At 40.3% G+C, this 55,414-nt stretch overlaps 2 protein-coding genes across 3 annotated transcripts; both read left to right on the top strand.

Annotated features, from left to right (window-relative positions):
• Positions 1-1,386: 1,386 nt before the first annotated feature.
• LOC147888225 (uncharacterized) lies at positions 1,387-2,698 on the top strand. Its single transcript, XM_087393833.1, has 3 exons — positions 1,387-1,804; positions 2,009-2,053; positions 2,263-2,698. Exons 1-3 carry the CDS (start codon positions 1,463-1,465, stop codon positions 2,362-2,364), a joined length of 489 nt encoding a protein of 162 aa, XP_087249959.1. The 5' UTR covers positions 1,387-1,462; the 3' UTR covers positions 2,365-2,698.
• A 23,059-nt stretch (positions 2,699-25,757) lies between these two features.
• On the top strand, positions 25,758-27,791 carry LOC147888224 (F-box/kelch-repeat protein At1g30090-like). 2 transcript variants are annotated; one of them, XM_087393545.1, is made up of 3 exons: positions 25,764-25,923; positions 25,957-26,369; positions 26,733-27,791. In XM_087393545.1, the coding sequence occupies exons 2-3, from the start codon at positions 26,187-26,189 to the stop codon at positions 27,603-27,605; spliced, it is 1,056 nt and encodes a 351-aa protein (XP_087249671.1). In that variant the 5' UTR covers positions 25,764-25,923; positions 25,957-26,186; the 3' UTR covers positions 27,606-27,791. The 2 variants fall into 2 exon arrangements, with proteins under 2 accessions (XP_087249670.1, XP_087249671.1); XM_087393544.1 differs by lacking the exon at positions 25,957-26,369 and having other exon boundaries at positions 25,758-25,883.
• The last annotated feature ends 27,623 nt before the right edge of the window (positions 27,792-55,414 follow it).

Raw genomic sequence — 55,414 nt, 5'->3', positions numbered from 1 at the left:
AAGATGTAACCCCATTACTCCTACATCTCTTGCAGTAATCCTCATAGCATGATAGATCCTACACATCCATCCTTGAATGTGAAATTATGTACCTTGCCTACTGAGCCTCTTTAAAATTCACATCAAGTGTAGCCTCATCATCAACATAAGATTCTCTTGAGGCATGTATGATCATTGTTGTTGTTGCTTTTCCTCTCCATTCCGAGTCCTAGGGGTGTTGGTTACCTACAGTCATGACATTGCTTGTTGTAGTATAGGTGTTCACAAATGTAGCATAGGTCCTCGGGTCGTATTCTGGTGAGAGGTGTAGGCTAAAGCATAGAAAGCAGTTCCAGTGTGCTTTTAGGTAAGAAAGAAACAATGATCACGTGGATTGGAGGTTCTCACCTCCATCGAAGTTCAAGGTTTGGAAAAGGGTTGCAAGTTTTAGAAGGAGGATAGGGTTAAGAAAGCTAAGGGTTCCATGGTTAAGAAAGAAATTAGGGTTGAAAAGAGTCGCAGGGTTGAGGAGTGGAGAGTTAGTCTCCTTCACGGAACAAGGGTGAGGAGAAGGAGGAGGAGGAGGAGGGGAGGAGGAGGAGGAGAAAAGGGGAGCAGGGAGGAGGGAGGAGAAGGAGGAGGAGGAAGGAGAAGAAGGAGAAGGGAGGAGGAGAAGGAGAAGGGAGGAGGATAGAAGGTTGCAAGGTTAGAGCATGCTATCACATGTTGTTGATAGTGTTAAGGACGCATGGACCCAAGGAGATGAACCAAAGTGAAATGAACACTAAAACCCAAAGAGTGGGAACTTCCTGCCATTGAGAGATATTTATACATGTTGGTCTCTACATAATTTCTAGGGGACCTCTTGGGGTCTCTACACAATTTGTAGGGGACTTCTTGGTGGGATCTCTTTTGTAGGAGACCTCAAGGGTAGGAGTCTCTACACTTTTGTAGGATACCTCAAGGGTGGGACCTTTTTTATTGGAGACTTCATCTACACTTTTTGTAGGAGACCTCAAGGGTGGGACCTCTTTTGTAGGAGACCTCTTAGGAGTCTCTATAGTTTTTGTATGAGACTTCATGGATCCCTACCCCTTTTGGAGGGGATCTCTTGGGGTCTCTATACTTTTTGTAGGGGAACTCAAAAAGTGTAGACTTTTTCGTCTTTCCCTCTCTGCTTTAGTATTTATCTCTCTAGATGATTATCTTGCAAGTATGATCCAATCTTTTCTAGAAAGTATTTTGGCTATCCCTATAGTATTAGATTGCTAGAGAGATTCATGGCCAAAGCCATGTGAGAGAACCCCAAGAAAAACTCCACCCAATCACACGAGAGAAAATGCCCCAAACCAATTAAAAAAAAAAGAAAATCCCGAAATCTTGAATGTGACAATGCAAGTTTAGAAACCTTGAAACTTTTCACCTTTGAAGTCTGGAGTTGCTAAAGGCGGTCCATCACCCTCACCATCATCACGACGTAGGGATGGCAGCGCATCTTCGTCACCTGGCTTCAGCTCTGATGCCGCCCTGGCTCCGTGGCAACGTCAATGTGCCTATCAAGTTTGTTCTGAGAACCAATGTGCTTCGTGGGAGGCGCGAGATCGTTGAGATGACCCAGAAGTTCAGCAGCCAAGAACAGTTCCAGCACCTCTTAACCAGAAGCAGCAGCTGTGGTGTTGTGGCCAAGGACAACCCTCTTGAGCCTCTCAAGTCCAACTTACGTCTCCTTGATCCCAAGAAGACTTACCTTGTTGTCGTTGAGAACGATGACATCCAGGATGAGCTCAGGGAACTAGGTGCCGACAGGCATGTCCAGTCTCACCAGGTCCGTCTCCTTCGGCCTTTTTATCTGTAATTTTCTTTGGAGTAGGAACAAACACAGGCTCAAGGAGCCTGCTCGGATCGTATTTCTTTGCTTTGGAGGGCCCTCTGTAAATTATGCTTCACCTTCTTTCCGAAGAGGTGACACCCGCTGTTCGGAGGGATAGGAGAAAATTTCTAAGAGGCTTATACTCTCTCCATGTAGCAGGAATCAGGAGACGCGGTCGCAGCAACAGAATTCTCAAGGCCAAACGTGGGTCGGACCGCCTAGTGGAAAAATCAAATCTGCAAAAGTCAATATTGACGTTTCGATTTTTGCTTACATGTCAAAAATTAGTGAAGCATTAGTCTTTAGTGCAATGTGTACGGGCAAGCTTTTCCCAAACTCATAGTGATAGGATAGTCTTAATGCAGCGGAAGTGAATAGGAATGATAAGCCATTTCTTGTTCCTCTCCTCGCAGGCCCTTCCTCCTTGCGCTTCCTATGAGAGAGTATTTTGGAACGTGATGAAAAATCATGTGTGCAAAAAGCTAACTTGGACTTTTGAAGCACTTAAAATGTAGTCCAACTTGAATCGGATTGGAAGTCAACTCCATGGGGTTGCTACGCAGCATACAGGCTGCATTTTTTATTCTTGATAAGCTTCCAACAGTAGTAACTGTGGTGCAAGCATCATCAAGGGTATTTTGTTTGAGCAAACTAAGTGGCAGATAGATACTGAGTCATCGCTAAACAATGCAGGAATCACCATAGCGTATATAGTGCATTGCTTCAAACCGGAGAATTTTTTTCCTATAAAGACTATAAGAGAAGGTTCAAATCCTTGAATTTTGGGTAAAATTTCTATTAAGTTTTTTGAAAGATGTAATATTAAGGTTCTTTTCAAACTTTCATATACTTAGAAAACTTCTCTTGTCAAGATCTTCATTTAAGAATCAGCTTTGCTTTCACGATGCATGGAAAGCTAGCCATTCTTAGTAGCCCTTGTTGCTGAAGATGTCCTTTGTTGGTTAAACTTTCTTCTAGATAATTTGTTCATAACGTCAGGAGGTTCTTTATTCCAAAAAAGCATTGGTATCACTAATTGTGCTGTTTTTCTCAGCAAACTTCTACCTTTTTATTTATGAATTTGAGTTTATGCAACTATTGATCTCTTGTAAAAGCTTGTCCAATCGTATTTCATAAGTTACTTAGGTTAGGAGATCCATAGATGACTTATTTGCCCCATATATTTCAAACTTTAAAGATTTTATGTACAAAGATCGAAATTCTTTTGGTTGACCTTGAGATTTTTGTGAACGTAATTGTAATGCTTGTGGAAGCTATTGTAGTTCCTTGTATCTTAGCATTACTCAATCATCTTTAGGTTTAGAAGTGATATCTATGATAAATGGCAACAACCTCAGTATGCTGTGTTGAATATCATACGAATGGCTCACATTGACTCAAACATCTTTGATATGGCTATATGGAGTGATTACTTCTCAATTCTATAGGTTCTCTCGTCTTTGTGACTTGAGAATGCTTAATTTCTATGGTTTTTTCCATATTTAGCCATTTCTTGTTCCTCTCCTTGCAGTGTGTTCCTCGTGCTTCCCATGAGATAGCATTTGGAACGTGATGAAAAATTATGTGTGCAAAAAGCTAACATGCACTTTTTTGACCACTTACAATTTGTAGGAGAAGACGTGAGTCCAACTTGAATCGTATTGGAAGTCAACTCCATGGGGTTGCTACAGCATACAGGCTGCATTTTTTATTTTTGATAAGCTTCCAACAGCGGTGGTGCAAGCCATCATCAAGAGTATTTTGTTTGAGCAAACGAAGAGGTAGATGCATATTGAGGCTTCGCTAAACAATGGAGGAATCACCACAGTGTATATACTGAATTGCTTCAAACTGGAGAACTTTTGCCTATGGAGACTATAAGAGAATGTCACAAGCACCCCTACACTTGGGTGCAGTGTGACATGCTGGCTACTTCAACAAGTGCTTAATAGATCCCTAATAGGTGATTTTGTGATATGCCGTGACCCCTTTGTGAGCCCTAGTCCAGGGACAGTCAAGCATGAGCTACGTAGGTTAGTCTCTCAAGCCCTAGGTCCGTCCTTGTTCACTAAAGGACCAAGTAGGTTAACCGTTAGTGTTCTGATCTTAGGTTAGATGTAGGATAGGTGCTCATAGGTGCAGCCCATGGTAGGAGCCCCCAAGGCAGGACCAAGCAAGTGAAAAGGGGCTGGGGGGTGCCTTCTATAGGCCAGCCTGAACCCCCTACCCAGTCAGCCTGTAGGGCTGCTTTTGCAGGTCCTACCAGCCAGCCAACCAAGCCAACCAGCCAACTGGCTGGTTGGCCAGCCTGGTTGGGAAAAGTCGGCCCATTCAGGGCTTAATATAAGGGGCCCTCGGCCCCCATTGTTGGGCATTCAGTCCCTAGCCTCCAGCAGCAATTCAAGCCCCTCGTGCTCAGCCCACCTCAAAGCGTGCCATAGAGCGATCCAAAAGGGAGATTGTCTGCAGCATTTCAGCCGGAGTTTAGCCAGCACAAGCAGTGAGGTTTCGGGTTCTATTTCAGCACCTTTCCTTTCAGTTTTTACAGCTCTTTCTCACAGTTTCACTCACTCTCATCTTTCAGTTCTCCACTCCATATCTCAGCTTTTTTTGTCCTCAGTCTCACCTCCATCCACCTCTCTTACTCACGCAGTGTTACTGCATGTGTGTGGACAGCACTAGCCTCTTCGATAGGTTTGCACAGTAGTCTACAACGTTAGTGTGGGCAGCATTGAGGCCTTGGTTGTGGCTGGACTGTTTCTCAGGCTTTGTGGGTCAGGTTTCTGTGTTCAAGGTGTCATCCTCAGAGTTGTATTTCGAGGAGTGTCTTTTGTATTTTTAGGTTCTCCAAGTTTAAAGCAAATTCTCCCCTATGTTAGGGGAGGGGGCCCTCAGTGGGTACAGGGACCCAATCAGGTGTCGACTTCATTTCTCTAACCCTTATCTCTCTCTCCCCTCTCTGTCATGCATACACAAAGATGTCTCGCAATAAGTTTAAAGAAGGTCTCTCTGTGATTTACATGATCATTAACTGGTGCATGCTACATTGGTATTAGAGATTGGGTTCGTAATCCAGCCTGACGACTGCGAGTGCATGGTTGTTTTGAGATGTGGAAAGACCACACATCCAAGTGCCATGGAGCAAGAAAGGAGAGGAGTACGAGGAGACGACTTCCAAGAAGACAAAGACAGTCAGAAGAGTATGCTTCTGCTAAGTACAACAAATCTTGAAGAAGCTTATGGAGCAAAATTGATGACTCCTAGCCCAGCTTGAAGAAAACTCATGGTGGCTGGAAGAACAAAGAAGACAGTTGGAGGAGAGAGGAGACCAAGAAGCAACTTGAAGAAAAAGAGGGAGCAAGGCCAGAAGCAGACAATCTCGGATTGCAAAAAATTGCTCTTATTGATGCGCGAAGAGCACAAGCATGAGGAGGCAGTTACCATGCTGCTCCAGCACCAACATATGTTGGCCGCTATGCGGGCTAGCATGAGCATGGTAGTTCCCATAGCCACGCCAGCCTCAACGTCAGCCAAGGTCACTCCCGTCACCCAGTCCACGCTGCATTTCACGAAATATGACGGTAAGTGTGACCACTCAGCTATCTTACAGTTTATGCATCAGTTTGTTGCTCACTTTCCATTAGCACTCATTCTGATGAAAGACAAATTCCACAGCAGCCCTTCATCTCCCCGGCGAGGCGGTTATGTGGTGGCAACATTGGGCTAGTGGCCACATTCATTCTACCATGCATGTCAATGACTTCGTTTGGGATACGTTTGTGTCCGAATCTTAAAGCCCATTTTTTGATATCTCAGTATATGCTTAACTTGGAAGATGAGTTTTCTCGTCTCTCCTAGAACGGCTTGCGTGTGTTGTCCTGCAGCAACAGGGTTATCACGCTGGCACAACAATTGGGTGTGTTCCGAAAACAACAAGCTGAAGCAATTTATCAGAGGATTGGACTCCAACATTAGTTTTTTCTTTCGGAAATTTGATCTGCTCATCTATGAGCGCACACTTTAAGCTTCTCCCTGCTCAGACTTAGGAGATGACGTTGAACGGGGGAAAGCCCAAGTAGGTCCAGCTAGGAGCCAAAGCCCTGCACAGTAACCCAAAACCCACGGGTAAAGGCCCTCAGCAGAAGGACAATCAGTATCGGAAGAAAGACAACCAATAGTTGATGCTCCTACTTGGAAAACATAGTTTTCTTGTATTGAACATATTTATCCTTCTCTATTTCAACTCAAATACGTGAAAGATGGGATGAATTTTTTGTATAGTAGGTCAAATTGAAGTGTGATATCAACAAGTGTTTTTTTGGAAACTCAAGAAAGGTGTGTAGCACTATTTATCTTTGAAATTTGTCTACTGTTGGACTCAATGAGTTTTTTGTTGGTGCTGTTCTGGTTTTAAGATGGATGATGATAGAGCTTGAGCTTCCTGTTATATTTCTTTCACAATTGTTGTGGAGCAAATCCTATCAAAAGTTGGATGTGGATGGAATTAGTGGATTGGATAGACCCACAGATGTTAATTTTGAAATAGCTAGAGAAATATAAGTGAGTTTCAAAACATAGCTTAAAACGATGAAGCAAGGTGGTTCAAAGTTTTTCTTGCAAGCTCAAGCTGCCATCACAACTAGAAGCATTCATGGAACATTACCTAATCATTCGCTAATCAAGGACGTGGCTAAATTGTAAAGATATCTTAAGTAGCTGTTAAGTTGTCCCAAGAGCACAGCGGTTAGAAGTTACTCATGCGTTGAGAAGCTTGTTTGAGATACAATCGTCCGATTATCCATCCTCGTCCACATCCACGTTTCTTTGTTCTTGATAACTTTTCCTTAGGTTTTATTTGTAGGATCTGTTCTTTTCTTATCAAAGAGTAGTAATGTGCTTACAAATTGCAAGGGTTGTCACATGCATCCTAGGCAGAGGCTGGCATACTTCTATTGGTCCCATTCACTTAGTGGAGTCCTTATTACAAGGACTTGGAGGTCACGCCCTCCAGCTGGAGGACACATTTGCATTTAACTAGGAATCTCTAGGGCTAACTTTGGCACCAGGAATGGGCCCAACTACATGACAAGTCAACCACCTGGAAGCGTATTGGAGTAGACTCAGCCGAGTAGACTCAGCCAATGTACTGAGTGATAGTCATGTGGCTGCCACATGAGCTTCCACATGGCAGGCCGATCAGCACCACGAATCGTTGGGAATTCATCCGGACCAGATCAGTCAGCACCTGTACGGATGGTAGGTGCCTCTGTCAGGAGGCTGTACTGGAAGTTGCAGCAGGCCAGATATGCAGGGACAGGTCGAGGAGAAGGTGGATCTGATAGGCGGCTGTTTTGCAGGGCATATGGGCAGTTTAGGCCCTGGCTGGGGCAGTTATGGGCCTGGGCCAGTGGCTGTGTCACGTGGCCAGGCGGGGCCATACAGGTCAGGTTGGTCTGGCCAACCTTGGCTGTTTGGCACAGGCCAGGGTCCGCCCCCCTAGACTGAGGGTTGGCCTGTTCTGGTCGGTTCATATGGAGGGCTTCATGCCCTCTAAAATGGGATCCTTTGAACTCATTATCTCATTCAATTGAGGAGGCACTTCAGGAGCAGATTGCCTTACCAGTGGCTGTCCAGGAAGATTAGCCTGAAGGTGTCTTTGGGGGCATGACAACAAGGCTCACCTAAGCTCAGAGGGAGCACACATGCCAAGTGTTTTGAGAGTTGGTGGAACTTGAAGCGAAGGACCTTGCTGAAGGACGATCTTCGTTCAAAGCTCTAGGGAATCATCTTCTACGTCGGAAGGACAGGTGCCCTTGCGAGGGGGAGGGAGACTCAGTTTCAGATAGGTGTACGACTTTCTACCTATCTTTTTCAGCTCATTGTCACGGCTGCTAGGTAGCCAATCCTAAACTTAGGGGAAATGGGCAAGTTGGACGGGACTAATTACCCCATTTGGTGGTGAGTCGACATGGGAGATTGCGATGGGAGTTGCGTTGAAGCCTCAGGCTACCATGAATCCAGCCACTGCGACAGCGGCAGTCATGATGCGGAGGCCCTGGCCATAATCATTGGCACCATTGCAGATTCGGTGCTACCTCATATCCAGTTGACGGACACTTTGCCGCGTGGATCATGTTGAAGGGGGTGTACGTGGAATAACAGTGCGAGGATTCTCGAGGATTCTTGACTCATGGAGCTCAATGGCACGAGCATGGATGAAGGGGATACTATACAGGACCACATCATGAAGATGAAGGTGGTCAGGGACAAACTCTTAGCAGCTGGTCAAGCGATCGATTCAACACGCATGGCTAGGCTTGTGCTTGGCATGCTTCCCATGAGCTACAAGCCTTTCGTCACGACAATGATAGTAGGGCAGAGGGCAGCACCAGTGGCATTTGAGAAGCTAGTTCCATTTCCTCTGCAGGAGGAAGCTCGGGAACTGAACTACGAAGGATCCAGAGAGGATAAGGCCTTGTATGCCAACGGCAAGGACAAAGGCAACGGTAAGCCAGGCGATGGCAAGCCCAAGAAGAAGGGTGAAAAATCTGAGAATGACGGGGAGCCTTCTGATGATGAAAATAAGAAGAACTGAAAGAAACAGAAGAAATGCTTCTACTGTGTTGTCCAGGACATTTTGCAAGGGACTACAGAAAGAAGGCGGATCAGAAGAAGCAGAAAGGAGGATTCAGAGGAGACAAAAGTTGAGATGTGGTCAGAAGAAGAGTTAGATGCCTTTGTGGGCGAAGGACATCATTGAGTGCTTGGATTTCTGCAGGTGCTTGGCTTGTAGCACTGACATGAGGGAGGATTCCTCAGGAGGACCTTTGGACTTAAGAGTTAGATGGGAGCTGTAAGGTTGAAGGGGTCATTACAGAGTTATACAGTTTGGCAAGGTGTGCGTCAACGAGGTGCATGGTTTGCATTCAAAGCAAACAATCAAGCAGGTGGATAACTTGTATGTAAACTCATTGTATAGTCATTTGAACTTTTGTAACCTGTTGTAAGGCAGATTTTGTGCTTTGCATTTTTCAAGTGTTGAGAGATTGGAGGGTGTATGCCATTCTGGAAGTCAGAGGAGGGACGCTTGGTGCTCCTCCGAGGCTCAAAAGCAGGGTTCCAAAGGTGAAGACGGTGGACTTGTTGAAGCCTTAGTGATGGGGACAAGTAGGACAGAGTGTGCTGAAGCCAGAGAGATGCTTGTATGAGGGCTCATTGGGAGCTCATGGAGGAATAGGAGCCAACAGTTGAGAGACCAAAAGACGACAACTCCTCTGAGGTGTTCCATAGGGCTCCATCATGGGAGCTGACGGACTATCTTCTTTGACAGATTCGGTTCGCCCAAAATGGGTCGGGGCTGTTGGAGTTTAGCTGGTCACCTCCCCATTTGTAAGCCCCCATATGAGGAGGGTGTGGGGGAGGTGCACCATGATAGGATGGGGCTGCCACCTGGGCAGCACATTGGCTGCCATGTGGGCAGCATACAAGCAAAGAAAAGCATGGACATGGGGCTGCCAGCAGCAGCAGTATAGCGCAGTCCTGAGTGGGTTTGTTGGCCTGGAAGAGGTTTACAGGAGGCCGGGAGCAGTCAGCACCTGTACGGATGGTAGGTGCCTCTGTCAGGAGGCTGTTCTGAAGGCTGCAGCAGGCCCGATATGCAGGCACAGGTCCAGAAGAGGTCCAGGAGAAGGCGGATCTGATAGGTGGCTGTTTTTATGGGCAGTTTAGGCCCTGGAATAGACCCCTACTGGGCAGTTATGGGCCTGGGCCAGTGGCTGTGTGCCACGTGGCCAGGCAGGGTCATACAGGCCAGGTTGGGCTGGTCAAAGCCAGCCAACCTTGGCTGTTTGGCACAGACCAGGGTCCACCCCCGTAGACTGAGGGTCGGCCAGTTCTGGTCGGTTCATATGCGGGCTTCATGCCCTCTCTCATCCAATTGAGGAGGCACTTCAGCAGCAAGCCAGCACACTTTGGGCCATCTTCTAGGAGGACCAGGACGTGCAAAGGAAGTGGCTGATGCTGGAGAAAAAGATCTCAGAAGAAGTCTTCATCCTAGGCTGACTTTTTCATCCTAGGCTGACATTCAGGGCAGCAAGGAAGGATCAAAGGGGGAGCTTGGGCCTCACCATGGGCTACTTTCCAGAGCAGCAATCAAGCAACCAAGGTCAAGCACTACCTTACCAGTGGCTGTCCAGGAGGACCAGCCTGAAGGTGTGTTTGTGGGGCACGACAATGAGGCCCACCTAAGATCAGAGGGAGCATGCAGGCCGAGTGTTTCGGACTGACACAGAGGTAGGAGAACAACTGTTTTGGGTTTTGTGCAGGGTGCACATCTAGATAGCACTTTCCTACTAGAGGGTCTCACACTGGGCATCACTTTTGTATTGTGTCGGTTGTGGACGGAAATATAAGTTTTGCTGGTTCTACATCTCTCATGTGCATTGCTCATTTACTTACTGCAGTCATCTACACGAAGTACACATAATTTAAGAAGTTTTGGATTCCACACATTTGACACCACCATGTAAGTTCTTGGGCTCTATTAGTCTTCCATTGTGTGTACCCTCTGGTTTCTAACACTCTCGTTAAGCCACGAGCGCAGGTTTAATTTGGATTGTTGTATCTAATTAAGTCTTAGGTTCCAAATTTGGATTGTTGTATCCTAATTAAGCATTATGTTCCAAATTTGTGTCCTCCCTTAAAAGCGCCCAAAAGTCACACCATTAAAGACACTCGAAAAAATCACACTTTAATAGAACCGAAACGTATGACTGAATTCACTTTTAAGTGAGCAACATTGCAATCTACTTCATTTAGAATCAAGGATTTGTCCCCAAGGAGTGGCTCCGTTGCTCCAAGTCAAAGTGACTTGAGGTAAATGTCATCAGTTTCTTGCTTTGTTTCATTTACTTCAATTGTTGGGACTCGGAATTTTCCTCATTTTTTCACGTTTTCTTCTTAGTACTAGACGCTTCTAATGTACAATAGGAATAGTGGGAGATTTACTTTGAGTTGCTATCCTCTTCTTCATTGTAGAAGATTTGCATAGTTGTTGCTTTAGTAACATTTACTGTTTCAAACTCTCAAAGTACTCCAAAACTACTTTTTACAAATGATTACATAACGTTTGCTTAGGCAAAGCAAAACCAAAGTGAGCTACTAAATTCGTTTTGGTGGTGCTACATACTTGATCAGAGATGCTTCATTGCTAAGTAGTAAACAACGCTTTCTTCCTTAGTTTACTTGGCAAATTATGTACCATGTATGGAAACCATCATAAGATCACAGTTGACATTATTGTTGATGTTCTTCATGTTTGCCAACAATAGTGCTCTACGTAAGGTGCTTCCCCTTTTGTATTTTTCTAGGCTAGTCCTTTTGATATTGCTTTTTCTTATGCGCTTATTCAACCATGTAGTATTTGCGTTGGTGAGCCAGCTACAAAGTATACACATCAATGAATTGGAGTAATGTGTGTGCACTCATTGACACAAAAAATTAAGGTGGTGAAAATCTAGAATGACCTTTGGAGAAGAAAGGTGGTGCTACAATCATGGTAGTATCATCTCAAGATAAGGAAAAGCTAACATCTTCGAGGTGCCATAAATCCGAGGTGCCATAAATCTAAGGGGTTGCATGTGCGAGATTGTTGTTAGAGTCCATGATTGGGCCCTTGTTGACAACTTCATCCCTCTTGTGGATTCCAAAAGGCTTAATGATAATTTGTGTGTTCTTGAATAAACATTTTTTTTGTTGTTGGGAATATGTTGGTAGCCCCCCAAAATAACCAAGTTATAAAATTTGGCCATCCATAATGGGGCACACTACTTGTAGCTTGTGTTGCATCGCAATAACTCATCAATTGAATAGACATGAAACCACGTCATGTAAACATGAGTTGATCAACATCTTTCTTGTTGGTTTGCCAGTGGAGGTCTTGCAAAGCAACTTTCAAGCTAGTCATAATTATAGATTCTCTATGACCTATGCCCACATTCAAAAGAAAAACAGCTTTCAAACCACACTCTGTACCACAACCCATAGGGTCGCTTGTCAAAGCAGGTTCCACTTGGAACTTTGGAGAGAATTGGGCCATTAGACTTGCTTTTTGCATAGCCTTCTTCATCTTACACTAGATACCTTGTGACACTAGACACATCCACATTAGATGATGAACCTCCCTCCCGAATTGTCCTTCCACAAAAGGGGCAAACTAGCCAAACAGCCCCTTGATTTGGCAGCCCATTGAGTGCATGTGGTTACTTGGCTCTCAATTCTTCTTCGTTAGCCTTCATGTGATGCATCTCTCTTGAGTTGGTCAGTTACAGGCAACATATCAACTTGCTCTAGTAATAACAAGTAAGTATCCTTATGTGCAATTCTAATAAGATCTAACGGGGAGTCTACAAAGTGCCTCTCAAAATATCAAAAATAGTTTCAGAAGAAGGATGATTACTCCTAGTTTTAGATGTGTTCACTTGTATATCGTTAAGTATTTCTCTAGCACGGGGTTCATTCTAGAGTTAAAGGCTAATACATGCTTTGTTGATGATGGAAGTTTTGTCAAGTTTATGCCGAATTGTTGTTGCCAATCCCAAAATATAAATGTGTTGTATAACATTGACCTCCTCTTTTGTGTACTTGTTGCTAAGGTTGTGATGTATTTTGAAACCTTTAAACTTAAAAGATATATCCATGACTATTATCATTTGCATCTAGAAAATATCCACGCATAATACATTCCTTCCATATATAGTCTAGATAATATGGGACGAAGTAATAGCTTATGGAAAGGAAAGCCTATACATGCATTACAAGTCATCCATATTCTCTTTCCATGGTTGTTTTCCACATGTAGACTAAGGAATACATTGGATAGGCTCGTATGGTAGGACTATTGATTATTGGTCTTAGCTTGCTGAAAGAACTAGTTTAAATTTTCATCCTACCACAGAGCACACACTATTGCATTTTCATAACATGCTAAGAGCACAGTGTGTGGCATTCTTGTAGAAGAGCTATCTATAAATAGCTTTGAAGAAAAACCCAAATGCAATCATCTCTTCTTTTTTTTAATGCTATTATGAGAAGTGAGTTTTCACATTTCAGAGATTGATCTTTCCATTTTTTTGGATCGAGTCAAATGCCAAAGTAGATATACTTGCTATAGTTATGTCCTCATAAGTCCTAAGGCTTGTCAACTATGCTCCACATATACAATCAACCTACAAGGAAATGTGAAAAGCTATAATGAAGGTTGGAATTACAAGGAAGCAAGGTTCAAATTAAATATTCATACGGAAAGAAAATGTTGTTCTATTTGATAATTGAATATCGCTTTGAATGCAACACATAGCAATTTGTATTCAACACATAGCACTGTGTATACAACACATAGACCAAGGAGCGTGCCCTTCCTTGGGAACATAGCACTTTATACATTGCAATCAACACATAGCACTTTGCATTTGTAGTATATGCATTTTGGGAGCCTACTCAATTATAAGAACAATGAATAGGGGAAGAAGACTTTACCTTTGAGGGATATGAAATGTGGATATCTCAAGATGAGGATCAAACTTTAGTCATCTACATAGCAAAGAATGCTTAGCTAAAACTCTCTCTCTCTCTCTCTCTCTCTCACTCTCTCTCTCTCTCTCTCGTGATACTATAGGAAAAAGTAAGCCAGATGATAGTCTCACAAACAACATTGCGTAGTTAGATGACCGTGTTTCCATATGGAAATACTGAGTGTGAATCTTGCCAGTTCTTTTGCAAAGACCTCTTCTCAAGTTCCTAAGTATGACATTGTTGTAGACATATAAAAAATGCTCTCAACAACATGACAAATAATGGTTCTTTATGCCTACTCGTAGCATGTATTTATGAATGCAAAGCAATAAAATTTTGAACATAGAGACTTGTACAAAAAAAAACAATCTTAGCTGGACCCTAATGATGAACAAAATTTGTGCTTCTGAGATGAAGTCCTAGATTCGTAGAGGTTGTGCCAATCAAGTACTTGCTAGGTAGGGAACCATATAATAAGTGGAGTTGGAAAAGAATGTTTCAAAAGTTCGTTGGAAATCCTCACGGCTTGGAATTATCGATGAATTCTCATCCATTTGTCAAGTCCCTGATGCCAACAATTGTTACATGTGGCCTATAATAATAATGCCATAGATCATTTTTAGCTCGTGCCTCTGTGAAAAACTCAATCACATCCCCTTCCACAATTCAACAAAGATTTTGGTTGTGGTTTCCATAATTGTACTTCTTTTGCTTTCTAAGCATGTCTTCATCAACCTTATTAAAGTATTGTTTGAGGCTTCCTAGAGGTGACAAGGCACGATTAAGTTCATCTTGAGCATAGACTTCAATAGTTTCTTTTCTTATCAATGCCCTAGATATCCCACCCATTCAAAGGGTAAGGGCAAGATATATGACCTCCCTCGACATTGCAGGGGCTGGCTAGAGATTTCCAACCCTCCTACATCTATGTACCCTACATCCTTGCATGACCGTTCGCAATGGGGTTTGGCCAATTGCCCATGGTGGTTGGATTTCTCTGGTGGCAATGTCCTCACATGCAATCTTGACCTTTAAATTAGACATCCTACCACCAAGAAGACTCAGCCCCTGATGGATAAAGACATTACAAGAAGCTTAAGATCAGAGAGAAAGGACAAGAAAGTATATTAAAAGCGAATATGAAGAATTATAGTGTTAGGAAAATTATAATATTATGGCATTAGTATTTATTTTTTTCCCTCTTTAGTGGTGGACATGGAGTCCTCATCACAAGATTTTTTCGCTGCCTCGAATAGCCATGTTAGCTAAAAAAAGGGATGATTTTGGATGTGTGTTAGATAAAATAGAGATGATGTTGGGTAAATCTAGTCTCTTTGAAGGGCTAAAATATGGGCAAAGGGGGCTCCCAAGAAGTTGCGATATCACGGCCTCATTAGAGTCCCCTTTGCCCATTTTTTAGCCCTTTAGAGAGCCCAACATTATCCTTTGTAAGGCCTTGTCACTGTGGGATGCATGCCATAGTTAGCCATGGAAGTTGCATGCTCAAGAAATCCATTCTCTACATTTGCATAGCATGAGGGGCTTCTTTGTAAATAAGAAGGGCATTTCTTTGTTTATATGAAAGACCAAAAAAGGGGCATAAGGGGATCAATAGAGGCTGTGATATCATGGGGTCTCATGAGACCTATCTGCTCTTTTTTTGGTCTTTCACATATTTCAAATTAGTACCACCCACAGAGAGCACCATCAATGCATCAAAAGGCCCAAGAAATGAGCTTCTCTAATCCATCCCAAAAAAATAGCTTCTCACTTCAAAGCATGACGTGCCCATTTGAGATGCAACTCCACATACTAATTAAGACCAAAATAATGGGTAGAGGGGTCTCACAAGAGGCCTTGACATCACACCCTTCTATGAGGCCCCTCTACCCATTTTCTTTGTCCTTTACCTAGACTAAAAATATCTCACTTCTTGCAACTTTAGAGCATAGTTCCGAGACTAGAGAAGGAGCTTTAAACATATCGAGGAAGGACAACAAAATTTGAGCAAAGGGGCCTCTCAAGAGGCTGTGATATCATTGCCTCTTGAGTTTTTTATATTTTTTTACCCTTTAAAGGCCAAAAAACATGACTCAAACAATGCCTAAGATAGTGCCCCTAAAGTTCAAGGGAAATTGTTTTGCTTCCCAATTGGGCTGCATGCATTGTGCCACATTATTTTAAGAATATTCCATTGTCCCTTGGATGCCTCATATGGACTATGCATAGCCCTCATAAGTGCAGTGCAGTAGCCCTTGAAAGAACCAAAAAATTGAAGCACTTTGCTTAAAATTTTGGCACTTTTTGAAGGGCTATAGCATTGCTCTTTAATGCATAAGGTTATATATGAAATGGTTTTTAAAAAAAGGGCAAAGGGGGTCTCTGGGAGGCCATGATATCACGGCCTCGTGGAAGCCTCCTTTGCCCAATTCTTAAAACCTTCCATGTGGTGTGGGTGGCCTCCATGAGAGCACTATTGAATCCCTTCAAAGGGCAAAAAATTTGAGCAAAGGGTGCTTCATGGAGGATGTGATATCTCATCCTTGTTTTGGGGTTCATCTAAAAAACCTAAAAAATATTCTAGATATACATAAAGGATGCTCTCATCTTTCATGATATTGCAAAACTGCATCTAGTCTCTCACTCAAAATAGATGAAACAGATAACCACATTGCAGATATGTTGCAAACTACGTTACATGAACAATATTAACAATGAAATTTCATAAACAGCATAGTCGGTACACATAATGCGGATCTTTAGAATAATAGAACAATGAATGCGGACCTTCAGAACAATAGAACACATAATGCCAATCTTCAAAACAATAGAACAAGGAATGATAGAACAATAACTAGAGCCATGCTTGATTCTGTGGCTTGCTCTAATCCAGATAAAACTTGAAAACAATGAAGGGAGATAATTTAGATATTGCATCCTAACTTATACATTTAGCATGTTGTCAGTTCGATTCCACTATGTCATCATCTAAGTCATCCAGCTTCTTGCACCTTTGAATGTAGGTTGTAATGTGCCACAAACAACACTTTACACTTGCCCATGGTATTAGAAAGGGTGTGGGAGTCCATCTGTGTCTAAATAGCAGAAGTCATGCTTGCTATATCTCCCGTTTCATGATGACCAAAAGCTTTTCTTTTGTGGATGGCATCTCACATAATGAGCATGAGATGGACAAAAATGACAAATCGCACAAGCTTGTTGAGCTCAAAGACAGGAGCGCTCATGAAATGGATCCTCAATTTGGACATATGCAACTCAAAACATCTCATTAAGTCGATGCAAACGTGAATAGTCAGTTGACTGATTACAAGCTATCGCCATCACCACCGTATTATAGTTGGATACGGCCTTGAATAGACCCTATGACTTTGGATCATACAACTAGTTCATTAGTCCCCATAAACCAATAAAAGGCTTCATGTGGAGTCCATTCACTGGTGTTGGGAATACATTTTTGTGCAACTCCGCAATCCAGAATGTTCCCTATTTTGAATCGTCCACAATACAGTATGGCCCTTGATATCTTAGCTAAATTTTTCCTAGAAACCTTCCTAACTTGGAGTTGTACACCAGTACCGGTCCTTAAAAATCTTGAATTTGATATTATCGTTCACCCATTACCATCTCCGTTATTGGATTACTTGCACTATATATTGGCTTTGAATCCAGTCTTCTTCCAATTGGAGAAACTATTCTTGATGAAATTGAACCAACTCTTTAGGGTTCATCTTCTTGGCCATAATCTATAGACTTGACAAAATGAAATCCAATGGCACTATAGCCTCTAGCCTATAAACCAAATGAAACGTTGTCATCATAGTAGTGACTTCGAAAGTTGTTTTGTATGTCCATAGAGCTTAATCCAGTATTGTAACCTAGTGTTTCCTATTCTTAGATACGGTCATCTTTAAAATCCACTTCATCATTTTATTGCTACTTTCTACCTCCCCGTTTCCTTGCAAAAGACATGTTGCAGCCATCTTATAAACCACCATATGGACATTGGTTAGCTACTTCATGGTACCATTTAGAAAATGAGTCCCTTAATCCGAGACAATTCAATTGGGCATCCAAAATGGGTACTTGCTGCCATATTATTATTAGTGCCTGAGCTTCAACCCATTTTGTTGAGTAATCCATGGCCGCCATCACCACTTACTTATTTCCCATATGCTACACTGCTTGCTTAAACAAACCCATCAATCAAGGCCCCATTTTTGAAATGGTGGATCCAATGGCATACTGCATTCACCAGATGTCCATGTCTTTGATAATACCAATAGTGCTTTGCAAATTCATGCTCATCTTTGATGATAGTTGGCCACCATAATCCGGCTTAAAAATTTATTTGCCATGATTTCTCTTGCACAGTGACCCTCAGATACTCTTTGATGTGCCTCATTTCAATACGGTATTCTGTTCATGTTTTGGCACAGATCTTCGCACACCTAATTAGCAAGACGTGATACAAAATTTTGGCAATCACCACGAAAGGCCTGCTCTTTAGCACCATCTATTTCCTATGATCAAGAGACATTTCTGCTTGCCTCTCAGTCTCAAATTGAGCTTGTTCCTTTTGTACCCATTGTTGAAGTGCCTGAAATCGAGCCTTCTCCACTTCTGCATTTGGGTATGGAGCTTCTTTTATTTGAGGATCGGGAGCTGATGTGGATGAGCTTGGCTGCTCATTGCTTGGCGGAGGTAGAGGAACTTGTGTTTTCTTTTCAAGAAGTCATCTTGATTGAATTGGAATATTAGGGTCCTTGGTGGCCTCTTTTTGGTGGCGTCACCATCCTATTGTACCAATACATACCACGAATGGGTTCTACTTCAAACAAGGCCACATCAGGCAAATCATCTAAAAATGCCCTTTGAGGGAATATCCCTTGAGTCTAACTGACTCAAATAGTTTGCCACCAAATACTAGCTTCTTGGCCATATGCACTATTGTATGATCAAATTCTTACAGCAATAGAATCGATCTAGCCAACTTGTCCATCGGTTGTGACTTATTTACTAAATATAGCAAAGCATGGTGATCCATGTGAAACACTATTTTGTTGCCCAACAAATAATGATGGAATTTCCCCAATGCATAGATCATGCCCAAGCTCTCCCTCTCAGTTACATAATAATTCCTTTTTACCCCGTTGAGTGTACGGCTTGCATAACATATTGGTTGATACAAGCCTTTTTGCCTTTTTTGCATTAGTACCACACCAATGGCAATATTAGAGGCACCTACAAAAACTAGGCTCCAATCCGACGGTGGCTGTAACACTAGGGCTACCACCAAAATATTTTTTAGCAGCCGAAATGACTTTCCTTGCTCGGCTGACAGACATATGATAGATAGCACAGAAACGAGTTGTACCACTTTACCTAGCCCACGAACCTCTGCAACTCCTTAACATTCCTAGGGATCTTAGCATTCTAGATGGCCTCAATTTATGTTAATCAATAGCCATCCCTTTCTCAGAAATAATATTACCCAACAATACTCCCCTATTCACCACAAAGGCGCACTTAGCGGTTGCAGGTCTTTTAGCCACATCTAACTCTGCAGTAAGATTATGGAATTTTGCGCATAATCTTCCACCAGCAGCTTTTTCTGGTGCAACTCCTGTAATTTCTTGTGAATGTCATTTAGAGTTTTCTGCTTCCATAACCAGTGCAAGAATGTCATCCTTAGTTCTAGGTAATCAATGAACTACTAGTCCATACAAGCTAAACAAGCTCATGGCCTTACCACTCAAGGTACACACAAATTGTTGCAGTTTTTTCACATCCCTAAACATGGTGTCGTAACCACTTGCTTACCATCATGTTTCAAACTACACAACATGGCTATCCGCCAGATCATCCTTCTTGCAACCCTCTCAGTGAATGTACACTTCAAACTAGTTGCGTTTGGATTCATTGGAATTGCTGGTATGATCATGGACTTATCGAATTCTGCTACATCGGTGCTCTTATTTGATTTTGTTGGATAGTCGGATTTGGTTGGACTACCAGATTTTCTTATACTGGTGGATTTGGTTGGATTATCGAATTTTGTTTAATTACCAGATGTTCTTGTACTGTTGGATTTGGTTGAATTACTAGATTCTATTGAATTGCTAGATTTGTTTGTACTATTGGATTTGGTTGAATTACTAGATTACGTGGAATTGCCAGATTTGCTTATACTATTATATTTTTTTATTCAAATAGGTTCTATTGACCCAATGGATTTTGCTACCTAAGAAGGCTTAATTGTCCAAAAGAATTCTATTGCCCAAATGGATTTGGTTGTCCAAATGGATCTTGTTGTCCAAATGGATTTTGTCATTTGCTTTTTGCTCCTAAATCTTTAGGTGGTTGGTTCATCTGAAATTGTTTCCATCTTTCATTACGTCTTTGTGTGTCCCGTTCTAAAAACTCTTGGGAATATGATTGCTCCGGCTCTCCCTCAAGTCTCAAGTGGGGTATCAAATCTTGGACTGCTATTAGTTTTGAACTATTCCTCCTCGTCCAGGCTCCTCTGTTGATGCCTTAACTATGGGCTCCAATCCCTCTACTCTACTGGCATACGATTTTCCTCATCATCAAAATTCTATGGCTGGATACCTTTGTCCTTGCCATCCTGACTTGAAGTGGGTTGTACCATAGTTGATGGTTGGTTTGCCACTGGGCCAAGGCCATGTTAGGAGTAACGTGATAACGAAGCAACAATGTGAGAAGCGAAATGTATAAAATATGCAATACAAAAAGCACACAAAATGGAAGAGACAAAGAGACATCGATATACGTGGTTCACCTAGTGTGGGCTACATCCATGAAGATACAACTTGTCTTGTGTCTTTCTTATCTAGCAAGTGAGAAGATACAAGATACAAGCAGTATATCCATTGCTCTCCTACTATGTGAGCCACACCCTTGTCTTACATTTTTTATCACACAACTCATAAGCAACTCATGCAACAAATTTCATGTATTTTTGGCTTCAAGGGCACTCCCCTTGAACACCCTTGGAACCCCCCATGACGTCCTAGGAATGGGTATAAGCATGCCTGCATCCAAAACATGGCCAAAAAACAATCTCTGAAAAAAAAGATCAAGCTCCACATACAACAATCTCCCACTTAGAGACTGCTCATAGTAATTCCATTGTTATTACACTCACTAAAATTCTTTGGATCTAGTTGTCCCTCATATTGTTCCCCATAAAATTCTACTCTCATAGGCCACTACCCGTCCTTCTTGCATAATGACCACTCCAAGGCCATTCTTTCCACATGCATTCTTCTGTTGTAGAAAGTGCAACAACCTTTTTCAACTTTGAAACCCCAGCTTACTGCTACTATTTCACCTATAATGAAAACATACATGGTGGTGCTCCTTCTTCCATCTTTATCACCTGCCATATCTGAATTAACATATCCTTGTAGAGAATGTTCGAACCGTTAAAACATAATACACAAGCAGTCGTACCTATCAAGTATCTAAGAATCCACTTTACAAACATCCAATGTTCTTTACCTAGATTATTCATAAATCTGCTCACAACTCCCACTGCATGTGCAATATATGGCCTTGTGCTGGGATACATATCCTTGCATAATCTGAAGTGTTATTAGCCAAAGGTGTAGAAACAAGTTTTGCATTTTGCATTTCAAACCTTTCCAATACCTTTTCAATGTACTCACTGTGAGACAATGTCAACTTGCGATTTTTTACTATCTCTTGTTATTCTCATTCCAAGGATTTGCTTTGCATCACCCAAATCCTTCATTACAAAAGTATTTCCCAACTTTCTCTTGAGCGCATTTATATCCTACATGTTAGAGCTTGCAATAAGCATGTCATCAACATACAATAACAAGATCATGTATCTACCATTGTCTAGTTTCTGAGAATAAACACGGTGGTTTAAATGACATATATTAAAGCCTTGTTCTATCATAAACCTTGTTCTACCATAAACATGTCAAACTTCAAATACCACTGCCTTGGAGCTTGCTTTAAAACATACAACTTTTCTTCAACATGCATACCCATTCCTCCTTGACAAGGCATCAGACTCCCCTAGAAAGACAAGCATAACATGCATACTTCCATTGCATTTAATAGTGTAACAAAAAATTGCAATACAATGCATAAATAAACTCTTGAATTGGGATTTGATTAGATGAATACCTCTCCTCCAAAATTTTGATGAAGAACCACTATCCTTTATGACGTGTTACAATCCTTGCAACATAGTAACTGGTTCAGCCACTATCGTTGTTGATGAGAAAAACTACTACAGTCCTTGTAGTTCACACTCCTACATATCTCAATAGCATATAGCAACAAATCCGCTCTTCCTCCCATGGTTAGGAGAGGTGGAGGAATAGCCATTACATGACAGCCCCTAAGAAGATTTCTATGATACATGATGAAATCCATATCAAAACTTAGACAAGATTTAAATTCTTGTTATAAATAAGCATTTCATTGTCTAAAGTTTTTAATTGACTTATTATTTACACTCTATATATAAACTTCCCTTCCATATGTAGTTCAAAGTCTCAATCTAATTTCCTAAATGACCACCGGTCCACTAGTAAACTAATCTATTCTCCAGATGATCACTATTCAACTTACAATCTTGTGGCATGAAAATTACTTGATTGATTATAGCTTGCATAAAAGGCACACCTCACCATTATAGACTTTTCTCAAGTTTCACACAACAATGAAAATTTAAGGTAGCCTTGAACCACACCAAATTAAAGCAGCCTCAACCATACCAAATTCCTACTGATCAACCCTAGCACAAACGTGATCACTACCATAGCAATGTCATCATCCCCAACTTGATGTCTGCAATTGCTTGCTTGCTCTATTAAAGCTTAGGAAAGTGATCCAATGATCAATAGTTTTTCCCAAACACTACAAGATGCTTAGTCTGAACTTAGTCAATGTGTTGAATCTTACTAAGCAACTTATGGTGATGTCTTTATGGGAAAATTTAGGAGATCAATCTTAGAGGGCGAACACTAGTGATGTCTTGATAGAAACTTTAGGAGCCAATCTCAAATTTACTAATTTCTATACCAAATTTGTAACCAACACAAACCTCTCTCTCTCTCTCTCTCTCTCTCTCTCTCTCTCTTTGAGAGAGAGAGAGAGAGATGAGTGAAATGGGGGTGCATAGGGTGAGATAGAGGGAGTGCAAAACCACAACTACATTAAAAAATAAAGATGTGAGAATATACACATGAGTGGAAAGATTGCTTCTTATATAGTGCAATTTATCCTATGGTCCAGCACCACCTCATAAAATTTATCTAATTAGCAAAGGATATCATACAAAATATGTTTTATGATTTTTTTCAAATAAAAGTATTGCATTATGCCAATAAAAGTAACAAACACATAAATTCAAAACTAGAGCACGGGCCACAAAGATATTATGTATGTAAAGTAAAACTTAACCTTCACTTCCCACTCTCAAGTGCTAGCTAGTTTAAACACATATACCAAGTTGATGTAAGAAGTAGCTAAATTTGTCAAGGGAGAGTGGTTTCGTGAAGATATTTCCAACATGTTCTAACGGATTATCAATTAGATCCATCTCATAGCTTAGAATCTTTTCTCTAATGAATTGGTACTGCACTTCAATATGCTTTGTTCTCGCATGAAACACTAGTGGGCTATTTGCCAACTAATTGCTATTGAAATCACAAGATTAAATTGTGTTGGGGTCACAAAAAAGAATCTCAATCTCTAAGAGTAACCTTTTTAACAATTCTCCTTCACAAGAAGCATTGGTAAAACCTCCATATTATGCTTTTTGGGTGTATAAAGCCACCACTAACTATTTCTTGATCTCCCATGGCAAGGTTACTTAGCCAATACTAAAGAAAAAACCACTTAATGTACTCCTTCTATCATCCACACTACCAGCCTAAATATGCATTTGTAAAGCCATAAAATTTTAGATCTCCACTACTTGTCATATGTGAGTCTATAATCACATTTTCCTTCAAAATATTGTAGAAGTCTTCTAGTTGCATCTAGATGAGCCTTTTTGGAATTTTAGAGAGACCACTTGAAAGCACACAATCCAATGGATAGTCATGTAAATTAAACTTTTAATGGCTTAACAACTAAGGATGTGTATTTGGTGACCTATCATAAACCAAATCCTTGCATTTGATTTTGTGAGAGTGGGCAAGGTTTTTTTATATTTTTAAGTGTTCTTTCTCTTGTTAACATATTGTCATGTGCATTTCCATTTTTCTATGCTTAGAAAAAACTGGAGGTTTTCCACATCTTTCATGTCAAAGTCAGATGTGAGATACAATTTGACTGCTAAAACAAGTTTACCATTTGAACATTTAAAATTGTAATGATCAAGTCATCCACATAAAGAAAGCTAAAGTGGCCAATCAAAGTGAGAAGATAGTGCAAAAACTATCTTGATAGCGGTCATCTTTGCAACTGTTGCAAACCTTTCCACATACTCTTTTGCATAATCTTTGACAACTATTCTAGCCGTGTACTACATTATCTTGATTTAGTTTAATTCGATAAACCTACTTTCATCCTATCATCTTCTTCTTTGCATGATTATCAGTCCCTGAAAAGTCTTAGTTTTCCTGAGAGCATTGTACTCTCCTCATCCATGGCATGCTACCATCCTAGTACTTGTGCTTCTTCTTTGAATATTGCAAGTTCTTCCATTTGCATGACTTTTTCCACAAAATAAAAATTCCTTTTGTATGTCCACCTTTTTTTCCTTTACTCTCACAAGAGGATCTTTTGACCTCTATAGTGCAACTTTTCCCATTTTAGTGAAGATTGTGGTGGTTACAGTATTAATAATTTCATACAAGTTTATCTTTTCTTTGTTTTGTGTGGTCACTAGACCAAACAATCTATAGGTCTTGGACCCCACTAGCTAGCCTATCAACACATTTGATTAAATTTACCTCAAGTCATGTTAGAGTTCACTTGAGATATGTGCTTATGCTAAAGATGCAAAAACTCTCAAACGATCAATAGAGAACTTAATTCTTGTGAATACTTCTTCTAGCGTAACATTTTGTAGGATCTATAAAGCTTATATTTATCAAGTATACTACTGTGGCACATGCTTTTTTCCAATAATATATAAACACTCTCTTTTCATCAATCATGCAACATATACTTAGTAGATTATGTGATAACCCAATTTTTTCTTTTTGCAACTCATTCTACTCCTATTATACCACATTAAAGGACTTAAGGAACATTCTAGACTATTTTTCAACAATACTTACAAATTCAGCGACACATGAGGGCATCTGTGAAAGCAGTAAGATATAAACCTCTATTTAACAAAAATGTGAAAGCATACCTTGTACATCAAAATGAATGATCTAGAGTATATATGATGTATAAAGACTTGGGACTACTGGTCATTGATGAGATCTCCTTGGTCGGAGTAAATACGTTCGTTGCAACGGACATGCAATTACGAGAGATTAAACACAACCACGACAAACCCTTCGGTGGTGCTAATGTGTTGCTTTGTGTAGCGATCTATGCCAAGCAAGCCCTACCAAAGACTCTTGGATATTCCTCGAGAGATACATCTACTATGCTCAGATCATTTTGGAGGTCACACATACTCTATTATGAATTAGACAAGCCAACGTGCCAAAAAAATCAGGATTTCCTTGCCTTAATAAAATCAGAATTAGCTCGCAGACATTGACCTTGAACTTCTGAATAATGACCACTTCAGGTAGCCATCGCAGAAGCATACTGTGCCGCACCTATTTCACACAAATGCCTCCAAGCAAACAAGAACAAGAACGAGGTTCGTGTACTGGTCAGACCACTCTCTCCTTCTTACACCTACGGTTTCAAATCGCCTACCCTACTGCTCCAAAACCATTTACGCAAAGGCCCTTTGAATAGAATTCATCTTCTTTAAATATCAAGTCAACTGAATGTATAAGGGGGGCTTCACACTCGTCCGTGGATGAGTGAATCTCATGTCCGCCTCCATTTCCCTCACATGAGGTTGTCCGTCCGTCGCCCCTTTCACAAGCAGGGTAACACATCCGATGTGGTTTACTCTAGTCGTTGGTTAGTCAAATTGCTTGAATGGTGGTCTCGTGTTCAAATTCTGCTATTAGTTGATTACGATGGACAATCTCACGGGCGGCTACCTCAAATATTTTGAAAGTTGGGCGAGACTGTACTGCCACGTCAGTTTTTTCACAGCTGTGGGTGCCAGTGCGTGAAATGGCCTTCGGGTGGGCGTCAACATTGATTGGCGTAAGGCAAGATCAAGGATGGGCCACCTAATTCGCACGGGAATCTACAATTAAATCATCGAAGGGGAATCTAAAGGCAACCCAGCTGTGCGACTGGATCCTGATTGGCTGACACGGAAGCGCTAGGAGCTAGTTGCAAACCTTCAGTGAGTAGGCGGAGGAGGGAGGGGTGAGATGGAGATTAGAGTGAAAAATCTGGATGATCCGTAGCGGGGCGAGAGAGGGCAGAGAAAGAGAGAGAGAGAGAGATCCAGCTGTTGTGCGACCCCAAGGCATAGATTCGCTTCCATGTTGCTGTAATATCTGGGAAGGCGGAGGAGAGGGAGGGGTGTGATGACTGATGAGAGAGATTAGCGTGAAAAAGTTGTATAATCTGTAGCCGAGCGTGAGGGGCGAAACAGGGCTGAAAGAGAGAGATAGATCGATCCAGCTGTTGGGCGACCACAGGCATGGATTTGCTTCCAGATCATTTGTTGCTGCAGTGTCTGGGAAGACTGTCCATGCCTGCACGGGCCGCCGTCCGATGTGTTTGCCGTCGTCTTCATAATCTTCTCTCTCCGGAGAGCGTGTTCGATCACCGAAGCCGTGAGAGCTGGCTAGAACCATGGCTGTGTGTTCTTGGGGGCATTCAGGTAGTGTCTCGGGGTTCGGTACTGCTGTCTGAGCCAGGGATCAGACTTGATTAGTGCCATCGTTCTAAAGGACGAAGGCAGCAGTTTTTGTTGACGGATGTGTCTTTTGTATATTTTTGCTCTTTTTTTGGGAGGTGCTTGGAGGTGTATGCCGTATGTCCACATCCTGTATGCTCATCTTAGGAATTGGGTGAAACCCTTTGCAAGTTGTATTAAGTCCTTCCCATTGCCGAAGCTGAGGGAAATGGTTCTTCCAACACCTTGCCTGTTCTCCAGAAGAGAAATATAAGTGCCTTTGTCTATTTGTTGCGTTACCTGTAAAAAGGTTTAGGTCATCTGCTGACTTAATTTTTGTTTCAACAGGAAGACAAAGGCGAACCGCTTGCAGAAATGTTTGATTTTAAGTCTCAGAAATGGAGACCTATGCCAGCCCTTCCTCCAAACTCCTTCTTCAATTTCTCCTGCGCGGTTGTCAATTGCAATCTTTATGCAGTGGGAGGCTTCGTAGGCTTGTCAGACGTTTCCTCCAAGATGTCCACGTACAATATTCGAACAAATTCATGGATAGAGGTCAGGCAAATGACAGAGTTGAGAGAGGCTTGTGCTTGTGGGGTGATTCGAGACAGTATCTATGTGGCTGGTGGGTATTGCCGGCTGAAAAGTAGGGAGCAGCGGCTTAGTAGTGCGGAAGTCTATCTTCCACGTGAGAATCAATGGCTTCCAATAGCAAGCATGCAAGAGGGCCGGAGTTGTTGTGCCTCAGCTGTTGTGGGGGAAAAGCTATATGTTATAGGAGGATATGGGAGATACAACATTCTACAATCGGTGGAAGTGTATGATCCTGTCGAGGATGCCTGGACAAGTAAAGCAAACATGCCTCGACTTTGGATTGTGGCTGGATGTGCTCCAATAGATTCCAAAATCTATGTAGTAGGATCGGATATGATTGAAATGGATGGGCAGGAGCTTGCTGTGTATGATACAGTAACAGATATGTGGAGTTTGGTTGGACCTATTCCCTTTAATAGGCTAGTGACCGGGACTAAGTGTAGCTTGTGGGGTTGTGCGGTAGCTGCAGCACAAGGTAAACTCTATGTTTTGGGTGGAGCAAGTTCTTACGATGGGGGAGGGCTTAATACTGCTCTCATGTATGACCCTTTGATACAAGCATGGACAACGGTTAGGCAAATGAGAAGCAGGCGCCATGGCTGTGCTGCCATTGTGATTAGTCTTTGATTGGGTCTAGCGAGTTGAGGCAGTGCTTGCATTTGGTCTCTCTCTCTCTCTCTTTCTCTCTCTCTCTCTCTCGCGCGCGCTCTCGCTCTCGCTCTAGCTCGCTGGTTATGTGCTGACATACAAGGTCCACCCGACACAAGATGTTGCAAAGGGTTTATATGCTTTGCCAACATGGACACTTGTAGATAATGTACAGTGCTATCTATACATCATTAATACAAGATAAGCATTATGCACAACCTTGGCGACCACATCTTTTAATTATTTGGTATGCATATTCCTATGGGCATGAATGCTGTGAATACTGATAGTAATGGGCTGCATTTCACATTGAGCAATGCAACGTTTTCGTCGAGTCTTAAAAAGTAAAACTATGAGTAGACAAGACCGCACAATGAGTCAGTTGCTTGCGGTAATTGAAGATGGAATGTGCATTATACCCCTTGTGTATGTTTATATGGGTCAATGTAGAATGCCACGTATTTCCTTTTCATGCACAACTCCAAATAAGGAATTTGATTGATCCATTGGTGACGGTAACATAAAGATACGGTGCTTGCCAAAAGTAGATGATACTCAAGATTAACGTAAAGCTAAGCTACTTTTATGTAACACAAGTGCATTTCATTTACAATCTTACTATTGTTACATGAACGTAGATGATATTCAAGACTAGTGAAGCAAGAAGTGCATCTCATAGCAAAAATGTGTTTCCCTCCCGTACTATATCATTTTTGAAATTTCTTACATGAGGTTCCGGTGTGTGTGTGTAAAAGGTTTGCAAAGTCCGTACAGGTGTATCCCTCTAGTGGGAAGGTTCTCATATTTGAAGTCTGAGGGTTCCTTCATTTCAACTTTTTTAAAGGTATGAGTGGCCATTACAAAGCTTGTGTGAAGCTTGGTATAGAAGAAGCTTGAAGAAGAACTGCAGTAACAAAAGAAGGGAAGCTATTCGAAGATCGGAAGCAAGGGCTTGTGAAGGAAAGAGAAGCTCCAAGAGCAAGCTTGCAAAGAATGAGCTACTTGAAAAAGAGAAACCCTCATGCATCAGAAAAGTAAAGAGAAGAATCTCAACGAATCTCGGGGCTACTTGGGAGAAGCTCATAAGTGAGCAAGCAAAGCTTCTGAGGAGATGCACGATGGCCGAACAACAAGAAAGAATATCGAATCAGGCTGTAGGAGAAGAAAGCGCAGTAGAAGTTTCTCACGAACAACCATACTAGGAAGCACGCAAAGACCTGCTGTAGAGGTAGCCGAGCTGGGCGAGAGGTGAAGCTTGTAGGAAGGAAGGTTGTGCAACTAGCTCCATAGCTAGCTAGAAGAGCTAGCTGCATATGCATGAAACTCACGGAGACTATAGTGTTAGAAAGCTTATAAGGAGCTTGAGAGAGCTGTCCAAAGGAAACCCGGACGGCACGAATGAGGTTGAAAAAAAGAGAAAGTTGCAACTAACAACAAGCACGAGAGCTTGCAAGGCCTTCAGAAAGTAGACGAGCTCAAGAAGCTCATAAATGGTGGCAATACTCCAAAGCTTACTCCCATCCTTAGAAGCGTCAGGGTGGCATTGATTGCCGGAGGCACGGTTGTCAAGTCTGATGGAGGAAAAATTTAAGGGAAAACCGTGTTGAAGGCACAATTGTGGCAAAAATGTGTCATATGCAGCTCAACGCAAGAAGTCTCAATAGAATGCACACCATGCTCCAAGAGTGGACAGAACGAGAACAATCACAGTCAACATAGACAACAGTCTCATGCCAAGCAGAGGCCATTTGCAAAGAGAAAAAGTGCAAGTTAAAGAAGGCACTTTACAGTCTCAAGCAAGCCTCATAGGCTTGGTGTAGCAAGATTGACACTTATTTCAAGCAGTAAGGGTTCATGAGAAGCAAACTTGATAATGGAGTGTATGTTGAGAGAATTGAAGATGGCCTTACAGTCACTCCAATGTATGCAGATGACCTTGTCATAGCAAGCAACAACAATAAGCTTATCAAGCCAATCTACACAAGTAGTTCGAAATGCATCATTAGACGTAGGCATATTTCTAAGCCAAACAAGGTAGATTGAATCCAATTTGGATCCATTTTTGAAATGTTGGATGCTATACCTTTGAGTACACCTATTAAGATTGGGCACAACATGCAAAAGTTGGAAAGTGCTACATTTTAGATCCTACATTATATTGACAAGTGATTGGAAAGTGCTAAACTTTGAGATCCTACATTATATGGACAATTTATTGCAAAGCTATCCATTTGATGACATTGGCATGGCCTGATATATTCATGCAGCGGGGCTTGCAATCGCAAAGCATTGTGTCCACTATTGGAATGGAGTGAAGACGATTTTCAGATACCTTAATGGGATAGCCAATCATAGGTTAGCACATTCGAAAGAGAGCCCATTTGCAGGACTACAGCTTGAGGGGTTCTATGATGTAGATTGGGAAGGAGGCTCCAAATGCAAGTCCATTTCAGGATATGTATTTACGTTGAATGCTCATTGTGTGTCTTCGTCTAGCACTAAGCAAGCAACCAAGGCATTGTCTAAAGCAAAGGCTGAGTATATTTCTCTTGTATGGTGTGCATGTGAAGCAATTTGGCTTGGGAGGCTGTTGGCCGATCTTGGTGCAGTCCAAGATGGTACTAATATGATCTTTTTTGATAATCAGAGAGTCATTTCCTTGGCAAAGAATAAAAAAGATTTAGGGAGGTCAAAGCACATCGACATCCAATAGCATCTTATATGAGATCAAGTGGAAGGATGAACTATTCAACCCATTCACTAATTCTTCTAGGACCAAGCAACAAATTTGTTCACAAAAGCCTTATCTCATGAAAATTTTGAAAAGTTCAAAAGTTGTATCTCTCTATGTGATATAGAGCCCATCCAATGACAAAGGAGTGTTAAAGTATGGGTTAGTGCATTGGTTATCATCCACGTACATATAGTGCAACATATGTTTGTATTCTTTATACAAAAAGAAATGTAGAGAACTCTAGAAGGGATTCTAAGTCAGGTGTGAATAGCTTTTATGGACTTAGGGTAACCCACATTAGGGTTCAATATATATTTTATTATATTCAGCTTTCTAGGAGAGAATGAGAAGAGTGTACATTTTGTATGGCCAACAAAATGTACACTCTCCTCATCATCACTATGAGTGTTAAATATGTGAGCTGTGTGTTCACTTTAGCATAAGGGATTAAAGGATGTGGCCTCTTCAAAGAGGAATTTCAAGGTATAAAACATGCCTTTAAGGGAATCCACATAGATTATATCATGCCCAATAGAATTTAAATAGCCATACGTAGCCATAGATAATAGAAAAGCCATTGTTGCACTATCTTGGGGTGTGGGCCTACACTCGTAAAATGTGGGTGTGTAGCCAAGTGAGTGAGTTACCAAACAAAACAATACATATTTATTTAAAGGATCTGTAGGTTTTGTTAACATCTTAAACATGATCTTTAAGTGAACCACATAGATTATATCATGTACAATGGAATTTAAATATTAAGGCTAACACCCATCTTTAAGTGAAGCCACATATATTAGATAGGAATTTAAATATCCATGGCTATCTAAGATCATAACAAACAATAGCAAAGCCATTATGGATTGTCTTGGTTTAGATTCTTTCTATCACTATTTAGTGATTTATTCCTTGGTGGGTCTCTACCATTGCCTTTCCCTTGAGATTTCATTGGTAGACACCATCCTTTTATTTTTTTTACCAACACTCAATAGCACTGTAATACTTAGTTCAAAATTCAAATCTTAGTATTTCTGATATTGGTACACTTATTGCACCATTTCTTATTTAGATTGGGATTCACTTGGATGCCAAGTTTCATAAAAGATTTCAGTAGCTTGGATTATCAAGGTGTCCTTACCTAGAGCATTAACTATGTAAAATCTCCCTAGATCATGTGCGTTCCATAGAAGGGGCATGTATATTTTCTTTAACTCTATAAGAAAATTAAACCCCTTCTATTGAATCCATGTGCTATCTTACATATTATTTAGTGAACTCACCAAGTGTCCTTGTCACTCCCGGTGTTTCACTAAGGGTTTTTTCTCACAAACTATTCCTTGAGTTGTTCTTGAGCTCCTACACTACCTTTAGAGTCTTCTTCAAACTATATTCTTAAGGATCCCTTCAAGAGCTATTGAGAAGATGGGGGAGAGAGAGAGAGAGAGAGAGAGAGAGAGAGAGAGAGACATTACAAGATTCCTAAATATACACACACCAAGAGAGAGGAGGACATACTACAAGATGACTTAATATACACTATCATTCAAATGAAGAAAATGAGGAATATATACATCCATGTGAATAAGGGGCTCCCTTCCATCCATGTCATGATACAATATCACCTTATCTAGTGCAACTTATCTTATGCTCTAGCATACCTACTAAATTGGACTAGATAAGCAAAGCATGCATTACAATTAGATATCTTTGGATTTTCTAGAATAAAAAGTTCCATTGTGGCAAAGGTGAAAACTCCAAAAAACCAAAATAAGATTATAGTGTTTATAAATAGTATTTCCAAATACAAAGCATACAAATTTGTTGAGGGAGAGTGGCTTGGTGAGGGTATTTACAACTTGTTCTTGTTTCAAAACATGAACAAGGTCTAGCTCACTAATGAGAATCGTTTTTTGATAAATTGATATTGCACTTCAACATGTTTAATCTTGGCATGAAACGCTAGGTTCTTTGTGCTATCCAAATGCTACTCATATCATCAAAGTAGATTGTGGTAGGATCGTTAGACGAAATCCTAATTTTTTATAATAACCTTCTAAACCACACTACTTCACGTGTTGCATTGTCAAATCTCGTGTATTTTTCATTTGTTGATAATAAAGACACTTTTGAATGCTTCTTGCTTTGCCATCAAGGCTATTGATCTAAGGATGAAGGAGAAACCACGAGCACACCTTCTCTCATCCACATTAATAAAACCACTGAAGTCGAAGTCTACTAATATATCATATTTTAGTTCATAATTCCATAATATACCATAATTGATTCCATAATTCCATACACCTTCAAGATACTTGAGAACTCTTCTTGCTCCATGGACTTTCTTTTTTGGATTTTGCATAACACTAAATGAGTATGAGATGTCACTCCTAGTAAGGATCAAATAAATCAAGCTTCTAATGAGTTGTTTATACTATTGAGGATCTATAAATTTTGACTTGCCACATAAACTAAAAGCTATATGTTGTATACCATAGGAGTTGTAGAACTATTTCAAAACTTTTTCACTATGTGTTGATGCAATATCTATCTATATTTCTATGCCTAGAAAACAATGGAGGTCTCCCATGTCCATAATGTCGAATTAAGATGTGAGCTACAATTTGAACTTTGAAATTTGTTTGACATTGAATGCTATTATTATCAAGTCATCTACATAGAGAACAACAAGCACAATGCCATGTGTTGTCTTCCTAGTGTACAAAGAAGGGACAGATGTAATGGCTAAAAACCCATGCTTTTGAGAAAAATTGTGCTAGGCTGCTTATTTCAATCCATACAAGGATTTGACTAATTTGTAAGTTTTTTCTCTTGTCTTTGATAACATGGCCTTAAGGCTATTGTAGATAGATATCTTTGTCGAGAAGACGGTTTAAGAAATCATTCTTGACATCCATTTGATGTATTGGACAATCCAATTGTGAGCTAGAGTAATAACTATTCTAATCTTTGTCATTTTTGCACCTACTGCAATGCAAATACTTGCCCAAAATCTTTGCTACACCCTTATGCATAACATTTGGCAACAAGCGTCAGTGCCTGCATGAGGTAAATCCAATACTACCGAAGGCTTTCCATCCATTATCACCATCGAAACTCCATATACTTTCATGCTAGCTTGCATCACCTTTGAGAGCATGTCTTCCTTTCCAAGTTGACATATAAGTGCACAACTTCCCTGCATCCACTAGCCCAATGACCAAATCTGACCTAGCTATTTGTTGAGAACTGTGGTGCCATGAGCACATAATTAGAGGCTAAGGTATGGTATAGGAAAGAATTAAAGTAGCCACCCTAGGATGTGGACTACATGATGTGGAGATGTGGATTGAGGATATCCACAAGGAGAGATGTGGATCAGAGGATCCCACATGTGTTGACTATTCAAATGACACTCTCTATAAGATGCCTATCATGTACATTGCAAGAGATATAGATTTGTTATCTCCCTATCATGTCTTATTTAGTGTGCTTTGAGCCTCCTTAGTTCTTCTGTTGATCCTGTGTGCACTAGGCTAAGTACGATCCTACATTCTTTGACATGGTATCAGAGCATAGGTTTAGCTAAGTCTAGATTAGTTGTATGCATGCCTTAGGATCTCAAGAGTTCTCCTAGGTTGGTTTTAGTTTAGGTTGAGAGTTTGTGAGTGTTCTTGTGAGTTCATTCTCTCATTCCATGATGAGAGAATTCCGTCCATAGGTTTTTAGTTGATTGCTCATTGAGAGTTTCTTTTTGTTCATTTGTGAGAGATAAGGAGCTTCAGAAGCTTAATGAGATAGGGAACTGAGAGACCTTTTCTTTCCTTAGAGAAAGAGAGTAATAGTGTGCTCTATTTGAAGCTTCATCGACAAGCAAAAGGAACTACGATGACACTACGGCCTCAGACTCCAACAAATGCTCGGCCCAAGGTGGATATACTTGATAATAAGCAAAGGAGTGAGGCTCAACAAAGCTCTCTATTGACTTGCATCTCTTGGCCTTATGAACCGCACTTGTAGACACCTCCAGCGAGACGACGCTCCATAGCAGAGCAGCGCTCCATGCTCCATAGTAGAACATCTCCACACCGATGGCTCCTACACGACCCACTAGCTCCATCTCTGCACAAGATAGAGGCGTCGCTCCAAGCTCCTATATACGAGCATATGACTACCCGAGAGGTCTCGGCCACATCTAGATTTTAGACGAAAAATTACAACTCAACAAGAGCCGTCCGACTCCTACGGGTGCCTTCGATGCTTAAGAAACTCTACAGAATTTTCCAAAGGTTTCCCATAAGACATGTGGCACATAAGGCTTGTGTAGTTAAGCTAAGGTTTGGTTAGGTTCACCATATGGTTTAGTTAAGCCTATGGTTAGATTGTGTCCACATGGCAGAGAGGACCTAACCTTGGTTTGGTCAACTCAACCCACCATGGTTAAGATTAGGGTTGGTTAATATGCCCCCTAAGCACATAACCCCTTGTTAAGCACAGTTTTGAATTCTACATATGAATCCCTGTGCCACATCATCAAGGGCCATTTCTCGATCAAAACTTCAACAAGCCGCAACTTCCAATCCAGGAAGAATTTGGACACGCTCCAAAAAGGAAAAGTCATCATCTTTTTAAGCTCTACGCGCCCGTCAGACCAAAATCATTGTTAGCAATTAGACACTTCCAATATTGAAAGAAATCAATTGGTAAGACCTTTGTAACAAATGACAAATCAAAGCATGAATGCACACATCCTTGTCATAAGCATGCCAAAAGCTCAAGTGCATGAGATGACCATACCACAAAACATGGCATCCACACATAAAGTATTAAAGCACATGGAAGAACCAAGCATCATGCACCAAGCTACATCAAGCCATGAGCAGAATGACAAGAACAACATGTATTGAGAAGCAACATCCTTGCTACCTTTAGCCCATATGTTTGTAAATCAAACTTGACCACCTGAGAATAGCCATGTAAGCATCCAAGGGAGGATTTGATATTGTAACTCACATTTGACCACCTTGTAGTAGCCAAAGGATCATGGCACCAAGGGGAGGTGTTGAGAGTTGTGCCATGAGCACATAATTAGAGGCTAAGGTATGGTATAGGAAAGAATTAAAGTAGCCACCCTGGGATGTGGACTACATGATGTGGAGATGTGGATTGAGGATATCCACAAGGAGAGATGTGGATCAGAGGATGCCACATGTGTTGACCATTCAAAGGGCACTCTCTATAAGAGGCCTATCATGTATTGTTGAGAACACACATTGCAAGAGATATAGATTTGTTATCTCCCTATAATGTCTTATTCAATGTGCTTTGAGCCTCCTTAATTCTTCTGCTGATCCTATGTGCACTAGGCTAAGTACGATCCTACATTCTTTAACACTATTTTCAAAGGAAACCCCAAACACAGTCTATTATACCAAGACAATCCTACCTAGGACCCCAAAACTTTACCTGTACCATTCTTAATGATTCTTTTTTATGACCTCCAACCAAGGGTCCTAGCACTGAAGGAGTGAGGCAACCATTTACACAACAACGATATATTTCAAAGACCACTGTCAGGTAGACACAAACCACCTCTCAGCTTTGGATTTCCTAAATTCTCCCATGGAATATAGGGCATCCTATGATTTCTTCCATCTTTAGCCCCTGCCCCTAAACAACTTCTCAATCTTGGCCCAATTGGACCTCCTGAAGTCCCAAATGAAAGCCACATATGTCATGGCTACTACTGTTACATGATCAATAACCAAGCCGAGCATTGCATCCTTGTGCCATCCCATGCCACAAATACATCTTCATTTTTACCTTCTTTTTGAACCAATCAAACCTCTATCAAACGGAAATCCCAAACCAAGGGGGGCAATATGATGTCACTGTATCGCTCCAAGGCTTACTAGAATTTGAGCAATTGCATTCGAGTGACTTAGCGGTTTGAGTGCAGACTTTTGCTGATTTTGACACTCGAGTTCATTAATTAATGTTGCAAAAGTAGCAAACATTTTTTACTTTACCGATTGATGTCCAACCCTTTGCTCTTGCATGAAAACAATAATAGAGTCTCCACATTGCCATGCAAGGACTTCATTAATATTCTTGGACCATAGTGGTCCATGATAGATCATGTGTAGTTGTTTATGTCTGTCTTTCTTTATTAGTGCTCTTGCTTGCCTTAAAGAGTTTACCCTTGTACAATTGCTCATGAACTTTGAAGTTATTTAGTAAAAGAAATGGCTACTATAGTCTTAGATAGTAACAGAGTTTTCACACTGCCCTGCAAGGACTTCATACACATTCTTAGCCCATAGTGGTCCATGGCAGACCAGGTGTGATATTTTATGTTTATCTTCCTTTATTAGATATCTTGGCTACCTTAAAGAGTTTTCCATCTTCAACAATTTCCCATGAACTTTGAAGTTCTTCAATAAAAAGCAATGTTAGTAACAATTTTATGGCTCACTTTTATGGTCGATGTCCTACCTTTTGTATAGTCAATAATCATTGCTCTCACACAAAAACAATAACACTACACTACAAGCAACTAGGTCAATGGGAATATACACAAATCAATTGATTCTACTCAAAATATTGTTATTTTCTCTTGCACCACTTTAGCATTCAAACATTGAGCGTTCTAAATCCTCTCTTGAAAATCTTTACTCGGTTTGGATCTCCACTTCACTATTCTATTATCCCTTTGGCCATCAACAAAAATGACTCATTACTGCACTACTCCTTAGCATGTGTGCTCCTTGCACATGCAAAATTTCATCCTCCTCAAGCACAAAACCTACTTGCTTTGGCAAATGCTCCTTTTAATGTTTTTTAATGGAAGTCCCGATTGAAACCTTCCACACCCCAGGCACACCCAAGATAAACTGATCAACACTTCATGTATGGGCTATAGAGGATTGCAAAACCACACAAATTGTTATTTAATACCTTTAGGATGTTTTCTCCCCTTGACGTAAGGTGCAAGGACACCCTTAGTCACATTTTGACCTAATGCAATTATGGTGCTCCACATCTAGCCTTTGTTTTAGCAAGGAATCCAAAGCATGTCGCCACAGCACGTGGCTCTGTTCTTCCGACATCCCAATTAGCATCATGGATAATAATCTCCTTGCATAGAATGTGATGTTCTTGTATACTCGAAGATCTAGGCCTCCTCCTATGTGCCGATCGCTTGGTGGTTATGTAAATGTACTCCTGCCTACGACTATCACGCTCTATCATTATAGCAGGAGGGGCAGAGCCTCTTCTCCTTCTTATTTGGGTTTGCTCCATTGATTTCCTTTGCATTTCCTGTGATTAAAGGTCATCTTCTTCTAGAACACTATGGGCTATGCCAACAAACCTTTTTGTTAACACCTTGCTAGAATCTCCAGTGACTAGTCATCATCCTCCCCCTCAGTTTATCCATACCTTGTCCTGCTTCCAAATGTTTTCCTACCATGTAGGCATTGTACTATGCACTTTGTAGTATAGACATTGCCAAGTCTATCACACTGGTCTCATATAATATATGAGCTTATGTATTTGGCATACCCATGAGCAACCCTCATATTGAAATGCTTAGTCTTAGATATAATCTCAGTCAGAACAAATTCACTATCCAAGGAATGATCGGCCCCATTGGGAAATCCGTATGTCCCACCATGCTAACCAATTCTCAAAGCCAGGAAATCATCATCTTTCGCATGCATACATGCCAAACACTTCTTTAAGGCATTTTTACAAATCTCTGCACTAGCACCCAATGTTGCTCTCCTCCAATTTCTACATAGCTGCTAATGCTCTTCTTGCAAAGGCAACCTAATGCATCTCCTTGTATGCTCTATCATGTTCATTTCCCAATGGAAACCCATGTTCTCTCTTCACTTTCTTCCATAACATTATGGGGTCCATTGTTATATTCAATTCTTAGTGTAAGCCAATTTTCACCTACTACATCTACCATGAAGCCTCTAAATTCTCGTAAAGGGAACCAATTATTTATCAATTTCTCATTAATGAGCTACTAAAGCTTTATCTATGCACCATATGTCTTCAATCTTGAATTCAGATGTAGCAGTTTGATGAAAGGGTCATACATATGGGCTCCCATGGTGGACCATCCTCCTTTAACTTAGTGGGCATGATCAAAGAGCAGCCATTGTTGACACAAGCAACCACCTAGCCTCATTTTGTTCACCAAGTCAAGTCTTGATCTTGGACCAATAGTAGACCTCTTAAATGACGTTGATAGTCATCTAAGAGTTGTCCAAGAAAAAGGATACTTTGCAAATATGGATATCTACGCCGTTGTTTAAAATCCAATGAATGAAACCCACAATGCACACCTTCCATTCCATGCCTACTTGATTGCACAGCTCTTTGAATCCTCCTTCTTTGGGAAAATGGTGTAATAGTCTCAAGAACCTTTTGAAAACCAAGCTCATCCAGGTCTTTTGTGGCCTCTTCTTTTCCAACAATCAACATTTCCATAACAATATCTTTGGCAACACCAACTTCAATATTTTGCAAGACACAAAAGGTTCTTTCTAGCACATTCTGATACCATAGCTTCCACTTGCTTTTTTTTCCCTCGACTGCTACCCTCATCCATTGGATGCTCATGAACTCCCACATGCACAACACAACTTGTAGTGTGTTCATGATCATATATGGAATGCAGTAGTACATGTAAGATCTACATTGTGCAACACAAATTGTTATCTCACCACAATGAATGCAAACTAAGGAGACACATTCTCTAGAAATTGGACCCACTGGACATGTCTTTCTCGGTTTTCCCTTCCAATGTTTCTCATTGTGTAGTCTTGTCCGCTCTAGGGAAGGACAATCCAAATTGTTGCACCTCAAGTAGCATGCACACCTACTTATCCAGACTATTCCATTGAAGGAGTCTTGTGAGCTTATAGACTATAGCGTCCAAGCATGGCCATCAAGCCTTTTTATCCATCCCACACATTATAGACCTACGAGGACAAGGGGGAAGCTCAAACACAATGTAGCCATTGTAGTTTGTCAGCAACTCCAACACTTGCTCTATAGTTTTGACACTCAAAGAAAGAACCATGCAAAGAACTATTAAGCAAGAGCTTTTCAAGCAAGCTGACCACACTCATAGTATCCTTCGACTTGGCAGAGAGTGCATTCTCTTGTGCCATGACCACAATGAACACTATACCTGACTTTGGTTCTAGCTTGGATCCTAATTCTTTACCTTCTAGCTTGAATCCAAATTCTTCACCTTCCAGCTCATGAATGATTTCAACATCTTCAAGGCCTATTTCCTCTTCTAGAACAATGTCGCCACCTTGTAGACCAAATAAATCCTTGAGTTGGAACACTAAAAACCTCACAAATAGTAGTATCGTATCTGATCTCTAGAGTTTGGGTACCATGCTTGATTGCATGGAAGGAAAGCATTGCTAGCTAAGCAAATATCAAACCAAAAAGACAAGGAATTGCAAGGGGATAGAGAACAACAAGGAAAATTCAAGGATGGGAAGGATGGGGGAGATACACACAAGCAATGGAGAAAGAGACCAGGAACCCTAAAAAAGATGAGATGTATTAGAACCACCAAAACAGTGTGAATGGGTATGGCGACCACATAATAGTAGATTCTTGATTGGATTTGTACTCATCAAATGATGGCTACTAGGCCTAGAAAGAATTTACAAGCCTCCATAATCATGTTCTTAGAATAAGCGAGGTGGTGTATTGAAGGTATTGTGGAGAATATGTTGCATTTTGTAATTGACTGTCCTCTTTTTGGATATGGGTGGAAACTTTTTAGTGAATTCGAACAGCCATCATTTATCCTTATCATAAGACAAGAAGGGTCCACAATTAAACTCTAACTTAGCCATAAGTAGCCCTCATTCCACCACTCTCAAAAAGAAGATCATCGTAAAATTTCCATGGAGGATGCAATGTGGGGCATTACTAGCTTGTAATAAAGCCTACTAGTGAAAATCATAGTCCCAAATGCTAGCAATCAATGTGAACTACTTAATACATTGAGAGGTTGTTAGTTCGACTTAACTAGTTGGTACATTGAGAGGTTGCTAATTCTTCTTAAGAAGTTAGTCTCACGTTTTTGGTTAGCAAAGGGCATTAGGAAACATTTACTTAGTGTTAGGAAAGGCTAGGTTAGAGCATTAGTTGAAGTAGTAAATGTTTAGTAAAGAGTAAAATCAGCTCATCTCTCATTGCTATCCCACTTGTTTGCTCATCTCTCATTGCTCTCATCGAGGCTCTTTGATAATATAAGGGTTGGGTTTAATATCTCAAATGTCTATTGAGTTCCCACACTGCTTGTGTTTCTCTTATGTTTGCTCATCTACTCGTCTTCATACAATTTTGCCATGTAGCACAAACCCTTGTGATAGCTCTCAAATTTTAATTCCTATACCTAAGCACTGATATGTTCCGTGCACCAAGCAACCCTGGAGTGCAAGAGATGGCATCTTCTAACCAAGCACTAGCACTATGAATGTGAGTCCATCTGGAAGATATATTGTAGCACAAGAAATTACACCTTTTACTACTCAACATTGCAATGCCCAACTATTGTTGAGCCTGACACATGATGGCCATAGCTCTCTCTTCCCATTCCATCTCCCTTCTTTGTTGCCATCTCCTCTCCTCGCCATCTGCACTCCATCTCCTCTCCTCTCCTCGCTCGCCACCATATCCTCTCCTTGCCCTACTCCATCTCCTCCCTCCCCTGTCCATCTCGTCTCCTCTCCTCAATCCCTCCCCACTCCATCTACTCTCCTCTCCTTGCTCACCATCTCCTCTCTATATCCCCATTCCATATCCTCTCCTCACTTGCCATCTCGCTCCCTTATCCATCTCCTCTCCTTGCTCTCCATCTCTATCCCTCGTTCGCAATGTCCATCAGTCGCTACATTATCTCCCTCCCTATGCCATCTCCTCTCATTGCCCTACTTCATCTCCTCTCCTTGCCCTACTCCATTTCCATCTCCCTCTATCTCATCTCTCACCCTACTCCCTACTCTATCCCCATCTCCTTGCCCTATCCCATCTCTATCTCCCTCACTCACCCTTCTCCATCTCCATCTCCCCCAATCACATGACTACTTAAGTACCTTGATGTTTGCTTGATCGCACCATTCCTCACCTCAATGTTTGCTCGGTGTTGCATGGTCAACTCGATGTTTTCTTTATTGATTGCTCATTCTAGGGATTAATCAATTGCATGATTCATTTCCTCACACAATTGTGGACTGCCCATTTTCTTTAACCTTTAAAAGAATAGGGTTCAATGCATGAAAGAGAACAAGGCACAAAAAAAAAGGGAGGCTTCATGGAGGACACGATATCATGTCCTCCATGAAGCCCCCTTTGCCCAAATTTTGGCCCTTTGAAGGGCTTCATAAATGCTCTCATGCAGGCCACCCACAACACTTGAAAGCTTTTTTTAAAAAAGCATAGAGGAGGCTTCCAATAGGCTGCAATACCTTTTCTAGTGAATTTTTGAAATTTTTGAAGCATAGGATTAAAGGCATGAAAGATAAACGATGAAGCCCTTCAAAGGACAAAAAATTTGGGCAAAGGGGGCTGCATGGAGTGCACGATATTGTGTCCTCCATGAAGCCCCCTTTGCCCAAATTTTTGCACTTTGAAGGGCTTCATTAGTGCTCTCATGTAGGTCACCCACATCACTTTAAGAAAAAATGGGCAGAGGAGGCTTCCTTGTGGTCGCCATATCGCAGCTCTTAGAAGCCCCCTTTGCCCAAATCTTTTGCCCTTTGAAGGGCTTCAAGAGGACTCTTTCATGCCTTGAATCATACGCTTGAAATGGTTTTAAAAAAAGGGCAGAGGGGGCTTCCAGGAGGCCACAATATCGTGGCCTTATATGGAAGCTCCCTTTGCCCATTTTTTCAACCTTTCATGCATAAGTTTAGAGGCATGAGCACAGTAATGAAGCCCTTCAAAGGGTAAAAATTTGGGCAAAGGGGGCTTCATGGAGGACTGATACATGAATAAATGCCCATACAAATATCCGGATAAGTATTTCCTATTTCAGTATAGTTATAGTTAGTTTCGGATGGCAAGGGACACCAACTATTAGGTGTGCCCCTTGAATTCTCCAATCCGTGTATGAGGGAGAAGCTTCCAAGTGATGCATGGAAGACAGATCTCAACAATATGTGTGCTCATTGTATATGAAACTAGTATAAAAATGTATATTTTTCTGTCATTCACTATTCTATTGTTCTAAAGATTCGCATTATGTGTTCCGACAATGTTGTTTACAATGTGTATTTCATTGCTACTAATGCGATTTTTGTAAAACAATTTGCAACATATCCACAATGTGGTTATATGTTTTATCTATTCTAAGTGAGAGATTAGATATGCTTTTGTAATATCATGAGAGATGAGAGCATCCTTAATGCATATCCCAAATATTTTTTCGGGGGCTATCCTTCTATTGGTTTACCCTACCAACTTTAAGACCAAAGTGGCCAATAATGACAAAGTTGCGGACCAAAATGATGGGCAATCATAGAAGTTCTGTTTCAAAATTATGAGTCAACGAATTCGGTAAAGTTTGACATATTGTTCAAGCAATAATCAATGAATTGTGTAATGAAGTTACTAATGATTGTGTAGATATCAGATCTCATTTAGGAATGCAAGCTAATCCAGATCTAGAGAAAGGGTTGTTACGCATCAATTACAGTTTGCTCTGATGTGCTCATGATGTTGTTTTGCATCTGAATCATCCAAAGGGCATATCTGAAGATGTAGGTGGAATGAAAAGTGAGAACGAGTGTCTACATGTCAAAATCTTGGGATGATCCAAGACCTATTGCTTCTTCTACAAGATCGCGATGACAACATTGCCAGGAGTGGAATGCAAAACCACAAAGCATTTTGCAAAGCAATCAATACCAATGAGTCCTTAGGGGTGGACAAAAGAATCCCAATGGTGCCTCACGATGACACTGCTATGACTACTTTGGGAGACCTCTTATGGCATGATCCAAAGTGTGTGTTGCTAATCAAAACCGTGACCTATTGTATATGGAGCCATATCTTTTTCCAGAGATTGTTTTTTGGTCGTGCTTTTTGGACCCAAGCATGCATATACCCATTCCATGAAGGGGGGGTAGGGCGGGCAATGCCCCCCCTAGGACATCATCGAGGGATCCAAAAGGGTTCGGGGGCAGCACCTCTAAAGCTAAAAATACATAAAATTTTGTGCATGAGTTGCTTATGAGTTGTGTAGTCAAAATTTTAAGATAAGGGTGTGGCTCACATAGTAGGAGAGTAGTGGATATACTACTTGTATCATGTATCTCCTCACTTACTGGATAAGAAAGATGCTGGAGTAGCTATTTCTCCGTGGATGTAGCCCACACTTGGTGAACCACGCATGTCGGTGTCTCTTTGTCTCTTCCATTTTGTGCACTTTTTGTATTGTGTATTTTATGCATTTTACTTTTCATGCCAGTAGGTGGGATTGCAAAGAAGCCTACAAGTATGTCAACTAAAGACTAGGAGGTTCTTGGGAGAAAGGCACTAGGAATCATACGACTATGTTTGGGAGCGTCAATGGCTTTCAACGTTCTTGAACAGAAGACAACAAAGGACTTGATGAGCACATTGGATACATTGTACAAAAAATCATCAGCTTTCTACAAGCTATTTCTTATGTAGCATCTATTCAATGTGAAGATGGCAGAAGGTGGGTCTATAGGTGACCATTTGAATCAGTTAAATATAAATACAAGCCCACTAAGGTCTGTAGGAATAAAATTTGATGATGAGTTTCAAGCTCTCTTGATTTTGTGCTCATTGCCAGAAAGTTGGGATGGCTTGGTCATGGCTATGAGTAACTCTATTTTCGGGTCAAACACTTTAAAGCTTGACGATGTTGTTGGTGTGGTGAGGAAATGCAACGAAGAAGCATATGCAAAGCATCAAGTAGTGATTTGACCCTTGAGAGTAGGGGAAGACAAAGGGAGAGAGGAAAGAGCCCAAGACATTGCGACAACAAGTCAAGAAGAAGCAAATCCAAATCCAAATCCAAAGGGGACCTGGAGTGCTGTCATTGTGGGAAGAAAGGATGCTTGAAGAAAGACTATTGGTCACGAAAGAAAAAGGAAGTAGATGGACACCAAGAGAGTATGCAGGAAGCAAATGTAGAAGGTATTTTGTTGCAAGATGCCTTAATTATTTCATTGGATACTATCACTGATGCATGGGTAGTGGACTCAGGGGCTTCATTTCATGCTACACCTGAAGAAATATTTTCAAAACTATGTTCAAGGTGATTTTGGAGTTATTCATTTAGGAACACATTTGCCTTCTGCCGCGCGGTGAAAAAACATCATTTGACCACTCACATTCACATTGAACTTGCATAAACTGATGGAAAGCATCATGTAACATGTATAATAACATGGGAACATTAATAGAACATAAAGATATATTTTATTCATTGGCCTCAAAGGACAGAGATTTAGGGCAGAGATTTACAAAATGATTCAGGTTACACTGGTATGGAGCTGGCTCTAACGGTTTTTCTTTAATACTTAATAGAAGTCTCTTTTTGCAACAAAAATAAAAAAAATATTCAGTTTGTAGTATCGCAGGTGAGCAGGTATATGCACAGCCCAAAGACAGCACATTGGGAAGTTGTAAAACGCACCTTCTGTTACTTGCAAGGCACAGCGGATAAAGGGTTGAAGGTTGTTGGAAAGGGCGAGGTGTTGATAAAATTGCAGAATGAAAACCAATGGTTGCTAAAGGATATAAGGCTTCTTTCTGATTTTAAAAGAAACTTAATTTTAGCAAGACAATTGGATGATGAAGGCTATACAACCACATTTGCTAGAAATTTGTGGAAGGTCACAAAAGGGTCAATGGTAATAGCAAAAGGACCCAAGGTAGGTACATTGTATTTATGTACCGATAATGCTTACTCCTCTATTTCTTTAACTTCTATAGAAGCAAATATAGCTTTGTGGCATCATAGGCTTGGACACATGAGTGAGAAGGGGATGTAGATTCTTCACTCAAAAAAGCTATTTTTAGGCTTGAAGCAGGTTGATTTGGACTTTTGTAAGAAGTGTGTCTATCGAAAACAGAAGAGAGTCTGATTTATCAAAGTTGGGAAAGGAAAGAAGAGAGAAAAGTTAGAGCTTGTGCATACAGATGTATGGGGTCCTGTTGATGTATCATCTCTTGGTGGTTCTCACTATTCCGTTACTTTTATTGATGATGCAACTAGAAAAACTTGGGTTTATTGCATTCAAAGAAAATCTGATGTCTTTGAAACTTTTAAGAAATGGAAAGATTTGGTTGAGAATGAGGCAGGAAAGAACTTGAAGGCTCTTAGATCTGACAATGGAGGTGAATACTATAGCAAAAAGTTTGTTAGTTACTATTCCTACAGTCATAGAGAGAAGACAACTCCAAGAACACCATAAGAAAATCCTATGTTAGAGAGGATGAATAGAATAAACATGGAGCATGCAAGGAGCACGAGACTACATGTAGGGCTGCCCTTATGACTTTGAAATAAAGTAGTGAATATAGCTATTTATTTGATAAACATATCGCCTTCAAGTTCCTTAGATGGTTGCATTCTAGAAGAGGCATGGACACGTAAAAAGGTTAACTATTCTTTATTGAAGGCTTTTGGTTGTGAAGCATTTGTCCATGTTGATAAGGAATTGAGAACAAAGCTTGAGGCAAAATCCAAGAAGTGCATCTTTATTGGATATGGAGGTAATGAGTTTGGTTATCATCTGTGGGATTATGAAAGTAACAAAATCATTAGGAGTAGAGATGTTGTATTTAATGAGAGTGTTATGTATAAAGATCAATTGCAAAAAAGGAAGAAAGAAAATGCAGACACAAAATACACAACTCTTAATGAAATCACAGGATATGAAATTCCAAAGATTGCAAAAAATGAGAATGTGAAGTAGCAGCAGCATAGTAAGAACCTCAAATTCCTCTAAGTGCACTTAGAAGGTCTACAAGGTTCAGTAGATCACCTAAGCAATTTTTTCCTCTTTTCAATTATGTTTTGTTGACTGATTTTGGTGAACCAGAAACATATGAAGAAGCAATTAGGTAGAATCCAAAAAGGAGTGGGAGCAAGGCATGGAAGAGGAAATGGAATCTTGGCTACAATACCAGACTCTTTCCTATTGTTAAAATGACTTCAATCAAAATTATTCTGAGTCTTGTGGCTATAGAAGACTTGCATCTTGACCAATGATATGTGAAGAAATCTTTCCTTCATGGGGATCTAGAGGAAAAGATTTATATGTAACAACCACAGGGATATGAGGTCAACCAACACCCTCATACTTGGAAAGGAGAGGGAAAGTGACAACATTTTAGTGAGATTAGCACCTAAAGCGGAATCAAAACACGTGTTGTTTGCTCACGTGAGAAAAAATGCCCTTTGAAAATCATCAAAGATAGATCTCTCAAGGCAAAGGGCTGTGAAAATGCTTCCAATTTTTGCTAAATTTTGAAAATTTCACCATAATGGCGACTTATAGTTGTGAATCCCTCCCAAGCTCAACATCTCTTTCTAAAAGTTTTTAATTATTAAGTTGAATTTGATTCTCGTGGAATAAATCTCATTAAATAAGGTACTTTTTAAAATAATATGTAGATCAAGGTCTGGCATAAAGATTTCATTTGAGCACCACATTAGTTTCAATTAGCCCCAACTTTTTTAGCACAAGGTATCCTGAGATTCCAACCCCTTTTGACTATTGACACAACGGATGGGGGTTCCGACCTCTTTTGATGTTGATAAGCGATGACAATTGATAATTAATAGATATATTGTTGTAAACAAGGGAACCCTTGGGATATAATGAGAGCTTGTTGATCAAAATATTGGCAATCAAGAGCTAAGTTTAACTAATGACAAATTCTACTTGTAGGATGCCTCGCTCTTTTGACCATCAGCAACTAATGACAATGAGGATGATGATGATTAGGGGTGCATCACTTCTCCCCCACACCTTGTTTGCTTATATTATATAGGTAATTGCATGAATACGTTCTATGTGTATTTAAATTGGTATTTTTAAGTTTCGATTTCACCCATTTTTCATCTATATATTTATACGGCTAACCTATGATCTCTCTTCCTTTCTTTGCATGTACTTGACCATGAGGGAGTAATCAGAGATTAAAGACTTTGGATAAGGACATGCAGGTAGTAGGGTCATGCTAAATTTCATGCTATCATGGTTGAAAGGATACTACTAGTCATGAAAATGTTATATTGAACCTAGTTCGTAGGTTGAGGTACGATAACAACCAACAGTGGCATCCAACTTTTTCTCTTGTTCTTTTTTTTCATTTATTTATTCTCATGAAGGGACGAGCATTTGCAAAAAACACATAGATTCCCAAATTTTACTTAATTAAAATTTTACTTCAAAGTTACCTACTCAGCATGGGCTGGGGCTTAGGGTTAGGGTTAGGGTTCGGATTGAAAGGCTAGGGCAGGATGCTTTGTTCTGTCTGCCCTTTACAGTTTCTCAATATTCGGACGCAAGCTTGAAGCGCGAGGGAGCTATGGAGTGTACCTTGCCTCCCCTCTGGCCTTTCCATTTCTTGGTTTCAGGCCCTGTCAGAGAGGCATATAATGACTATGTTTGTGTAGCTATAACGTGGAGTCGCTTTATCATGCTTGAAGCTGATCTCTAAAGAGCTTTCGCTACATTTTCTGTAGATTATGCGTTGGGTATGCCTGTGATTTGCAATTTGGTTTCCCATTTGTGTTCAATGCCTCATCCCTGACTCGACGTGTTACATCCTCACCGAGAGTCCTGTCTCGAGGCATATAGTAAGTGAAGGCTGTTATCGTCGTGGGACCGCCCTCGTCTAGGGCATATCTCTGAACACTTGCCCTCACAGTCCGTTAGCGTGAAAGTGATGATTGGCGCCCCGTCGAGTGGTTCATGTTGTTCTCCGAATGATGTGTTTTGGGAGTGTTTGAAGGCCTTTGAGCTACATACTGCTTCCATCCCCGTGGTCTGCTTGGTTCATCTGCCCGAGTCAACTGAGCTAACTACTGCCCCTGTACTCTTGACATTTCAGTAAAATTCAAAAAAGTGTGTGATGTCCTTGTCCTCCTTGTATTGCGTCTGTCTATTGGAAAGAAACTGTGACACGGATACTGTAGCATGAATAACACTGGAGTTCGAAGGATTAAGTTAGTACGGAGGGTTTCATTATGGGATCTTAAAGGGTTGCTGATTCTAGATGGATGCGGAAGGTTTAGTACATCTATGCTAAGGACCTGGGATTTTAAGGGTTGCTGATTTTGTATGGATGTGGAAGGTTTGTTTTACGGTACATCTTTAAAGATGTATTCAACAAGGGAGCTCGCCCTGTGCTCAACAGGGCTGCCTTGTTACTTTTATGGAGTAGATCAATAGTTGATGGAGAGAGAGAGAGAGAGAGAGAGAGAGAGAGAGAGAGACCAAAATTGATTGGCAAGATGAGATGCGTTGAAGTCATTGGGATGATACTTTTTTGAAAAAGTGTTAGTAGAACGTTGCAGGTCTGATTCATAGACCTTTCGATTGAGATTTGGAGCTCATTTTGTTGACAAATTGTTACGTATTGTGTAATCCTCCCAATATCTTTTTCTTTATAGGTCTAGACATGCTCATATGCTCAAAACAAGAAGTATCAAAACAGTGGGATTTTTAAAAAATGCACAAATTTCATTGAATGAATAACAAGACTTAAGAACATTGAGTGTCTAGACTTGCCTCTATGAAGAAGAAAAGTAGGTGTTCAGTCGAATACAAACATTGTCTACCAAAGTAGCTCAATCATGAGCATTTCATCAAAGGTTAACTTTTCACATCTCCTATGTCAATAACATCATAAAGTTGAGGAAAAAAATAAAGCTGAAAAGAGTCTTACTAAAGTGGGGCACACTCCCATATTATAAATAATTGGAGATTAAGCCAACTATCCTTATGTGTTATGTATCATTAGCTTTTTGGAACACTCTTCCATATTATAAATAATTTAAGATGAAGCCACCTCTCCCTATGTGTTATGTATCATTAGCCTTTTGGTACTCTTCCATATTGTAAATAATTTGAGATGAAGCCACCTATCCCTATGTGTTATGGCAATGCTTCAAATTTGGCAAAGCAAAACTTAAGCATTTTTACAATTTTTGCAAGTGCAAAATTGTTAGACAATATGTTGACTCTTCTTCATTGGATTGAATGCAGTCTTTAAAGTGGTTAAACTCTCTCTCTCTCTCTCTCTCTCTCTCCCCTTAATTTGTTTACCTCCCTTCCTCCCCCTCTCTCTCTCTCTTCCTCCCTTGGAGTTTTTCTTCATACCATTTCCTTTGTGTTTGTTTTTTTAATCTTGGGCAGGTCTTATGAATGATTAAACTTCATTCACCTTGCTTGTTTTACAACTTTATTAGCTTTTCGGTACACTCTTCCATATTTTAAATAATTGGAGATAAACCATCTATTCCTATGTGTTATCATTAGCTTTTTTTGTTTTACAACTTTCTTATTACATGACCAACATAAATAAATTTCAAAGGAGAAGTAGCCAAATGTCATCACTAGAATGATTGAATAAACTTGCATATTAAACTAAAAGTGTATGTCATCATTGAAATTGTTGAATAACATATCATAAAAGAGTGAAAGCTAAAAAACATTAGAATGTTTTTTGGCTTTACACTTGAAAACCATAGATTAATAATCATAGTCTTGCAAAAAAGAGTATTTTTCATTTACTAATTAAGTTATAACAAAGCTTGAACAATTCAGAGCTTGAAGGCTTTCATCGGCTTAACTTAAAATGATTGTTAGATCTTAGCCTTAAGATGCATGTTTGAATATAGACACCACCTTGACAAATTAAAATTCAAAACTTTAATTTTTGGCTTGCTTGGTATTTTGCGCTCAATAACGTGTGCATAATTGAGAGATTAAAATAAGAAATCGTCAATTTTTGGCTTGTTTAGTATTTTATGCTCAATAACGTGTGCACAATGGAGAGAGCTACGAATGGAGGTGTAGAATGTTGATGTCTATGTTTATTGTTTTGATGAAAACTCACACATTGCTTTCATTGAGCTTAATTGCAATTTGGTGTTGCTCTTGCTTTTCATGCATCGCTCATGTGGTAATGGAGTTTCTATTGGAGCCATGTGTAGGTTCTCCTATTGCATAGGTATAGATTGGGTTCCATGGTCTATTGCCTTAGCAACTTAGATGTGGTCACAATGTTGTCAAAATTCCTTGGAAGGATGATTCTATGTTCCACTTGTATGTCTAGCTTTTGATGGAGTATCAACTCAAACGGTGTGCTCTCATACAACCATAGGTTTTCGCTTGTGGGATGGCTACTAGCTTGGAGGAAACCATTGCATATCACCAAAGCATGGTTTATCTTAAGAGGTGCAAGCAAGTTTTGTCAAATTGAAAGCACTGCTTTTTGTGAGGCTGCTACGAGTGTTGTGAAATCTTTGAGAGGTTCTCTTTGATTGCAAGCTTTTTCAAGATAGTTGAAAGGAGTTTGCTTGGAGGTAGGATCAAACCACAAAGTAATGGATTTTGTTCCTATACTTTTACTTCCATATGTAAAAACGTTAGTCTACAAATCCAAAGGGTTGTCTAGAAAAACTCCTAGAAATTGAAGGCAATCTTCTTGGAAGTATCGTCATGATACACTCCAATATTTGAAGTGCTAAAAGAGTGACCCTCTCTAAGAGTGATATTCCTAAATGTAACTAGTATGCGGTGCATACAAGGGGATTTTGATGTAATTAACAATGAACTCGGGAGTAGACTTTGCTCTCACAAACACATTAGGTCCTAACAAATAGAAGAGGGACCCAAAGCTGCCTTGGTAGTACGATGCATTGTAGAACGTGCATTGAAACTTTGACTAATACATGTCTTCCCTATGGACCTCGTTAATTGTAAATAAGTTTTCCAATTTTTCTTTAAAGGAATAGTGGAAGTCTGAATCTCTCCCTACTTGATGTGATGTTAAATGGAATGATAGACAGCATTCATGTATGACTAACACACTCAATGACACCCAACAAATAGAAGATATTTTAGAAGTGTCATTGAGTGTGTTAGTCATAAATGAATGCAACAAAATATTTGCTAGCGACATGCGATGGTGTGTCTAGTATGTAGTCTAGTATGTATCTTGCAATACCTTCATGGACCTAATTTGGTGGACCATGTGCTATAGTTCGTGGACCAAATTTGGTGGACCATGTGCCATAGTTCCTCCTTTGGTTGAAAATGGTTCCTTGTGTTGCCTGCCATATACACATATTGCACAATACTTTGATTGGTTTAAATTTTACCTTCTACCAATTTGTTCTTCAAGAAATGCAATGATTGAAATTCAAGCATGTGAGCATTTGATGCAATAATTTGGTTGACTTTTTACCATGTACCAAATTATTTTGCTTCATGTAAGCATTTAATGCTATAATGCATATCCTTTCGCCAAGTTGCAAGACTTCTAGCTTGTACATTGTACCATTGTAAGAAATCCATGCTAATTGAGTTCTTGTCAAAGAGAACCTTAATCCTTGTCATTGCATACATCACTTCATAGATGTCTCTTTGTGATCTATCAATTAAATTCACATTGATAACTCTTGTGCCTTGTAATGGTAAACTTTCTATCATCACCAAAGATAACTATTATGAGGTTCACCAAATGGCTTACTTGATTTACCCATTAGTTACACTTAAAGCTAATCTAGATTAGGCATGTACAAAGTAAGATTTTATAAGTATGGTTTGTATGATAATGTACTTGATGCTAGTGTGGTTTTTCAATACTCCAATTGGCTCAATGATAACACAAATGTGGTTTAAGAATTGGTAGTGTGAAAACTTTTTTTCTACCTTGCTCTTTCTGACACAATGACCAACATAAGGCCACCAACCTTGTTGAAGTGGTTTGCACACAGTTCTCCCCATGAGCATCCTTCTTGTTTCCCTTTGTATATACATCCTCCAATGCACTAGGATAGCAACATCTCCTCCTTTGACAATAATAATGCGTGCGGATATGCATCCTCCTCCTTTGTTCCCTTTATATAGACATCCTCCAATGCATGAGGACAGCAAGACTGTTGGAGCTTATTTGTTTCGTGGCTAGGGTAGTTGTTAAAGCTTAGAGGTCGTGGAGGTGTGGTTGGTGTTTGTTGGCACTGTTGTGACTATCGAGCCTCATTGATGCCGCTGTGTAGCTTGTGTTGATTCGCCTTAGCTTTAGCACTGTCAATACCATGAAGTCATCGATGGAGCGCTTGTGTGAAGCTTGTGCTTTCATAGCTTTGTGGTTGGTTCATCAATGGCCTTTGGTTGAAGCTTGATGTGTGTTGTTAGCCATAGGTTGTTGTAGCGTAAAGTCATGGTTGTAGGTTGCTACCTCGTTGCTGGCTGACCAGCACTATGGAGAAGCATACAAGCCTTTGCTATGCTATGCGGATTTGATGCTAGGTCCATCGACTATTGGAGGTCACTGTAGATCGCCTTACAGATGGTTAATTGCTCGTTGTTGTAGTGTAGAGTTGAATGCTAGCTAAAGCTTTTGGGGGTCTTAATTATAGAGGCTTTTGGTGAGCTGTGCCTTATTCATGGAGCCTCTGTAGCAGTGGTCAGACGTCGTGAGGAGTCGATTGGCTATGCAGTGTACCTTGTATTCTTGATGGCCGAGAGTCACCTTTGTAGATGCTTGATGTCCGGTTGGACTATAGTTGAGTGTTGTGAGTTGAGCTGGTCATTTATAAAGTTGCTTTGTGTGGTTGACTGCTTGTGTTCTTTGTTGTAGCTATAGATGCGAGTGTCATGTGCTCCTGGTGCATAGGCTATCGTCGAGTGGTTATGCTTCTCTACTAAAGCATAAGAGTCCACAAACTCTTTAGAAACTCTCTTGACTCCTACAAGAGAAGAAAGAAACTCTCTCTTTCTCTCTAAAAAGACAATCATTGCACTCTTAATCAAAGACTCTCTCTATTCAACTCTCACTCAGACTCTTACAATGGAAAAAGCAAATATCTCTCTCAATAGAATAGCTTGTAAAGAGAATATACCCTAATTCTCTCAACAATAGCACTATCAAAAAATTTGTATGTTGAGTATACTTGCACTTTTTCCTTTGTTATGATGAAGCATCCTTACTGTGGAATATTTTTATGTGTATGTGTTTTTTTTGACTCTTGTATATGTGAAAAGCTCTTTAATATAATTTTGCAATATTTTGTTCATGCCTCTTCTTCTCCCTCTTCTTAACAATGGTTTGGCAATTTCTATGCCTCATTTCCTTTCTATATTATGTCATGACCATGACATGTAGACCACTTATCACTATTACTCTGAGATTTAGATGATTGTGGTTTCATGTGCATCCTACTGCTATTGTTCTCCTCTTCAAGGTATTCACCCAATGGATTCACTACATCTTTTTATATTGTTATCGCTTTGGTTTCTTTTTTTGAGATTTGCTCCGCATGCATCTTTGTTATTGGCATTGATGGTGCAACTTTATTTGGGGATGCCTCTATTGACGCATGTGGTTGAAGATGTGGCTCGACTTTGATTGGTTTTTTTCCTTTTGGGATGTCTTGATTTACTTATGTTTGCTTCCAAAATCTTGGCCCAATTTACTTTAGCACCTTTTCTTGCTTTCACCATCTATGCTTTTATATTCCTATGAGCAGCACTAGTTAAACTCTTCTTCAAATGAAATATGCCTAGTTCTCTTTGTTCTTTATGTTCATGACATAGTAAAACCTTGTTTGGACTAAAGAGGATTGTCTTGGAAGATGTACATTCCCTAATGCTCGTTTTTTTAATAATTCAAACAAGAAATATAAAGACCAAAAAGCCTATAAAAGAAGCTAAAATGCCAAAAGACAACAAAAGGCAATGCAAATGGAGATGACAAGAATACTCTATGATGTTTTTGACTTGTTGTGCCCATTTACTAATTAGGAAGAACATGTAGACAAAAAGGAACACTACACAATAGCTCAAATCAAAGAAAGAAGGCTCAAATAAAGCAACAACCATCATAAAGGAAAGTCAGATTTTGCTCTAAGGAAAAAGCTTCAAGTCTATGAAGTTGTAAAGATATATCTTGTGATGTAGCTTCATCCTAGTTGCAAAAGTATCCACAAAATTTGAGGCTTATAATATTTCTAGATGAGATGCATGATGATTAGATGGAAAGCTTATTGTTAATTATAGGTCTTTATGGGGTATTTTTGCGGCTTGATTTGGATCATTGGCTTATAGTAGATACCCACATGGACTCATAAGAGGCTCATAAGAGTCCAATGATACCTTTTATCCCTCTAAGACACCTTGCATAAAAACATGATTGTTAGATGGATTGATACACATGATTCACATTAAAACTTGTAGTCTTAGGCAAGAATGTGCATCGATAATCAAAACTCATTCCAAGAAGTATAAGTATCAATTTTTGCACCTCAAATAAAGTGGTCATGTGAATATGGAGCAACTTCTTGAAATTTATAATCATCCATAATCATGAAGTGCATGAGATTAGACATAGAAAATCATGTTTACCCAACCCTAGTGAGATCTCTTATGGTTTTTGCAATCTCCACCAAGGTAGGCTCATTTTATACATTCAACACAAGGGAAAACAGGGGAGAAGTGCACATTTAAAGCTCAAGCATGCATTAAATGTTATGCATAGGCTTCAAGAACAAGGAAATGCATTTAGTATGTGTATGCTTTTTTTGGGGGGCAAGGGGAAGACGGGGTGGGATGGGGGGGGGGGGAGTACAAGGTAGCATATATTTAGTGCCATTCAATAGAAAGGACAAGGGAATATATTTAGTATGTATGTGTTTTAGGGACAAGGGGAAGGGGGGGGGGAGTTAACAACAACTGATATACATGTACGGCTACATGTAGTAGCCACATGTGCCTCTTACCAAAATAAAAGT

This window comes from Dipteris shenzhenensis, chromosome 22 (genome assembly GCF_047967505.1).
Source record: "Dipteris shenzhenensis isolate YYH24624 ecotype China chromosome 22, Dip_SZ_1.0, whole genome shotgun sequence".
NCBI lineage: Eukaryota > Viridiplantae > Streptophyta > Polypodiopsida > Gleicheniales > Dipteridaceae > Dipteris > Dipteris shenzhenensis.
This window is presented reverse-complemented; position numbering and strand designations above follow the sequence as displayed.

Coding starts and splice junctions, on each gene's coding strand:
- LOC147888224 (XM_087393545.1), top strand. CDS start 26,187: ATGGATTTGCTTCCAGATCATTTGTTGCTGCAGTGTCTGGGAAGACTG. Junction 26,370..26,732: donor GTGTTCTTGGGGGCATTCAG/GTAGTGTCTCGG, acceptor TTGTTTCAACAG/GAAGACAAAGGCGAACCGCT.
- LOC147888225 (XM_087393833.1), top strand. CDS start 1,463: ATGGCAGCGCATCTTCGTCACCTGGCTTCAGCTCTGATGCCGCCCTGG. Junction 1,805..2,008: donor GGCATGTCCAGTCTCACCAG/GTCCGTCTCCTT, acceptor TCCATGTAGCAG/GAATCAGGAGACGCGGTCGC. Junction 2,054..2,262: donor CAGAATTCTCAAGGCCAAAC/GTGGGTCGGACC, acceptor CTCTCCTCGCAG/GCCCTTCCTCCTTGCGCTTC.